The 72,089-nt window shown below is 33.9% G+C and overlaps 2 protein-coding genes and 1 pseudogene across 2 annotated transcripts in view; 1 reads left to right on the plus strand and 2 right to left on the minus strand.

Annotated features, from left to right (window-relative positions):
- The window catches only part of LOC128174567 (uncharacterized), a 6,599-nt gene extending 3,696 nt beyond the window's left edge, over positions 1 to 2,903 (minus strand). The window contains exons 1-2 of the mRNA XM_052840089.1: positions 2,785 to 2,903; positions 1 to 2,411 (exon numbers count right to left, since the gene is read on the minus strand). The exon at positions 1 to 2,411 is cut by the window's left edge and continues 3,696 nt beyond it. Coding sequence (XP_052696049.1) covers positions 1 to 2,307 — 2,307 coding nt within the window. The 5' untranslated portion in view covers positions 2,308 to 2,411; positions 2,785 to 2,903. The remainder of the gene's footprint in view (positions 2,412 to 2,784) is intronic.
- A 1,099-nt stretch (positions 2,904 to 4,002) lies between these two features.
- On the minus strand, positions 4,003 to 48,344 carry LOC128173688 (neurogenic locus notch homolog protein 2-like; annotated as a pseudogene).
- An 8,268-nt stretch (positions 48,345 to 56,612) lies between these two features.
- On the plus strand, positions 56,613 to 57,654 carry LOC128173709 (uncharacterized). Its single transcript, XM_052839377.1, has 3 exons — positions 56,613 to 56,732; positions 57,078 to 57,323; positions 57,434 to 57,654. Exons 1-3 carry the CDS (start codon positions 56,613 to 56,615, stop codon positions 57,515 to 57,517), a joined length of 450 nt encoding a protein of 149 aa, XP_052695337.1. The 3' UTR covers positions 57,518 to 57,654.
- The last annotated feature ends 14,435 nt before the right edge of the window (positions 57,655 to 72,089 follow it).

Genomic DNA, 72,089 nt, shown 5'->3' on the forward strand with positions numbered 1-72,089 from the left:
CTCTATCAGTTCTGGGAACTCTAACTGACATGTACCATCTACAGACTCCACTGTGTAACCAGCACCGAATCTTCCAGTTGCTGAAACTGTTCCAGAGCAGGAAACTAATGTGTAAGAGACATCACCGCCATCATCCTGGAAGTAGTCAAAGATCGATGAGGTAGCCAGTGACCGATTGCTCTGGTCGTCGATAATCGCATAAACCAGCATCGACTTCCGTGGATTGGAAATAGTACTTATTCGAACAGGTACTATCTTTGCACAAGATTTACTTGCTCCATGTACCTTTGTACAGGCTGAAGAGACAATGGGTCTGTTCTCCCCTTCATAAGGGTTCCCCTCTCTGTTCTTCACCGCATATCGTCCAGAATCTTGTGCCTCGGATGGTTCTTCATGAAGAGCCGTCGGATGTAATGATGTTTGACACACACTGCATTTCACATCTGCTTTACAGTTCTTAGCCCTATGTTTCTTGCCACTGCAACACTTAAAACATATTCCATTAGTTAGGATCATTTTCTTACGATCTCCTATTGGCTTTTGGCGGAAGGACATACAGTCGTTAAGGGAATGTGAACTGTTCTTGTGTAGTGGACACATGTCCGTCACTTCCAAAGTTGTGATTGTCTCGGTCTTTCTAGCAGCTACTCTGGTTAATGGTAAAGTCCTGTTCACTGCATTCCTACTAAACTGTTTCGGTTGCTGAGTCGAAAAAGTTTGTTGTTTCTTGCCCCCTTTCTTCTCATACTGGAATGCAGGGTCATTCTTCATTTCTGCCATGTTTTCCAGAAACTTAACGAAGACTAAAAAGGGTGGATATGCCACTCCCATACTTTGCTTCTGTTTTGTTGCTTCTGAAGTCCACTTGTCCTTCAGATTCCATGGAAGTTTTTCCACAAGTTCGTTAACACCTTTCTTTGAGTCAAAGTAGCTGAATAAGACTTCAAACTGAGGTTGTGCCTTTAATGATGCAATCTCGGATGCTAGGTCTGCCAGGTCGTAGAGCAGATGAAAGTGATCCGACGAAATCTCTGGGAATTCTTTAATTTTCTTCAGGATGTAGTTCTCGATCTGTTCCGCCGCTCCAAAGCGTCTCTCCAGCCTCTCCCAGATTTTCTTAATTGCGATGCTTGGACTGTCTGCATTGCAGGCTCTTATAGTTCTAGCTTGTCTTGAAGACTCAGGTCCGAGTTTTTCACATAATAATTCTAGTCTTTCTGTTTCCGAAGCTCCGAGTTCTTCCATAATGTTAACAAATCCCTTTTTCCATGAGACGTACATTATCGGATCGTCGTCAAATTTTGACAGCCTTGACATGATGAGGTCCTTTTTTACTAAATGCTTAGTAAATGTGTCTATCATGATCATCTGACTCTGCTGAGTTACTTCCGTCTGTCTCGGAGTGAAGGGTTGTACTTCGGGGTTCAGCTGAGTCTTAGGTGTGTCGTCGAACGGCCTCAGTGTGTGTAATTGTGGTGTCTCTTCTTGGACATAAGCAGTTGCTATAGGAGGGGAAGTGGAAGACTGTTTCGGTGTTGATACAACTGCATCCTCCTTTTGTCTGCAATCACTAAAGCAGTTGGACTGGGATGTCTCTATGGCATTTTCATGCTGCTTGCGATCCTGCTCGTACCTTGGGAGAAGCTTCAAGTATTCTTCAGTTTTTGACTCACTCGAGAGACTCGGCGCAAGCTCTTGTAAACGTGGGTCCTCTTTAAGAACACTGAGCTCGCTCTCTACCATCTTCATTTCTCGCTGGGCCTTCAGACGTTTTAGTTGAGCCTCGAGCACTAGTTCCTCATCTAAATGTTTCAACATTGTGCGCTGGGCTTCTAGTTTTGCTTCTTTCCTTAACAGTATAGATCCTATCGATCGGCTTGAAGATTTACTGTAGCCAGATGAAAGTGATCGCTGAGTCAGCGATTTGAATGATCCCTCTGAAATCAAATATTCAATTTTGCTTCTTCCTACGTTGATTTTTCCTAACAAAGTCTCTTTAATTAGGAGATGAGACGCAAGTTCATTAGCGCTCTGTTCTGTGCGTACAGTTCTCAAGAAATCACAAAATGCATTGGATGTTTTTTGATACGTTTCGAAGCCTTTCACAAGAAGATCGTCAATAGATTTCAGAGTTTTAATATCCCTGCTTGATCTCTCTATTTCTTCAAAACACTCCCCCCACTCACTCTTAATACTGTTTAGCCTTCGTTGAAAGGTGTCCACTCGAGCTTCGTAAGTTTCCTGAGCTGGTGTTGTCAGGGTCCTCATACGCGTGCTTCTCCTGATTGGTTCCGACCGCAGACTCATCTTGATGACCAATCTTACCGGTTTACGGATTTTTACTGTGCCGTTAAACAACTAAAACTTCTACTTGAGTTAAGTGTTTATTGCTCCTCCAGTGAGGGTAAAAACTGCAAAAGTACAAATACAAGTTACAGAAAATTGTACCATGTCAAGTCCAATCTATTTTTCACACTGTGCCAAATAAAGAAAATTTTATCATGGAAAGGTTTAGGGCTTATACATAACTCAGATTGATAATAACAGTTAAAACTTGTAAGAACATATAGGATATTAACTATAACATTCTGCTAGTGTGACTAAATAGCATGTAATTAACAATGTTCCTAAATTTCCATGTTTTACATTATGCCTTACACATGTTTTGATAAACCTAGCGAAGATGAACTGACATCTAAAGGGATGACAGCAGAATTACATTAAAGCAAATTGGTTATCTGGGTGTAATTAAATGTTTTGTACAATGCTAAACAAAATACTTACTCCGTAGTGCGTAAATGTACATCAAAAATGAGTTGGGCAAAAGTGCCTCGAGCACATGTAAACACCGGATGAACTCAATAAAAAACAAACCAAACCGGACACATAAGTTCCGAATTCACCACATTCGGGTGTAAAACTTTTTGCGAACATAGAAGAAATGTGTACTTTTTATTTGCGTCAATTATTTAAGTTTTTTTTTTTGGTTTTGCTTATTTATTCTTCATAAATTTTGAATTATTATGTTCAAAGGTGAATGAGATATAAGAAAATGGGATTTTAACGGCATACGTGCAAAATCCTGTGGAATTTAGTGACCATAGTTCATCTGATACCGAATCTTATACTTATGATGATTTTGCTTAGAGAAATAAATCAAAGTAATTACGATTCTATACGGGAATGAAGTAAAATAATACATTACTTATTCTTCAAAGAATAATAAGTTAATGTTTCCAATGAAATGATAGAGTATGATGCTATGATATCGTCCGATAGTTCTATCTTGTATGGATATTTGCAAAATCAAAAAGAAAATATATTGCAAAGTAAGTGTACCATTTCTTTACCCAAATTTACTTTATAACTGAACGCCGCTCATAAATAGGCACCGGCACATAGGTACCTTGTATATAAATCCTTCGATTTCGTTACACCCGACTGCACACCTGAAACTCGTGGCCGACCACTGGTATTCCTTTCGTGGTCTTTGGATTTAATGCATTTATTTCTTTATCATGTGCATATTCTGTTTGTAAATAATAAATTGACCGATTAATTTGATGTATTCTCCTGTGTGTAAAATTTGATAATTTCATTGCGAACGAGTAGCACGGCGAGGATGTATGTCCACACAGGTGAGACCGCTACAGCAAAGTACTTTGAACTGTTTAGAGGTATGTGCCTTATATAGGGGTTGTAGGGACAGCAGTGATGAAAAAGAAATATGGCAGTGCCTGTTTACGAGCAGTGTTCAGCTTTAAAAAGCCTTGGGTTAGCGACGGGTTGTACCGAATTCAAAATTGTTTATATTTTAGTTTACACAATTTTAAATGTTATATTATCTGCACAGAGCAATCAAAATAAGTTCTGGTTTCAAAATGTCTTCAATGATTTCAAATCTAAAAGACTCCATTAGAAAAAAGTTATCTAAAATTTTGTTGTGTAAATAATTACCATGCCCTAATTAATGTTCTATTATAAGAAAACACAATATACCATAAATGTAATTTATTGCCACCACAGTAATTAAACAGAAAAAAACCCGATACGTACTGATCAAAGTTATTTACAAAATGTTGAATTAAATATATAAAGGTACATTAACAAGCTTCACAGTTATATACAATGTAAGTAGCATTATAAATAAGCCAGACATGTAACATTAAAAGCAAAAACATATAGAGGTATAAATAGGGCAACAGCTGTAGAATTTTAACTTGAAGCGATTTGAAAAGTCACATTAAATAGGAACAGATAATCAATTCTTCAGGATGCGCAAACATATACATGTATCTGAAGTCGGCAACAATTCAGCTTAGTCATCGGCTTTAATAAATATTAGACAGGGACGCCAAACACATCAACCTCACAAAAAGTGAGACCATCAGTTGTCTTGGAGATCTTAACGAATCTTCCTTGTGGTGACGTCGAACAGTCGATGACGACCAGCTGTGACGCATTACCGGGACCAGCAAAGAAACCACAATGAGTGTTTAAATCTGATTCTGTCAGCCCTACAGTGACGGTAACATCACGTAGCAGGAACGACATATCTAAATAAAAGTCAAATAACAGGTGTAAACTATATGCCGTTATCTTTTGTTTTATAGGCCTAATTGTCATAAAAATATGCGCAATATATTAATATATAAATATAACACAGGAAAAACCTTACCAAAGAGTTTCCCCTAGATTACACTTCCCTGTAATTGTTTAATTTTTATTGTTTTGCATGATTAACTCATACAAAAAGGCTCATATTAAGCAAAATATGATTATTTTGTTTTTAACGTAAAAAGAAATGGTTGAAATTGTCTGTGATAATTGTTCAAGAAAAATGTGATCAATAAGAATGATTAAAGTTTGACGAGATCGTGCTTTGGCGATTCTAATATTGTTACGGGTCATAATTACAATGAATGTACCTAATATTGACAAATACATTTGTTGAAAGTTATTATATGTTAAGCAGCTTAATTGTAGGATGTGGCAGGAATAAGTATGCTAATTCATTTTCTTTAGCGGGTTAAGTTTTTTTCTGCAATGATGGCTACCTTAAGAACCTGCATGAATCTCAAAAAAGATTTTATATTATGACACATACATATTTACATCTATCTTTTAACCAATTAATAAATTGATTGTAAAAAGTTGGTAAAATCCACTTAAGTGCTGTTAATGTACATTATGTACATCAGTACGTTATCTAAAAGTAACAGCGAGATCGTCTCCCATTGGAATTTGAGTCTGACGTCATCTTGATTGTTTTGTGTAGTCCGTGGTATTACGTAGGTTGCTGTACATGTAGGTTTCGACCAATCGATGAACATGTGCGTGTAAATTTCAGTATTGTTGTTTCTATAGAGTTATGAATTTACTATTAGTTTTAATATAGGGAAAAATACTTGGTGGATGTAAATATATTATTATCGTTGTAAATCCTTGATATTACGTGCTACTTTCAACTATCTTGATGACTACGGAAAACTTTATAATGTCGTAGACTTTTGTTACTCTAAGCAGTCTAATTGAGGCCCCACTATGCATTTGCCCATTAGTAATCACTCTATCATATTCTCTGTGGTGACTTTACGTCAAGTTTCTATGTGAAAGCTCACTGCATAATCCTCGTCTTGACTTATTTTCTCCTCTTTGACTTACTTCCTGTATACTACACAAATAAATAATCCATGTTTATTACAAAGAAACGAAATGCATTAACTGGATTGCTTAAGTCAAGGGTTAAGGTCATAATTACAATGAATGTACCTAATATTGACAAATACATTTGTTGAAAGTTATAATATGTTAAGCAGCTTAATTGTAGGATGTGGCAGGAATAAGTATGCTAATTCATTTTCTTTAGCGGGTTAAGTTTTTTTCTGCAATGATGGCTACCTTCTTGTTACTCTAAGCAGTCTAATTGAGCCCCCACTATGCATTTGCCCTATAGTAATCACTCTATCATATTCTCTGCGGTGACTTTACGTCAAGTTTCAATGTGAAAGCTCACTGCATAATCCTCGTCTTGACTTATTTTCTCCTCTTTGACTTACTTCCTGTATACTACACAAATAAATAATCCATGTTTATAACAAAGAAACGAAATGCATTAACTGGATTGCTTAAGTCAAGGGTTAAGGTCATAATTCAAGACATATCTCATCAAACGAATAAATATTAAATGATTCCCGTTTCATCTGAATAAATTGCATCTTTCACAGGTATGTATATTTTGTTTTTAAAAATCGTCCAAATGTGTTGTATAACTATTAATATTTTGGGATCAGCACACCATAGTCCCAATTTATAAACGGAAAATCAAACCAGGCAACGTCTAGATCTCTATATTCAGATCTTATGTATATAGCTGCAGGAATGAACAACTGTCAAGTAATGCAAGCGTATTAAAAAATTGCACTGCTTAAAATGATAATTTCACTAAGTACCGGGTATTATTAACGGTACAAAATGTAGAAAACGAACGCCGATATTAGAGGAAAAATAAAACATAACATAAAATCCACAACGTTATTGGTCCAATTAAAAGAAGCTACTTTTTGGTAAAATGATATTTACAATAGCAGGACATGTTTGCAAATAGAAGATGCAACAAGACTTCGTAAAGATGATCATGGATTTCGTCAGTGGTACTTGTATATAAACACTTTGAAAATAGTAAGATTTTATATAATACGAACAATTTAGATATCCATGTACTCTCTTGTATTCCTACGCCAGAGTTTAATAGTCTCGTTCAACGAAAAGCTCGGCTGTCTCCGTAAATCTTCGACAAACAGAGAGGCTCTCTTGCTTGTCGGAGATTATTGGAGACAGCTAAGCGTATGGTTGAACGAGACTGGAGTTCAATATCAATATTGCTTTGATCCATACACTTTTTAGAATTGTTTCGATTGTTAATACATAGTTTGAAAATTACACAACATGATTCATATGGGGTTTCTCTTAATTCTTGTCTGAAAAGTCTAATTATAAAAAAAGTGCGTAATTTAAAAAAAAAACTAGACACTAATTGCCACGCAAGATAAGTTAATTTTAAAATAAATGATAATCGATAAAATCAACTCCCGTCAGTACTTTGATTTATCTTACTATCCTACTGCCTGTAATTCCGGCCCCTTGTACATGTATATTTTGAATACACATGTACCGTCTGCTTTCTGATCGGGGTTTACTTTTTGTGTCCACTATGGGTTTACTTTTGGTTTACTCTAGTAAACCCGGAGTAATCCCAGAAAGTAAACCCAGGGTTTAGTTGGGGTTTACCTTCTGTTTGGTTTGGTCTGATCGATACTGTAGGATGGGAATAAAGGTGTATCATTCTAACCGTATATAGTCAATAAATATAACTGATGAGTACAGTGGTAACAACGTTATTGTTGACAAGCCAATCGTGTTAATTAGTTCGTGTAACGTGGGTGATCGTTCGTGTAACGTGCGGGATCGTGCGTGTATCAGGAAAAATAGTTTGCGTTTTTTACCGTGCGTGTTCGTGCGTGATCGTGCGGTTTTTTCGTTTTGTAACTTTTTTTACAGAATGTCAGGATTTATTCTTAAAACAACGAGAAGTATTTTTTGTAAAACAATGTGAATTTTAAACTTTTTTTATAGAAAAAACATTGACAGTTGTTAGCATTCATTCTCTCTTTTGTGGTTTAATACATTCATCAAGTATTTCCACAGCTAATTCAATCCTTTGTTCGTCGAGTTAGTTTTTCATAATGTTATAGTCAGCCTATATCAAGCATCCATTGTGTCTTGACACATAATTTTAATCATATTAGCAAGAGCGACACGTTGAATGAAAGCGGTCAAGCTTACCCACTCCTCTGTTTTAAGGTCAGACGACACGTTCCTCAATTTTAGATAACTTTTTCCAGGAATTTGTTAATGGTTTACTACTACTTTGACAAGCTTTCTTGCAAAAAATTAGGGTACCTTACCAGGCATTTCTGCAAAATACTAGAGTATGCAATTTCCTATATAATCTTCTTGAAAATACACTTGAATTGCTGTTATAAAAATAAATCATTATAACTATATTTCCGCCGGGGCGGGGCTTTGAACTCACGACCTCTAAAACCTATAAGCTTCTGGCAGTGAGCGACCACGGTTCTAACCATTCGTCCATCTACACATATAACCAGATCCAAGTAAATTTTGATCATTTTTAAAGTAATTATAAAATTAATATTTTTTATTGGAACTCTTTATTACGAGGAGATACAAAAAAGATTCTCGAGGAACGTGTCGTCTGACCTTAAACTAAACGATTATCCCCAACGTTTTTCTTTCAAATGAGAATACGATACGCATTGTGTAAACATCTGTTTGAAAAAAATTTTTATAGACGCTTTAAAATTCAGAATACACTGGCGTCGGAAGCAAATTGAAAGTGGGGGGGCTAGACTAATCATCAAAAATATTGAGAAAAAAAGTAATTCTCCAAATCGTGGAAATCCTAATCCGTGGGGGGGGGGGGGGGGGGGGGGGGGGGGAGTAGACCTATACTTTCAAAAAAATAACTTATCCAAAATTTTTTTTTTCCAAAATCAAAACATCATGAAATTCCTAATCCGTGGGGGGGGGGGGGGGGGGGGGGGGGCTGAATCCAACTTCTCAATCTTTCAAGGTAAATTTAGGAACAATAATCTTTCCTGCGAGAAAAAGTGGGGGGGCTGGACCCTCTGTAATACTATGTTTTTAATGGTTATGTATAACTTTGCAAAAAAAGTGGGGGGGCTAAGCCCCCCCTAGCCCCCCCGGTTCCGACGCCTATGGAATAAATAGAAATAAATCAAATATGTACTTTAAATAATGAAAATATTCTATGTGTAAAATCGAAATTCTATGGAACAAGGTAACAAATTTACCTCTATCCCGCATAATTAAATCGTACGTAAGGGACCTGGATTACATAAACAGTCAACTCGTATGCAAATAAATTTATATAGTTTATCCAGTATCTTCAATTCATTTACACTTAAGTTATTATTCGTTATAGAGACAAAAAATAAATTTGTGTATGAATCATATATTCTTTTTTGTATGGATGTGTAAATTGTTTACTCGTAAAATATAAAACAGTGCATTGCTACTGTACATGCCGCTTTTCAATGAAAAACAAACAAAAAGCAATACAAATTAAAGCAATACGTTTTCTTAATTCTAATCTTAAAAATTGATTTTGATTTTGCGTGTTTAATGGTGAAGAATCGTTCGGTTGCGTGTTTAATCGTTTTTGTTCGTGTGTCGTGAAAATTCAGTAAGTTAGTGATCGTCCGTGTATCGTGCGTGATCGTTCGTGTATCGTGAGTGATCGTTCGTGTATCAGAATCGTGCGTGTCGTTTGTCAACAATAACGTTGCTACCACTGTATATGTTATTGATCCCCCCTTAAAAAAATTCTGCAACTCTAACAGACACCAACGATCGTATCTGGATAAATCGTTTATAAATTCTTTAAAGTTAGAAAAATTGATATTGTTTATATTTTTTTAAAAGAAAAATTGTCATTTTTACCAGTTAATATTAAAACCACCATTTATATTTCATTAAAATTTTGACCATTATGTTAAATATGAATGTTCGGATTTTTTGTTGTTTTTTTCTTCTTGTTTTTTTTTTTTGGTTTTTAGCTCACCTGAGCTGAAAGCTCAAGTGAGCTTTTCTAATCACCATTTGTCCGTCGTCCGTCTGTCCGTCCGTCCGTCTTTTCACATTTTAAACTTCTTCTCTAAAACCACTTCGTCAATTATAGCCAAAGTTGGCACAAAGCATCCCTTTAGAAAGGTGATTATAAATTGCAGAAATGAAAGACCGATCTTTATTTAAAACGAAAAAAACCTCGAAACTGTAGAAAAAGGGGGTGCATTTTAAAAAAATCTTCTTCTCAAGAACTATTGAAGCAAATTCAACGTAATTTTGCTAAAATAATCCTTATGGAAAGGAAATCATAAATTGCAAAAAATTATTGGCGAACTCTGTTTCAATTTTGAGTAATTAACGAAAATAAAAATAAAGAGATAATCGCTGTCAATCAGTTTATAACTTCGGGTACGGTATTCCATATCGAAAACGAAAGTTCATTGTGTAAGGCAGCCAAGTTTGAATGTTGACGCATGGTAAACGGGTCAAACTGACAAAGATGTATTTGCTTGTTGTGCAACAGTTTACATGCGAAGGAATACTTGAAACATGCTAAATATATTTGTGCCAATTTAGTGAAGTCAATTGAGATTCAATCTTTCGATGCGTTGACCATTTCACTCATGACCGTGGTTTTACATTGTTTTGAATTTCGTTTATGCTTTTTAACTTGAGAGGAAATATTGCCTGTATTTTGGGATTTTATGTATTAAATCAAATATAGACTTCGGTAAATCAGACAGTTAATATTTCACCTGCGCAAAATTAGCATAATTTGATGCACTAACAGCATATCATATTATAAATACTATACATTTTATTGGTAATTCGGTACGATCTCTGCGTTATAGTTGATTATGATACAACGTGTTTTGTTAAGATGCTCTGCATTTTCAGTCTAAACGGAGATTGTTTTTGCTGCTAGAAATATATAGGTATATATATATATATATATATATATATATATATATATATATATATATATATATATATATATATATTATGAAAAATAAATTGTGCTCTTTCTTTGTTTTAGTGCATGTTTCTTCTGTTTTAATTGTTTATTTACATTTTTCTTTTTACTAATCATTTTCAGCTGAGTCAAGTTTCGAATTATAAGCAAGATACAGAGCTTTGCTCCCAGAACTGAGGTCATGCTTTTGTTCATTCTGAATAGGAAATATCAAGTTTAAAAATCTTAAGTTGAATGTAATTAACTCATGTGAACAAAAAATTGACTCAAACCAAGCAGAATTGTGAGTTCTTTATCTTGCTTATAATTCTACGATTGACGCTGAAATTTTGATTTGTCACCTCACTAAACGTTAAATACTTGTACAGAAAAAAATAAAAGGATAATATGCTATAACAACTTTTTGGGGCCACCTTCTTATGCGATGAATCTACACCAACTTTGGTGGTTATTCAGACACAATTGAATTAAAACGATCTCTTTAAAACAGTTTAAAACATTTCTGTTACGGGAATAAACCTATTATCGCTATTCTTAAGAAAAAATTACAGCGGAAAATCATCTTGATTTGTGGCCATTTTTTAATGTGATCTTGAATAAAGATGAAAATAAAGTGTGGGCCTTAGTAAAATAGAGCGATCTGCCTTTTAATACATTGCAGTCTGAGGCTCATTGGTGTGTGTGTGTGGGGGGGGGGGGAGAACCCCTTCCCCTCCACCCAGTTCCGACGCCTATGCATTGATTATACATGTAATAGCTCTTTGACATATTACATGACAACATTTTCATTCGAGTGCATTCATCGATCAAGTGAGTAAGGTTATAAAACATAGCATGAGTTCACGCCTTGTAAACAACAATCGTTTATAATGTGGAAGACCAATTGAATATTTGAATGTTTTTAATTGAGCACCTTGAGGTACACTTTTCCTCTTTCACATATAGGAATCTTTTTTAATAAAATACAATAACTAGCAAGTACAATGTAGTTGAAGATGAATATGTTCCTATGTGCATATTCTCATATATAATTTGATCGTTTTATAAAGTGAAGGGGCAGAACTGAAATAAAGAGAATTGGAAGTTAAGAGTGTACCCCTACCAAAATGTTGTTTTCTATCTTGCATAGAATCTTATTTTTTGCAAAAAAAAAAAAAAAAAAAAAAAAAGGGTTTAATGTCATAGAATAAGTGTAGAAAATAAGTTCAAAATTTGGATACAGTTTATTTTATGGTATTCTTTTTTTGTTTTTCTACCGAGGGGCCATATGGCACAATATCCTTTGCACACCTATATAAAGCCATTGTTACTCAGGTGAGCGATGTGGCCCCATGGGCCTCTTGTTTTTATTTGTGTGTTGAAAAAGAAAATTTATCTTGGGGGAACTAATGTCATTTTAACTATTATTTACTTATCTATATGACAATTTTTCAAAAGGTTTTTGTGCATCTAACCGATATCCCATTTCATAATTCCAAAGAAAATTCAGCTCTAGGAGTTTTTGGAACCATTTCTTTTGTAAAAAAAAAAAAAAAAAAAGACCCACCTTTTTTACCCCAAGGGTTAAAATAAAATTTCAATGACCTTATACATCAACAGGACGCCTCCAATTATATGCCAGGAGTTGGTTTGGCCTATGCATAAACTAGTTAACTTATTGAAACCACATTTTTTTGAAAACAAAACAAACGTCACTTTTCAGCATTTAATTAACCCCTTGGCCGAAAATTAAATTTCCGAAACCTTATTGCACATCTATAGGACACCCTAATCATGATTAAGATAGATACTGTGTAAAATAAAAGAGGAATTTAAAGAGTTTTGGATATAACAAAATAGTAAATCAATATTTTGGGGGCTTCATTCAATCGAAGCTATGAACCAATTAACTAGAATTTAAACAACATTTTCCTCTACATTTGCTATACTTCGATTCTGTAATGTTGTTGTTAGATACGCTTACCTGTGTTTAACTGTATATTCCTTTGTTAAGTATTCTGATAGTTGTGATGTTATACATATATAAGGTATAGACATAAAAAGCAAAATCAAGACTGGCAATGTTGTTACTTTTTACACTTACTCTCTCTATTGAGTATTCTGACAGTTGTGATGTTATACACAGCCTGTAGATCCACCCTCCACCAGGGATTGCTGTCGCCAACAGCTGTGTTTGTACACTTGTCTTCAACATTATCTGTTCCTCTATTGCCATCCACTGCATACGTGGCGTTATTTCATTAAATGTTGTTGACTGTGTGGCAGGTTTACCTAATGCGATGTTCGGCAGAACTGTCAACGAATTTACGATAAATAATAATATTTGCGTGGTAAACATATGAGGATACCATTGACTACAATAAAGAAATAGCTGTGACAGTTGATATTAAACTGAACTGTAAATGTAATATCTAAGCAATTTATTGTCACATTGGGCCCATATATTGAATAGTACGACGACGACTGTTTGGCATATTTACCTAATGCGAAGGTCGGAAGAACTATCGACAATTATACAGAGAAAAATGTCGATGTCTAGTAATTACGTAACGAAAATACAATACAATTTAAATATGGAACGAAGAAACAGTTTGTTAATCAAAAAAGAAGCCGATCTGCAAAATTTTGTTTCATTTCATTTCTTTGGAGATATTCAGCTATAGACTTAATATGAAGTCTTTCAGAAATGACTTCATATTAAATATGATTTTAGACATTATTAAAATACACATACAAAATTATTTAGCATCAAAACTATGTCAACATCTATTCTACAATTTACTGGCATTAGAGTGAAAACTTTATGAATCTGGGTTTTTTTTAATGGAGGGTAATCGTGTTCAAATATCCAGATATGTAAACTTGTTAATCCGAATATGCAATCATGTTGTTGTGTGAGCCTGAGTATGAATGAGTGTAATTTTGATCATGTCACCTATAAAACACAGGAATAAACACTTTAGAGTTGACCGCGCAGGCCTTCAATCGAATGTTTCCTACAGATGCTTAATTGCAGCTGTAAAATGCTGTCTGTTATTTACATGTAACCTGCCACTATAATACACACTTTCCATCTGTAGTCTCTGCATTTGTATATCAGTTTTCCGAAATAGCATGGCTGACATGTTACAAATCAACAAATGTAAAGTCTTCAAGTTTGTCGAATATTGACATGATCATATTTGGAAACAGTGACGTCAACGATAGGAGGCTAGGTGCAGGTAAAGGCATGCTGTTATCGCCGAAATGGGGACAGAATAAATAAAATAAATTATATATTAGGTAGGCCTATAATTGGTATTATCTCTGGATAACATCCTTTCTTGGGAAGTATGGTTTTTCGGAAAAATAAATTATGAGCTTGGTGTACATTTTGACAAGAGAATGTATAAAAAAATGCGAGTAAAGAATTCGATCGGCTTCAGATATCTTCTAAGAACTAGAAAAAACTACATATAATGACTTTGTTTGAATATACATGTATATAGATATAAAAACATGCAACAAATTGTTAAAGTCTAGAGCTAGGTTGAATTAAGAAAATATCTCCAAAAGCTTCTAATCGCTACCACAAAGTTCGGACAAGACCCCTCCCCCTGGAAAAATTACACGGAGTCGGCCAACTAGTCAATTAAATAACTTAGTTGCAAGGTACTCGACAAGAAAAACAAAATATTTAAAGACATTGGTTTTAAATTTTGATTACTATGAGAAATAATAAGGAAACCCCCTCTTTGAAAAATAAATAAAAATTCTAAAGTTAAGGTTAACTGTCGTGATATTAAAAATGTGTATGAATTATTTTTAAAAATTATTCATTTTGCATTGTTAGCGATACATAGGGAAAAAGCGTATTTTGCTGGTGAATATTGGCATTTTTTTTTATTTCAAGCAATTATTACAGGAAAAGAGTATGACGTTCTGAATGTCAGTTCGATACAGACTCACTTATTGATGGTTTTTGATAAAAAATTTCCGGAGAGCTATTATAATACAACTTTACAGCCACTTGTGAACATGAACTGTTTACAATAAAGCAGCTACTTAATTTTGAAAAATATCGTCAAAACAGTATATATTTTAAAATATCTCATAATTAAAACTCTACCAGTTCATATACGCTCTAATTCATCTGACCAATACCGTTCCATACTTTTAGAATACCAATTTCCGAAGAAAACAAAATCATCATTACAGAAACGTAAACATGCTAGTAGTAGTATACCCTGGCTTTTAGCTGAAATTAACTAATATAAAACTTTTATAAAACCCTGACTCTTTTTTTTTTTTTTTTTTTACAGTTTTAGATTCTTTTATTATCTATCTTTCACTTGCACAATAAAATCATTTTGATATTTAAAAAGTATAAATACATGTATAGTTACATAACGTTTTCAGCGAAAATTTACCAAGTCTTTGCAAGTCGTTTAGTTTTAACTAATTCAGAAAAAAAACAAAAAAAAACAATAAAAGAAAAACTGTCAATGTAACAGCAAACCGGGTTTTAATTTTGTGTGAACAGTATCCATAATCCATTTGTCCATACTAAATTGATACAAACTACTTATCCAGAAAAATGGGGTACTCTATATGCAACGTTTTTGCCAAAAGTGACCAAGTTAAACAGCTGATATTTTTTTTATAATCCCAGCAATTTGCATACCTCTGATATATGTTTAAAAAGAACAACTTCCTATCTTAATCAAAGAACTGAAAGTACTGATAGACGGAGGAGGCATTTCGGGGGAAATTAAACTAATAAAAATTTATATGATTTTTTTATTTAAGGAAAAACAGCGCGCATACTGCTTATCATGTTGGAATATTTGCGAAGCGGTTTATTATTATGGCAGTTTAAGGTCGCGAGGATATTTTTCAGGTTGACATCAGAGTTAGGTAGATAATATTAAAATAATTAGTGTTGTTCTCTTATTTTAACCTTATAAGCTTGTTATATTACTACTTTTTGCATCACAAAACAACATGGGAAACTGTACATGTTATTAAATGTATACAATCGAACTTAAAAAATACAATGCAAACTATTTATGTACACATTTCTTTTCTTGTGTATATTAAATTTAAGTCGATATTATTTCCTGTGTATAGTGATTTGCAAACCCAAGGTAGAAAACGCCATAGCCTAGAGGTTTCCACACCTGTTCAAGACAAAAGATAAACTCTAAATTGCAAACTACTTTGTCTAACTGTACAACACCCCCCCCCCCCTCTCCTTTTTGATCTTACAGAAGGGGTTTCTTGATTAATGAGTGTCGTCGATCTATATGTTCTCTTATTATGATCGTGATGAGAGAGAGAAAGAGAGCGTTTAAGGCGTAATTTTACGTACGTTCATTTGAAATATACTAATATAATATATTCATAAAATTAGTATCCACAAAAGAATATAGTATAATGTGATTTAATCCAGCATGCAGTTTCAGTCCGAGTCCACGTTTAACCCCTGTTAATCAAATCAACACGCGAGATGCAACACGTATTCCTTCCAAGATAAGGGAAAACAGTTTCGTTCTAATAGTTTTCATTTCAAGTAAGGAGAACAGACGTATGCCTAACAATAAAGTATTCTACACTGTTTGTGATGTTTGATTCCAAGTAAAGGGAAAGGAAGCATGCCTAACAATGAAGTATATGTATTCTACACTGTTTGTGATGTTTGATTTCTAGCAAAGAGAAAAAAAGTATTTATAACAATGAAGTACATGTATTATACACTGTTTGATCTAAAGATTGATATAATGTGTTTGTGAAGTAAAGTTCGTATACTTCTTTTTTCTCAACAGAATTCACTCACTCTCTCTCTCTCACTCTCTCTCTCTCTTTTTCTCTCTCTCTCTCGTTCGTTAAGACTATGGACACAATAAACATATGTACTTTATGTTGCTATTTTTATGATACATATAACGGCTATTGTTTGCATCATATAAAAGATTTTTTTGTCAATTCTATCTTTTTTTTTCACGCGTGATCAGCTTGTAAAATACACTTCCCAAATCACTTTCCGGGGGAGGGGGGGGGGGGGGGTAAAGAGAGATACGGGAGATTAATTGATAATATGCGAACGATATACGACAGAGACAAAGAAGCACACCATGTTTATTCATCGAATCTTATAATTATTCATTATTTCGTCCACCGCTTATCCTGTACTAGGAGTTATCCTGTACGAGAAGTTATCCTGTACGAGGAGTTATCCTGTACGAGGAGTTATCCTGTACGAGGTGTTATCCTGTACGAGGTGTTATCCTGTATGAGAAGTTATCCTGTACGAGGAGTTATCCTGTACGAGGAGTTATCCTGTACGAGGTGTTATCCTGTACGAGAAGTTATCCTGTACGAGGAGTTATCCTGTACGAGGTGTTATCCTGTACGAGGTGTTATCCTGTACTAGGGGTTATCCTGTACGAGGAGTTATCCTGTACGAGAAGTTATCCTGTACGAGGAGTTATCCTGTACAAGTTATCCTGTACGAGAAGTTATCCTGTACGAGGAGTTATCCTGTACGAGGTGTTATCCTGTACTAGGGGTTTTCCTGTACGAGGAGTTATCCTGTACGAGAAGTTATCCTGTACGAGGAGTTATCCTGTACGAGGTGTTATCCTGTACGAGGAGTTATCCTGTACGAGGAGTTATCCTGTACGAGGAGTTATCCTGTACGAGGAGTTATCCTGTACGAGGTGTTATCCTGTACGAGGTGTTATCCTGTACTAGGGGTTATCCTGTACGAGGAGTTATCCTGTACGAGGAGTTATCCTGTACGAGAAGTTATCCTGTACGAGGAGTTATCCTGTATGAGGTGTTATCCTGTACGAGGTGTTTTCCTGTACGAGGAGTTATCCTGTACGAGGAGTTATCCTGTACGAGGTGTTATCCTGTATGAGGAGTTATCCTGTACGAGGTGTTATCCTGTACGAGGTATTATCCTGTTAGAGGTGTTATCCTGTACGAGGAGTTATCCTGTACAAGAAGTTATCCTGTACAAGGAGTTATCCTGTGCGAGGTGTTATCCTGTACGAGGAGTTATCCTGTACGAGAAGTTATCCTGTACTAGGGGTTATCCTGTACGAGGAGTTATCCTGTACGAGGAGTTATCCTGTACGAGAAGTTATCGATACAATAAGGATACCTTTATGGCAGCCTCTCCCCCGCCCGCCGTTTTCACGTTTTTGATAACCGGAAAACCGAGTTAAAAATTTTCTCTCAAATTTTTGTGAACACAGTAGAAGCAATCGAGCTACATGCACCCCATGCCGATCAAAACATTTCACCCCCTTATGAAACCTATTGATCCGTCTCATCTCTAGAAAGGAGTACACATTAACATTTGTTTTATAATTGATTAATTCTTAGCTTTCTGATTGGCTCATATCCAACTTTATCGAAAAAACAAAACGTTATTTCACCTGCACGTAACCAAGAAGGTCAATATAACATTTCATTTTTCTACATTGGACTAAAAAAAAGATAGCCAAATGAAACATCGCATTTCTCAATTAGTTCTGCTTTGGCTTTAAACTAAAACTTTGCTGATGACATTCAATTAATATATGTCGGTATCAATTCGTCGATGAATTATAAAAACAACTAGATACGATCTCGTTGCGAGCAACGAGGAGGTCTTCCGTCTGATTTTAGAATTTGAGATATATGTTAGATCTTGATTTTGCTAAACATGATTTAGAATAGAAAAACGGGGTCTACATTCTAAGGGCCAGATACTATTTTGTTTCAGGGATAAGAGCTTTGTTCAACAAGTGTTTAGAAATTCGTCACCGTTCTTGAGATATCTGAGAAAAAAAGTTTTAGGGGCCAGTCCCTTACCTCCTTATTGGAGCCGCTGAACCAAATTTTTAAGGTTGCATTTTGTAAAGTACATCGTTTTGAGTATCTTTTCTTCTACACTGCATTTCAAAACATTTTCCTTTTTGAGATATAGCTGGTCATAGTTTATGGACCCTGACCACTAAAAAATCCTTATTCCATAACACATGAAAAAATCATTACATTACTTGGATACAGAACTGTAAGATAAACATATTTGCTTCTATAGCCTTTCATTAAATTTCCCTCAGTAAAGAGCTACAGATGAAACATTTTAGAGCCCTTTAGTTTCCTAATTTTAGGGGCCAGCCCCTTTTTTGATATCAAATAAAAGGTCAATTGAATCTCAACACATTTTGTTCAACAACTGTTTAGAAATTCGTTACCGTTCTTGAGATATATGGGAAAGAACGTTTAAGGGGCTGATCCCTTAACTCCTTATAGGGGCCATTTAACGAAATTATAAAAATTGCATCTTCTTAAGTACATCTTTTTGAGTATCTTTTCTTCTTACTGCATTTCAAAATATTTTTCCTTTCTGAGATATTGGTGATCAAAATTCCATAATTTTGGCCCCTAAAAACCCTTATTATGTAACACATGATAAAATCATTACATTGCTTGGATACATAACTGTAAGATAAACATATTTGCTTCTGTAACCGTTCACAAAATATCCCTCAGTAAATGGCTACAGATTAACGACTTTGGAGGCCTTGGGGCCCCTAATTTAAGGGGCCAGCCCCCTTTTCTTGGTATCAAATAAAAGGTCATTTAATTCTACACAAATTTTGATCAACAAGTGTTTAAAATATCGTTACCGTTTTGGAGATATATGAGAAAGAAGGTTTTAGGGGCCGGTCCCTTAACTCCTTTTAGGGGCCGTTTAACGGAATTTTGACGGTTGCATTTTGTTGAAAACATCATTTTGAACAACTTTTCTTCTGTACTGCATTACAAAATATTTTTCCTTTCTGAGATATGGGTGATCAAAATTCCATAATTTTGGCCCTTTAAAACCCTTAATTACGTAACATATGATAAAATCATTACATTACTTGGATACATTACTGTAAGATAAACATATTTGCTTCTATAACATCTCACAAAAAATTTCTCAGTAAAGGGCTACAGATAAAAGACTTTAAAGCCATTTGGTCCCCTAATTTGAGGGGCCAGCCCCTTTTTCTTGATATCAAATAAAAGGTCCTGTAAATATTAACCTTTCTTACATTACATGTCTTAACAAAATATTTTTCAGAAAAGAGATCAACAAAGAAAACAAGAAAAAAATACGACATTTTTTTAAACTAAATGTTCGGGTCCAGGCGAGCTTCGGCGCCTTTCAATCCAGTTCAAAATGAAAAACAAATTGTAAATCTACAATCTTTTGTCTACCATTCCATGAAAGTTTGAACTCAATATCTGTTATAGTTTAGGAGAAGTTAGTGTAACAAGCCACCCCTCTAAAAATCGCTAAAACGTCAATATCTCAAAAACGGAAGTAACGTCATCAATATAATTAAAAACCGATAAGCTTATGACCACTATCTATCATATCTGAAAGTTTCATGAAAATCGGTTAAGCCGTTTCTGAGAAATCGCGTGCACAAAATTTGTAAGAAAAAAAAAAACTAGATACGATCTCGTTGCGAGCAACGAGGAGGTCTTCCGTCCGATTTTTAGAAGAAAATATGACATCATCAACTATGATTTTTGACAACAAAACATGATATGGAAAAAGGAGTGAACTACTAATGCTTTATTGTATCGCTTTTTATAAGTTCTATTACATTGCTTTTTAAAATACTTGCATTTCTTCCAATGAAGATTGAAAAGATTAAACTTGTTGACATCTGGTCCCAAAAAACCCTAATTGGGTAACGCAAGAGAAAATCATTATATTTTTAGGATATATAAACGTATTATACCTAATCTAGCTTTAATAACCTTTCACAAGATGGCTCTCATTAAAGGGCTATAGATAATTTTTTTAGAGCCCTTTGATCCCCTAATTTAAGGGACCTTTCATTTAATATCAAGAAAAAGGTTTCTTGATATTAAATGAAAGGTCATTTAATTCTGAACACATTTTGTCAACAAGTGTTTAAAAATTAGTTACCGTTCTGGAGATACATGAGAAAGAAGTTTTAAGGGGCTGATTCTTTATCTCCTTATAGGGACCGTTTACGAAAATTTGAAGGTTGCATAATGTTAAGAAAATCATTTTGAACATTTTTTTTTTTTTGTATTGCATTTCAAAATATTTTTCCTTTCTGAGATATGGGTTATCGAAATTTCGGATTTTTGGCCCCTAAAAACCCATAATTAAGTAACACATGATAAAATCATTACATTGCTTGAATACATAACTGTGAGATAAACATATTTGCTTCTATAACCTTTCACAAAATAACTCTCAGAAAAGGGCAACAGATTAAAGACTTATAGCCCTTTGGCCCCCTTATTTGAGGGGTCAGCCCCTTTTTTCTTGATATTAAATGACAGGCCATTAATACTAAACAAATTTTGTTCAACAAGTGTTTAGAAAACCGATACCGTTCTGGAGATATATGAGAATGAAGGTTTTAGGGGCCGATCCCTTATCTCCTTATAGGGGCCGTTTAACGAAATTTTGAAGGTTGCATATTGTTTAAAACATTAATTTAAACAACTTTTCTTCTGTATTGCATCACAAAATATTTTTCCTTTCTGAGATATGGGGGACAGAAATTTTTAACTTTTGGCCCCTTAAAACCCTTCATTACGTAACACATAATAAAATCATTACATTGCTTGGATACATAACAGTGAGATAAACATATTTCCTTCTATAACCGTTCACAAAATATCTCTCAGTAAAGGGCAACAGATTAAAGACTTTATAGGCCTTTGGTCCCCTAATTTAAGGGGCCAGCCCCCTTTTCTTGGTATCAAATAAAAGGTCATTTAATTCTACACAAATTTTGTTCAACAAGTGTTTAAAATATCGTTACCGTTTTGGAGATATAAGAGAAAGAAGGTTTTAGGGGCCAGTCCCTTAACTCCTTTAAGGGGCCGTTTAACGAAATTCTGACGGTTGCATTTTGTTGAGAACATCATTTTGAACAACTTTTCTTCCGTACTGCATTACAAAATATGTTTCCTTTCTGAGATATGGGCGACCAAAATTTTTGACTTTTGGCCCCTAAAACCCCTTAATTACGTAACACATGATAACATCATTACATTGCTTGAATACATAACTATAAAATAAACACATTTGCTTGTACATCATTTCACAAAATATTTCTCAGTAAAGGGCAACAGATTAAAGACTTTATAGGCCTTTGGTCCCCTAATTTAAGGGGCCAGCCCCTTTTTCTTGGTATCAAATAAAAGGTCAAATAATTCTACACAAATTTTGTTCAACAAGTGTTTAAAATATCGTTACCGTTTTGGAGATATATGAGAAAGAAGGTTTTAGGGGCCGGTCCCTTAACTCCTTTAAGGGGCCGTTTAACGAAATTTTGACGGTTGCATTTTGTTGAGAACATCATTTTGAACAACTTTTCTTTTGAACTGCATTACAAAATATTTTTCCTTTCTGAGATATTGGTGATCAAAATTTTTGACTTTTGGCCCCTAAAACCCCTTAATTACGTAACAAATGATAAAATCATTACATTGCTTGAATACATAACTATAAAATAAACACATTTGCTTGTACATCATTTCACAAAATATCTCTCAGTAAAGGGCTACATATTAAAGACTTTATAGGCCTTTGGTCCCCTAATTTAAGGGGCCAGCCCCTTTTTCTTGGTATCAAATAAAAGGTCATTTAATTCTACACACATTTTGTTCAACAAGTGTTTAAAATATCGTTACCGTTTTGGAGATATATGAGAAAGAATGTTTTAGGGGCCGGTCCATTAACTCCTTTAAGGGGCCGTTGAACGAAAATTTAAAGGTTGCATTTTGTTAAGAACATCATTTTGAACAACTTTTCTGCTGTATTGCATTACAAAATATTTTTCCTCTCTGAGATATGGGTGATCAAAATTTTGGACTTTTGGCCCTTCAAAACCCTTATTTACGTAACACATGATATAATCATTACATTACTTGGATACATTACTGTAAGATAAACATATTTGCTGTTATAACATTTCACAAAAAAATTCTCAGTAAAGAACTACAGATAAAAGACTTTAGAGCCCTTTGGTCCCCTAATTCGAGGTGCCAGCCCCTTTTTCTTGATATCAAATGAAAGGTCTTGTAAATATTAACCTTTCTTACGTTACATGTTTTAACAAAATATTTTTCAGAAAAGAGATAAACAAAGAAAACAAGAAAAAAATACGACATTTTTTTTAAACTAAATTTTCGGGTCCAGGCGAGCTTCGGCGCCTTTCAATCTAGTTCAAAATGAAAATAAAATTGCAAATCTACAATCTTTTGTCTACCATTCCATGAAAGTTTGAACTCAATATCTTTTATAGTTTAGGAGAAGTTAGAGTAACAAGCCACCCCTCTAAAAATCGCTAAAACGTCAATATCTCAAAAACGGAAGTGACGTCATCAATATAATAAAAAACCTATAAGGTTTAGATCACTATCTATCATATCTGAAAGTTTCATGAAAATCGGTTAAGCCGTTTCTGAGAAATTGCGTGCACAAAATTTGTAAGAAAAAAAAGAAAAATAATAATAATAACTAGACACGATCTCGTTGCAAGCAACGAGGAGGTCTTCCGTCTGATTTTTAGAAGGAAATATGACATCATCGACTTTGATTTTTGACTACAAAACATGATATGGAAAAAAGAGTGAAGTACTAATGCTTTGTTGTATCGCTTTTTATAAGTTCTCTTACATTGCTGTTTTAAATACTTGCATTTTTACCAATTAAGATGAAAAAGATTAATCATGTTCACCTCTGGTCCCTAAAAACCCTTATTGGGTAACACAAGAGGAAATCATTATATTGTTAGGATATATAAACGTATTTTACCTAATCTAGCTTTAATAACCATTCACAAAATGACTTCCATTAAAGGGCTATAGATAAAAGATTTTAGAGCCCTTTGATCCCCTAATTTAAAGGGCCAGCCCCTTTTTCTTGATATCAAATGAAAGGTCATTTAATTCTGAACACATTTTGTAAACAAGTGTTTAAAAATGTGCTACTTTTCTGGAGATATATGAGAAAGAAGGTTTTAGGGGCCGATCCCTTATCTCCTTATATGGGCCGTTTGACGAAATTTTGAAGGTTACATAGTGTTAAAAACATCATTTTGTACAACCTATTATCCGTAATGCATTTCAAAATATTTTTCCTTTCTGAGATATGGGTAATTACATTTTTGGACTTTTGGCCCCTAAAAACCCTTAATTACGAAACACATGATAAAACCATTACATTGCTTAGATACATAACTGTGAGATAAACACATTTCCTTTTATAACATTTCACAAAATATCTCTCAGTAAAGGGCTACAGATTAAAGACTTTAGAGCCCTTTGGTTCCCTTATTTGAGAGGCCAGCCCCTTTTTCTTGATATGAAATGAAAGGCCATTTAACTCTAAACAAATTTTGTTCAACAAGTGTCTAGAAATTCGATACCATTCTAGAGATATATGAGAAAGAAGGTTTTAGGGGCTGATCCCTTATCCCCTTATAGGGGCCGTTTAACGAAATTTTGAAGGTTGCATTTTGTTAAAAACATCATTTTGAACAACTTTTCTTCTGTACTGCATTACAAAATATTTTTCCTTTCTGAGATATGGGTGATTAAAAGTTTATACTTTTGGCCCCTAAAAACCCCTAATTACATAGCACATGATAAAATCATTACATTACTTGGATACATAACTGTAAGATAAACATATTTGCTTCTATAACCTTTCACAAAATATATCTCAGTAAAGGGGCTATAGATGAAAGACTTGAGAGCCCTTTGGTCCCCTAATTTGAGGGGCCAGCCCCTTTGTCTTGATATCAAATAAATGGTCTTATAAATATAAAAAAAATTACCATTATATGTTTTAACAAAATATTATTCAGAAAAGAGATAAACAAAGAAAACCAGAAAAAATTATGATATTTGTTTAATCTCAATTTTTGGGTCCAGGCGAGTTTCGGCGCTTTTTGCGATCGAAATGATTTTAAACCTTTATGCACAATTTCAATCTTCCGTCTACCATCACTGAACATTTTAAGTGTATGTCTGCTATAGTTTAAAAGGAGTACTGCCGAAAAAATACCTCTCTGAAAATCGACAAAACGACTATATCTCAAAACCTGAAGTGACGTCATCAATAAAGAAAATTCGCAATACGGTTCACATCGTCATCTATTAGATCGACAAGTTTCATAAAAATCAATTGAGTAGTTTTCGAGATCTTGCGTGCACAAAATTTGTAAGAAAAAAAAATAATAATATAGAAGAATAGGGAAAAAGGAACAAAGCAATAACAATAAGGTTTTCCGTTGGAAACGGAAGACCTTAATAATAAGAAAAGAGAAAAAGAAACAATAGAATAATAGAGGAGTCATCCGCTGAAGACGGAAGACCCTAATAAGAATGTTTTTGTCAAAATCTTAATGTACAAGTGTTTTCAACTTGTACTTCAGTCCAACAACCCCTTTATTTTGAATATCTTAGTTAGAAAGTCAAACAAAATGGAGAGAAGGAAATAGAGAGAAAGAACAAATCTTGGCTCCGGCGAGATTCGAACACACAGCCTTTGCATGTGTCATAACAGTATTTCATCGTAGACTGGTCCTCTGTCTCTATCGTACGAAATATATATCGCACATATCAGACAGGCATTGCCAGTCTATATTTCATCATCGAAGGTTCACGTCAAAACATAATTCCCGATTTTCTCTTTGAATTTGGGGCGTTTCCGCCCGGGACAGGAGCTGAATTTTTGTATGAGATGAAAAACAACGTGTAAGATGTCTCACTACTCAGGTTTGGTAACAGTGCGAGGTCTTTGAAATGTTGATGCGTGTTTGTGTCTGGAGGGGGATGAAAAGGACCGAGCTTGATTTTCGTCGTAAATAAATCGAAAGTAGAATTTTGAGGTGTGGATCTCGGATTCGGTTAACGACAATTAGGGAAAGTCCCAAAACAATGACAGATGCATTTTACACATGTATTTCAGAGTAGTGATTTTTTTGTGTCGTTTACTATTATGTTTGACTGTTTTATATCAACAGGATTGATAAAATTCTTATAAATGTAGAAATAACGAAATCAGTAACACGTAAATTTATTCATAAAAAAATTGATGACAGTAATTACCACAGTTCTAACATTCATAAGTAGTTCACACGCTATCGTAGATACAGACTTAACGGAAAACAAGAAATATACATGCAACAGAAATATTACGCGGCTGCTTACATCCCTTGCACTGTGTAAGTCCCCGTATAGGCTATACTCGCGGCTTGATATCGGAAATTTCTGAATTGTTCAACCCGCTGCAAATTTGGCAGAAAAACAGAATGAGGTCCGAGGTACATTTACACAAAATGTCATGAGGATTGAGTGAAGGGCTCGGGAGTTAGAATTTTTTTCTACAGTACATGCCAAACACGAAAATTAAAACTCAAATGCCAAAAAGTTCATAACTCTGTTAATAATGAACGAATTGGTCTGGTAATTAGAGCGGTAATCTAGAATGGTACTAAGTTGAAATTAAAGGTCCGAGATCAAAGATCAAGTAAAATCGGGCCAGAAAAACTAAATGATTTTATGAAGGGTGGGGGGGGGGGGGTGGTGGTCGGTGACTTCTATATTAAACGGAAAATACTAAATTCCCAATATCACTAGAGTTTGAGATACATGCTTGACCTTTATTTTGCTATTTACCAGCTAAACATGATTTGGAAATAGAATGAAAAATCCTTTGATTTTAAACACTCTTTTCTTCAATTTCTATATCCTCTTTTTTCTTTTACAAATAAATCATAAATGTATTGGACTTCTCGCCCTTGTTTTGTTTCTGTTATATGTATAAGAGCTTTGATTGAAACATTTAGATCCCTCTTATCATGTAATTTGAGGGGCTAGCCCCTTTTTCTTGATATCAATGAAAGGTCCCTTAATATTAAACACATTTTGTTCAACAAGTGTTTAGAAATTTGTTACTGTTTTTGAGATATTAGGGAAAGATTGTTTTAGGGGCCGACTCTTTATCTCCTTATAAGGACCATTAAACGAAACTTTGGTGGTTAAATATTATTACGAATATTATTCTGAGTATCTTCTCTTCTATAATGCATTTCAAAATATTTCTCCTTTTTAAAAAATAAATGATCAAAATATTGGACTTCTAGCCCCTTTAAAATCCAAATTATGTAACATATCAGAAAACTCTTAACAAATATAGGTAGATAACTGGAAGATACACATTTTTGCTTCTATAATACATTACAAAATATTTTTCATTAAAGAGATATAGATAAAAGACTTCAGACCCCTCTTGGCCCCTTATATGAGGGGTCAGCCCCTTTTGCTTGGTGTCAGTTGAAAGATCTTTTATAGATTAATTTTTGATTCTCTACATGTGTTAGCAAAATATTGATTAGAAGAAAGATATTCGTGATCAAATCTCAAATTTCGTAAAAATATTCAAAACAATTTAACATCAACATTTTCAGTTCCGGTCGAGCTTCAAGGATGATGACTTCTGGTCAAATCTAAAACAATCAAGCAAATCTACCATAACCACTCTATCTTGCATATAAATTTCAAGTCCCTAACTAAAACAGTTTTTGAGGAGATGCGTGAACAATATCATGTTCCAAAATACATGAAAAAGGGAGATATTCAGAAGCGGAAGTGAATTTTCAGACAGGAAGTAAGATGCAAAGAGATATTCACCTAAGACATCATCCCTGTAAAAATCATTAAAATCGATTGAGAAATGGCTGAGAAATTAAGGGTGACTACCAAGAAGAAAAATAATAATATAGAAGAATGAGAACGCGTAGAAAAACAGTAAGGTCTTCCGCTGAAGACGGAAGACCTTAATAATAATAGGGAAAAAGAAACCGAACGAAAACAATAAGGTCTTCCGTTGGAAACGGAAGACCTTAATAATAGGGAAAAAGAAACCGAACGAAAACAATAAGGTCTTCCGTTGGAAACGGAAGACTTTAATAATAGGGAAAAAGAAACCGAACGAAAACAATAAGGTCTTCCGTTGGAAACGGAAGACCTTAATAATAATAATAGGGAAAAAGAAACCGAACGAAAACATTAAGGTCTTCCGTTGGAAACGGAAGACCTTAATAATTATTGCTCGTTTTTTTTCGATTAACACGATTATTTAGCTACCCGAGAAGTACAATATTCACCTTGCCTCCGGCTCGGTGAATATCGTACTCGGGCTCGGTGAATATTGTACTTCTTGGATAGCTAAATCACCATATTGACCTAAAAACAGCAAAATATAATATTCAAGTTTACATGTCAATTTTTAAAAAAGAAATAGGATATTAAAGATTTCTTTTTAACCCTTATCGTACAGTACCATGATAATTATATTACAGAAATCAGCACATTCGTCATATCGAAAAGAATGTTATATACATGAACCTCTTCTTGTTTGGTTCAGTTTTAATTATACCTCAAATATTTTCTAAAAATAATGCCGGTATTTTCAATAGAAAAATTGTCGTTCATTAATAACTTAGTGCAAAAGTTTAGCTGAATATCATGTTTTTCGTACATTCTGGCGATTACGGCATGCCTTTTCCCCGCAGCAAGGCAAATGCCATGTACGGTTATGTCAAAATTCGACAAACTTGTAGACTTTACATTTTTCAACTTGTATCACGTATGATGTGCTATTGCCAAGCATTAAGTTTCAAATGCAGAAACTAAGGATTAAATGTATGCAGAGTTGAAGGTTTATTTAACTAATGAAAACAATAAAGCTGCGAAATGTGCATCATACGAAGGAACCGGGTCAAATCTTACACGTGTTCATGCCCGAGTTCTATGGGTTAAACGATCAGAATTACACACATTCATACTCAGGTTCACACACCAACACGATTGCATATTCGGATTTACAAGATTACATGTCTGGATTTTTGAACACGATTACCCTCCATATTATTTTAACAAAGCCCGGGTTATGATAAAATGTGTTCAGTTTAAATACATGTGTACATATAATAAAAATCATCCATGACTGTTAATTAAGGAAACAATTGAACATAACTGATGTTTGAAGTTTTAGATCAAATGATTTAAATAATTTATAGAGCGAATAATCTCCGTGGAAGTCAAAGTTAGAGTCAAATTAGTCTCAAGTAATTCCAAGTAATTAAATTCATGTTGACAACATGTGTGTTTAAACAATGAAATGCCTTCTGTGTTTTTGATTACAGTGTGTTGTTTATTACGTTCTACTTTCACAATTTTTGTGCGTTTAGAGTGCGCTCACCGTGCGTTCACTAGCGCTCCGTTCCGTTCGCGCTTACCGTTCACAAAACGCTCATCTTGCGCTCACTGTGCGTTCACTTATCGTTCGGTCCGTTTTCATTTATTCTCAATCGGAACTCCAAAATGAAAGGATCGGACTTTGCTATTCACAGCAAATGAGACAAGAGGCCCATGGGCTACATCGCTCACCTGAGGAACAATAGGTATGATAAAATAGCAAATGAGAAAAGAGCCCGAGCAAAAAATAGGAAACTTACATTATACATAAAACATCATTTTACGAAGAATTTAGTTCGTAGAATTATAGTAAACATTTCTGAGCAGACAATGTCCGTTTTTAGTTGTTATTTTTTATGACTTCAAGAATTAATACCTTTATATGTTTTTTATCATTCCTATAAAGAAGTCATTTAATATATGTTTGAAGAAATATGATGCGAATAAATGATAAAAACAAAAAAGGCAGGAACGTTTTCTTTAATTAATACATTCCTTGACAATGGTATTCTCGGGGTGTCAACTTAAACTGTCAGCCTCCAAAACAGGCATTATTTTCATGGTTTTTGTCGACTTGAAAATGGCATATGTATGTAGACAGTTACTGTGAACATTTTAAGTTACACAATACATCGATAACTTACTACACAAACGTATCCATTCTCGACAATAAACTGAACAGATCAACTTAACAAATGTAAGCTTACTAAAGATGCGTGCAATTTTTTAGATTAGCAATAAATCCAAACGATTTATCTGTAAATGCAATGTGTTTAAAGTGATTTATAAGGTAACTATAATTTCCTTGAATCGTGTTTACACATTTCGCCGAATAACTTTCAATTACCGTTAAACTCATTTAATTACTATAAATTAGGGAAAAATGATGTAAATATTTGTTTAAAAAAAAAGAAAATTCTTTAACTGCTTTATTTGTTATAATACATTTATCTAATCTAATCGCTTATTTGTTAATTAACATAATGGTTTATACTCCGCGTACAATTTAATATTCCCGATGCACAGATATTTAAGTTACCTCGTTCAAAAAAGTATTAAACATTTTTATTATTACATTACTCGATTATTTTTTGATAAAATTATTATTATCTTAAATTTGGTTTCATTTAACTATTTTATTTCTAAACATAAATGGTATCATGGTATAACACAGGGCAAAAAACAATCTTTAAGCAAGTCCTTAAAGGTGGCGTATAGGTGGCTTAAAGGATATACAATCTTTAAGCCACCTTAAGTCACCTTTAAGCTGAGCTTAAAGGTCCTTATTCTCAAAACTTCTTTAAGTAACCTTTAAGCCATCTTTAAGCCACCTTTAAGCATCTATAGGTGGTATTTGCGCTCCCTTTAAGTTACCATATTTAAGTTCCCTTTAGGTCAAATTTGATCAAGCTGAAATTATCTTCAACTAAGAAATGAAAAGTCCCTTTGGGACTTAGGAACGATAACCCTTACCTGAGGAACATTCATACCAAATAAAATTTAAAATATTTTTGTGTTTATTTGTAATGATTTTCATTCAATTTTTTAGCAAAGTAATTAAAATACATTTTCTTATAACATCAAGCAACTTTTTCAAATGATTTGTCAACAGAGTAAGAAAATATGAAAAATTATGTTTTGGAGAAATACTAAAAAAAAATGTAATAGTAACATTTTTGAATGTTAAAAAGTTTTCATTTTTTTTATGTGTCCAAAAAAAATATCCATCATATGACTAAAAATTCTCTTAATTTGTTAATAGCTATCTTTTAAATTTTTTTTTACAAAAACACGAAAAAACATTTAAAAATTCTTATACCTATAGTATCCCTATCATCATTTTAATATTTGATAAGTATATGTTTTGTGGTCTTCTATTGAAAATTGGAAAACAAACTATCAGTGTATAGAGCCAGCTTAAACAAAATAAAGATAATGCACCAAAAATGCATGATTTAATTTAATCGGTTTAAGGTATGTATTTTTTTTTTCAATTTTAATTATTTCTAGGTCTAATTCTAGATCTGCTAGATACATGTTAAAGATGAAAAGATTTTCAGCTGCCTTTGTTATATCGGGCAGGATATTACTGCTTTGTTTGTCTAGACATAGTTTTGTTCGTTTGTGTATATCTAATTAGAGTCTATTTTTTGTCCAACTTAAGAAAACCCCTGGAACTAACACAGAATATACAAGATATACACAACAGGTGTGTCGTGTGCCCAGGTGCACGTCAGGGTTTCTAATGGCGATGAAATCTTAATATGTACATGTATACGATAAGTCTAGTGAATAAGAGTTTATTTACATTTGTAATTCATTTTCAAAGTACTATTTCCTAAATCTGGGTTTTAAAAATGTTACTTCTACAAATTAAAGATACATGTAGGTCAAAGTAAAATTTAGAGGCTAATTAGTTACTGTACCGGTGATCATAAATAGGGGTTAATTATTTAAATATATGTATGAATTAAGGGTAAATACGTTACATACCCGGCCCAGTACATCATACAATTGTATGCACAAGAATATGTATACATAATTTAAACTGGAACGGCGCCGTGATCATGAAAACCAGGAAATTGCGTAGAACTAATACCCTAACAGTTTCAATGCATTAAATGATAGAAATGATTTCATCTTATTCCTTGCATTTCATTTAGCTATGAATTAGATGAACGTATATCTACTCGGTTTAAATTTTATTAACTAAGTAGGCCTACTAGTAAGCCTAGCGGTTTCCATTTAGGTATAATATTTTTTTTCTGTTTTTCATTTTAAATACATGCATTCATTTAATTTATAATTAGATATAATTGATTGTTATAAACTGAATGGAAGTTTAAATCTTTTCAAGTAGAAAATACACATTCAATACATTGATTTAATATCCACTTATATAAAAGGATATAAAAACCACTCAAAATATGTAAGTTGCTGTGGCGCAGAGGGAGTGAGGTGATGCTGGTGAGCGAGGTTTAATACTCGACTTAGGCGTTTTAAATTTTTTTTTCTAGAACAATAACCGTTTTTAAAACCTTTTTAAACATAAAGTTAAAACATTTTGCTGGTAAATTAAGCACAAAATTGAATTAAAAGATTTTTTAATGATTTAAAGGTGGTTTAAAGGTAGCTTTAAGAAGTTTGGACATTAAGGACCTATAAGTTGTCCTTAAAGGTGGCGTTAAGATAGTCTTTAAGCTGCCTTTTAGCCATCTATACGCTTTCTTTAAGCAACCTTTAAACAACACATATAGATTTAAGGTGGCTTAAAGATCGTCTTTAGGCTACCTTTAAGCACCTTTAAGCTATCTTTAAGGAGGGCTGAATGATGGTCTTTCATCATGTGTAAAATATAGTAGGATAGACATAATTGTCTGACGTCAGGCATATCTTAGGTTTGAGAGTTGCATTCTCCGAAACAGTGCAGGCAATGGGAGCAAGCAAATATATCAAGATTTTTCATAAAAAAAATTAACCAATGCATGCTTAATGTGTCAACATTTACATTTGCAATCGGTGAAAATGTTATATAGGATGTAATGGGCAACAGTGAGCAAGAGTTTTCAAGTAAAATGGCTATACACCATGAACTTGTGTAAATGGTGTTATCCTGATTTAAAAATAGATTGCATTATGGCAGGGGTGTCAACGGAACAAGTTGTTACACATCGCCAATTACGGTACATGTACAAAGCAAGTAATAATTAATGTTGGATTATCATCACTAACAACGAATCATCAGTTTAAATTCAAACAAATATGTATTCATGTAGCTGGAATATTTACGGGAGGAACGAATTTGCCGAAGCGGGGTGTGACTCGATTTTCGATCAACTGAGCAAGTTCATTCATCTTTAAAAGGTGTACTAAATGCGCATTAAACAATTACAACTCAAGTGTGTATACATGTATATGTTAATTCAAAACATTTCTTTTGAACATTCGATGCAAAGTATGATATAATAATATAGTTGTTGTTACAAAACAAATGTAGCACGAGAATAGAATTCCTGGGTCCCCCGCCGGTCAGGCAGCATACTAGTATACTGTAAATGAAATTGCAATATTTTCAAACATTCAGGGCTGTTCCAGAATTAAATGTGTGGTTGGGAGGAACATTTTTTTTACCCCCACCACCCATTTTTACCCCCCACTCCGAAGGAGAGGGGATATACTCTTTTACCCTTGTGTGTTTGTCTGTCCGTCAGTCCGTTCGTGACAAAAAATTCTGCCGCATTTATCTCAGCAACTATTTATCGCAGATGCTTGAAATTTTTACACAGTGTTTGTTAAGGCACGCCATATCGTGGGATATATATTTGTACCAATCGGACGTCAACTTCCTGTTAAATGAAGACTTTGCTTTTTTTTAACCAAAATTTTCAAACAAATTTTCGTCAAAAATTTCTCAGCAACTATTTATTGCAGATGCTTGAAATTTTTACACAATATTTGTATAGGCATGCCATATTGTGGGATGTATTTTTGTACCAATCAGACGTCAACTTCCTATTAAATGATGACTTTGTTTTTTTTTAGCAAACATTTTCAGACAAATTTTTGTCAAAGAATTCTCAGCAACTGTTTATCGCAGATGCTTGAAATTTTTACACAGTATTTGTATAAGCATGCCATATCGTGGGATATATTTTTGTACCAATCAGACGTCAACTTTCTGTTAAATAATGACTTTGTTTATTTATAGCCAAAATTTTCAGACAAATTTTTGTCAAAGAATTCTCAGCAACTGTTTTTCGCAGATGCTTGAAATTTTTACACAGTATTTGTATAAGCATGCCATATCGTGGGATATATTTTTGTACCAATCAGACGTCAACTTTCTGTTAAATAATGACTTTGTTTATTTATAGCCAAAATTTTCAAACAAATTTTCGTCAAAGATTTCTCAGCAGCTATTTATTGCAGATGTTTGAAATTTTTACACAGTGTTTGTTAAGGCATGCCATATCGTGGGATATATTTTTGTATCAAACGGACATCAACTTCCTGTTAAAGGAGTACTTTGTTTATTTTTTAACCAAAATTTTCAAACAAATTTTCGTAAAAGATTTCTCAGCAACTATTTATCGCAGATGCTTGAAATTTTTACACAATATTTGTATAGGCATGCCATATCATGGGATGTATTTATGTACTAATCAGACGTCAACTTCCTGTTGAATGACGACTTTCCTTATTTTGCATATTCACATCAGGGCGGGGGTATCACTAGTGAGCACTGGCTCACAGATATCTTGTTTTTAGCTCACCGAGCTGAAAGCTCAAGTGAGCTATTCTGATCGCATTTTGTCTGTCGTCCGTCTGTCTGTCTGTCTGTCCATCTGTCTGTCCGTCTGTAAACTTTTCACATTTGCAACATTTTCTCAAGAACCACTGGGCCAATTTTAACCAAACTTGGCACAAAGCATCCTTAGCCTAAGGGAATTTAAAGTTGTGAAAATTAAGGACCACGCCCTTTTGCAAAGGGAGATAATTAGGAATTTATGAAAATTTTCGAGAAATTTTCAAAAATCTTCTTCTCATAAACCATTAGACCAGGAAAGCTTAAACTTATGTGAAAGCATCTTCAGGTAGTGTAGATTCAAATTTGTGAAAATCATGACCCCCGGGGGTAGGGTGGGACCACAATGGGGGGTCGAAGTTTAACATAGGAATATATAGAGTAAATCTTTAAAAATCTTCTTCTCAGAAACTAATCAGCCAGGGAAGCTGAAACTTGTGTGGAAGCATCCTCAGGTAGTGTAGATACAAAGTTGTGAAAATCATGACCCCGGGATGTAGGGTGGGGCCACAATGGGGGGTCGAAGTTTAACATAGGAATATATAGAGTAAATCTTTAAAAATCTTCTTCTCAGAAACTAATCAGCCAGGAAAGCTGACACTTGTGTGAAAGCATCCTCTGGTAGTGTATATTCAAAGATGTGAAAATCATGACCCCGGGGATAGGTTTGGGCCACAATGGGGGTCGAATTTTTACATAGGAATATACAGAGTAAATCTTTAAAAATCTTCTTCTCATGAACCATAAGATCAGGAAAGCTGAAAGTTGTGTGGAAGCATCCTCAGGTAGTGTAGATACAATGTTGTGAAAATCATGACCCCCGGGTGTAGGATGGGGCCACAATGGGGGGGGGGGTTCAAACTTTTACATAGGAATATATAGAGTAAATCTTTGAAAATCTTCTTCTCAGAAACTAATCAGCCAGGAAAGCTGACACTTATGTGAAAGCATCCTCTGGTAGTGTAGATTCAAAGATGTGAAAATCATGACCCCCGGGGATAGGGTGGGGCCACAATGGGGGGTCGAATTTTTACATAGGAATATACAGAGTACATCTTTAAAAATCTTCTTCTCATGAACCATAAGATCAGGAAAGCTGAAAGTTGTGTGGAAGCGTCCTCAGGTAGTGTAGATATAATGTTGTGAAAATCATGACCCCCGGGGGTAGGATGGGGCCACAATGGGAGGGTCAAACTTTTACATAGGAATATATAGAGTAAATCTTTAAAAATCTTCTTCTCAGAAACTAATTAGCCAGGAAAGCTGAAACTTGTGTGGAAGGTAGTGTAGATACAAAGTTGTAAAAATCATGACCCCCGGGGTAGGGTGGGGCCACATTGGGGGGTCGAAATTTAACATATGTTCGTCCGTCTGTCTGTCTGTCCGTCTGTAAACTTTTTACATTTTGAACTTCTTCTCTAAAGCTGCTCGACCAATTTCAACTAAATTTGGCACAAAGCATTCTAAATGGAAGGCAAATATAAATTGCAAAAAAAAAGACCGATCTAAATTCAAAGCGGAGAAAACCTCGAAACTGTAGAAATAGGGGATGAATTTTTAAAAATCTTCTTCTCAAGAACTACTACGTCAAATTCAATGTAATTTTCCATAAAAATCCTTATGGAAAGGAAAATATAAATTAAAAAAATTATTGGATAATTCTGTTTCAAATCTGAGTTTTTACGAAAATAATATAAAAGGAAAGGCGTGTTTCAATCAGTAATAGCTTCGGGTTCGGTAATTCATGAGTTTTGGTAAAATGGGTAGGCAAAACCGGGCCGGGGCAAAAACAAAAGATCAGCAGTAACTAATCTGCAAATCTCATTAACATTTTCAGGATATGTTACAGACCAGTATATTTGAATTTGTTGTAAATATTGCTGCAAAACAATGCGTATTTTGGAATAGACGATTGCCGATCTGCCCCGGCTTTTATTTTGCCCCGGCCCATTTTACCAAGACTCGTATTCCTAACTTCTAAAACGAGGTTTTTTGTTTAAAGCAGCCATGACATATGATGAACGGGTCGATCTGACAATGATGAATTTGTTTGTTGTGCAACAGTTTGCGTACGACGGAAATCTTTGAAACATGCAAATAACATTGGTGCCAATTTTGTGAGGTAAATTGAGGTTAAATATTTCAATGGGTTGACAGTTTTTACATATGACGGTCATATTAGCCTGTTTTGATTTTCGTTTTGTTTTCATTATTTATGCTTTGTAACCTGGGAATTATCGCCTGCAATTTGTACATTTTACGTATCATATCAAACAGGGACTTTGGTAAATCAGACTGTTAACTGTTTACCTGCGCAAATTAAGCAAAATCTGATGTATTAACAAATTACTAAAATACGATTCATTCTATCGGTAATTCGGCATGATCTTATGCGTAATGGTGGATTAATGCAATGTGTTTTGGTGAGATGCTCAGCATTTTCTCGAGTTTATTCAGTTTAAATATATGTAGAGTTTCATATCGCTGACGGAAATATGACTACAGTCATTTAATTATAATGCAGAAGACAAATTAAATTTTTGAATGTTTTTAATTTGTGGAATTGAGCGCATTGAGGTACAATTTTCTTCTTCACACCTATAGGATTTTTTTTATTAAAATACTCGCTGATAGGTTAAGGCAACTCCGAGTTTAATGACCGTCAAAATTATGATCAATTTAAAGAGTGTTTATTTTTATGAAAACAGCGCGGGATATTAATACCAAGTGAAAGAGATCACCAATATATTATTTGTCTACTTCGGAATCGACTCAATCTTCGAAGATGCCGTGCCATGGTATCACGTGACAGTTGAATTTTACCTTAACAAAAAATCAAAAAGTGTAACACTACCCCGAAGTTCATTTGTATGTTTGCTACAATAATTCGATTGGCAATTAGTTCATGTTTAATAGTATTACTGCTAGAATCCTATTGTACATCGCATAAAATAAATATTGTAAATATTTATCGGAAACCCTCTCAACTTCTAGAATTTCATGGAAAATACTACGTATTTTTCGTTTAAAACAACAAAGCACACGATTCTAGCAGCACTTTTCAGGTAGTTTAGGTCATATACCGTTGGTATTTACCAAAATCATCTTTCCTAATATCCGGGATAGTGTTACACTTTTGCCATTTTATGTACACGGTGACAAAGGAAAGGCTGGTCAAGCCATATAAATGTCGATCCGCTTACCTTATAACACTCGCTGATTAAACAAAATATCCATGCCTGTATTATCCTGATTATATTCTAACTGACACTCATCTTAATCTTAGGTATCTGTATTAAATAAGTCTTATTTCGGCATTGTTTACACTGCATTCCGATGATTTGTCTCCCGACATGATTTTCTCTATTAAACATGCTTGTGACGTCATCAATGATAATTATACGTAATAGAGAGAAAACAAAGATATATTCAGTTAGAAGAGTTTCTAGTAATATTTTATGTCTGTAGTTTTTATAATCTAAACCAGAGGATAAAGTTAAAATCGACATGTTTCTGAGTAAAATATGACATCATGCTGCTTATTGTGACGTCATATCGATCAGAGGAATTTGATCGCTGTGAGTTGCCTTATCATACCCGCGCAATAACTATTTTTTTTTATTAAAAAAAAAATGACTAGTAAGTAGTTGAGGAAGAAAATGTACATATATGCTATCTTATATTTTGAACGCTTTAAAAAGTGGGGAAGGAAGGGGGGGGGGAGAGAGAGAACAAAAATATGGGGAATTGGAAGTAAACAGTATATCCCTGCCAAATGTTTAGTTTTATATCTTGCGTAGAATTTTCTTATTTTGGGTACAATGTCAAAGGTTACGTGTACGCAAAAATAAGTGTAAAATTCGAATACTTTACAATATTTATTTTTGTTATTTTACCGAGGGGTCATTGGCACAATATCTTTTGAACGCCCATTGTTGCTCAGGTGAGCGATGTGACCCAATAGGCCTCTTGTTTAATTGCTTGTCAAGATTTTTCGATTGAAAATTGTAAGTGCTTGAATATCCTTTCCTATTTCCTTAATATCTCTTAATATAACAAAATCAATTTAAAATTTGATTGTTTAATCGTCCGCTTTCATGCTTACTTGCAGTTATTTGAATGATATACTAAGTACGCATGTACATTCCTAGAATAATATAAAATTATTGAATTTCAAGTCATGTACATGCACTAGATTGAAGAAAAAGACTGAAATTTCTTTTTAAATATTAAACGTTCCGTTTATGAATTTATTATCAGCAGCGAAAATTAAAATTCATTTCTTAAAAGATAACCTCATCGATCCATGCATTCCTCCACTGAATAATTTTGTCAGCCAAGCTTTTTGGAAAGCTATTACTTGTTTGCAGGATAAGATGTAAGATACAGGATATAGGATATGATAGGATTGTTTTGACAACTTTCAAGATACATGTAGCAGCATTGTACACATAGTTTATTAGCTACTAGTATTTCTTTCCTGATTACCGACGAAATACAATATAAAGATAACCCACGAGGCACTCCGAAAAAAATCGTTCATCTAGCTTTCAAAGAGCGTTAATAACATATCGTTCATCGTGCGTTGACCGTTCACTTTGCCCTTCGAGTGTGCTCATCGTTCACCGTTATTAGTGCTCACTAAATTCCGTTTAGCGTGCGCTTACCGTTCTCTCAGAATGCGCTTACCGTACGCTTAGAGTGCGCGCACCGTTCAACCACCGTTCAAGTGGGAAAGTAGAACGTTTCAGGGACTGTAACGGTATTTGATTCTACCCATGTTTGAACACCCTTAATTGTCCAGATTTTTTTATTAGTACCATAAATCTGCCTTTTACATACACTGACTTTGTTAGTCTTCTAGTGTTAATAATACGATCAGTTATTCAACGAAATGATTGGCAGTTGTTCCACGAAGTTCTACTACAAAAAGAAAAAGGGATCTGAGACGAGTTGCATTATGTACAACGTCTTTATTATTATTTTGTTTTGATGGCATTATATCAATTGAGAAAATTGCAATAATTTGGTAAAATGCTTATGAACCATTTATATATATCTTAATTCAATTTCATTTATAAAGTGTGAAGGAAAAATTAACAAAAACTAAGATGAAAAGATAATGTGGATAAGGATCCATCAACAGTGTAGTGACGGCAGAAGTAAAAACGACTATTTTTTAACATTATATAACATTTTACTAAATGCATTTCCAAAGACCAAATAAAATTGGAGAGTTGGTAATGAAGTTATAAGCAAGATACAGGACTCACAATCCTTTGTCATATATACAAGGCTCCTGCCCTGTTTCTGTTCACATTAGTTTAATTTACCGGTCAAGCTGATTTTTCCATCTTCTTATTTATTCTAAGCATAAATAAACAGATCTTAACGTTTACTACATTCATTTTTGGTCTAAAACTGGAGTTTCCACTTCAACGTTCAAAATGTAAACAAAGCTTTGTTGTCATAGCAAAGAATTGTAAGCATTTTAACTTGCATATAACTCAAAGAATGACACTTAAATTTGGTTGCCTATAAAAAATGCCTTACTGAATCAAGAAAATAATTTTTAAAATCAAGAAAATAATTTTTGGCCAATTCCGTGACCATGCCTCCTTAATATGCAGTCAGTTTTTACTTAGTGTCAGCAGAAGAAGAAAAAACGATTTTTTGAGTATTTAATACATGTGTGTATAAAATCATACTACATCACCATTTTACCCTGACTTGGATTATTAACCCTATACCCAGAGGTCATTAAATGTTAAAAATTATGTAAAAAACTTTGTAGTCTTTCTTGATATACAGTCAATTTCTTTTCAGTGTCCGCACGTGAAAAGAAGAGTTTTTAACATTATATGCAACGATACTAAACTAGCATTTTTGCATCGACCTAGAGGTGAAACCCGTAAATTTGAACACATGAAATTTACAATTATGGTAGAGATATGAATGCATTATTTTCAGTAGATTTTCTTATATACGCAGAGAAAAAGTAAAAAAATTATAACAAATTTGGACCTGCCCATAGGCAATCGTAGCAAAGAGTCATAAAATTTACAATTCATGATGCATCATGTCACATTTTAATGGAAACGGCCAAAGTAATTTTTATTACGAAGTTATAAATGGGCAAATGTTAACGCACGACGAGCGTCGCATTAACACGGACGGCGACGGTGAAATACTAATTCTAATAAGTAATCAGAGTGCCTCAAGTGACCTAAATTTGAAAATACCTGATGTACTTTACAACAGTTCCTTTTATTTGAATGTTTGAAAATAAGGTATAAATAAAAATACGTCAACATCAAATAAATCTTATGAATTTGTAAACCTTTTAAAATTAGATCTGACCTCTTCTTACAAAGAATATAAACGTCAAACATCCCTGTATTGATATGATAAAGAAACTATATCCAACAAAAAGAATCTACAAATAACAGTTTATTTCTTTATACAAATAGAAAAGATAAAGTTGTAATAACATGTTTGTATTTAAAAATACGAACACTGGAAAGATAAGTATCCATTTAGAGAGATAATGACAGACATGAGAGAGGAAGGCAAATACACAGAAATAGCAATCAGAGTAGATAAACAACAACTTAAATTAAGAGAGTCGGAAAGAAACACAGAAAAAGAGGAGCAAGGCATACATATTTATATTGATAGAGGGAAAAGAGAAATATACATTATTATTGATAGAGGGAGGAAGAATAATATATTTTTACCTTCATTACAGAGTGCCCCTGTGAATCCACCAGCGCATGTACACGTGAAAGATCCAGCGCTGTTGCTGCATGTTCCTCCGTTTTGACAAGGATTGTCAAGACATTCATTGATATCTAAAAGTTATGATTTTTACCTGTTATATCATCCATAATAAATACTAGAAAAACAATATAACATCAAAACTTACAATAAAAAAAATACAACACAGCAACATCAATTAATACATTAAAATGCATGTAATAGTCCTCGTATTTAAAGCTGACATGAATTCATAAATACGCATTATTTCTCTTTTATCTCCGACTACCGCCATATTACTTGTGTCTCATCGATACACACCCCCTATATAACTGCATTCAGGCATTTCATACACCCGAACCTTGGACGAAAAGACGTGTAGAAAAACGTATTGAACAAAAATAATATGACAACCACTAAACTTGCAAGGTATATCTAAGCGAACAACGAAGTAGACAGACTGAAACCAAGGTACAGATACTTAAAAAATCCTCGATAATTGTAGACCGCTTCCTGTGTTGTTTCTGTTTAAACATCGCATATGCGCAAACCACACACTATGGCAGATCGAGCAATGTCAATAACAGGATGGATTTTAGAAACTGAGCTTTTTGTAGAAATCGATGGATCGATGTTACGTGTTACTTTCATGGATTTACTATTATTTAGCTACTGAGTTGGATGTAGTACCTTGATACCTGGAAAATTCTTTTGAAGAATAAATAAAACTTGTATTTTATTGATTGTTGTTTCCTTTATTCTTTTTCACAAACATTTTACTACAATGTGTAGTTCATGCATTTACAAGTCCGTGCAACCTCCATGCCTCGATCGGAAAGCAACCGACCGTAACTTTCTCAACTACTGTAGATACCCCAGTGGCAGTAGAGGAGCGATCGAAACTAATATGGCGAACAAATGCTTTATGCATTCATGTCAGCTTTAACGAATAACAATTTTGCAAAGGAGAATTTGGTTTTAAGTTGGATTTTAAAAATTATCCTTATTTTAACGGAAGGAACATTTTAACATTTGCTGCCTCCACAACTATAGACGTGCTTATTTTACATTTGATTTTAAAAAACAAACGTGAAAATTTACGCATTTTATTGTCGTTTACCTTCATCACAAACTATCCCGGTCCATCCGGCGTCACATGTACAGTTGCGTGAGCCGGGTGTGTTCGTACATGTGGCTCCGTTAAGACATGGGTCATTCTGGCACTCATCAGTATCTTGAAATGTATGAATGTTGAAATTAACTGGACGTGATTCATTATAATCATTTTGTCTCTTTTAAAAAAATAAATAAATAGGCCCATGGGGCCACATCGCTCACCTGAGAAACAATGGGCGTTAAAAGATATTGTGCCATATAGCCCATCGGTAAAATAACAAACAAAAAATATTGTAATGTATTGGAATTTTACACTTATTTTTGCATACACGTAATATTTGACATTGTACCTTCAATGAATACCATTTTTACACAGAATAAAAAAATCCTACGCAAGAAATAAAACTTAACATTTGGTAAGGGTTCACCGTTAACTTCATATTCACAATTATTTTGTTCTGCTCCCCTCCCCCACTTTTTAAAGCGATCAGAATATACGAGAGCAAATGTAACCATTTCTTCCTCAACTACTAACTAGTTATTGCATTTTTTTTAAAAAATATAATATAATAGTTATTGTATTTCATTTTTTTAAAATCCTATAAATGTAAAGAAGAAAATTGTACATCAATTCACTCAATTCCTCAAATTAAAAACATTTAAAAATTTAATTTGTCTTCTCTATTATAATTCAATGACTGTTGTTTACCTCGAGTAAACTCGTGTGACTTTTATAACTTTATTCACACTTGATTGATGAATACATTGGAATGAAAAATGTTTTCACGTGACATAAAAAGAACTTTAAAAATCAATTTTACAGTATTGACAGGCACATCACTCTAATTTACTAAGGCCCATCTATTATTTTCATTCTATTTCATTAAAAACAAATGGCTACAAACCAGGATAATTTTTCGCTGTAATATTTTCTTAAGAATAACGATAATTCCTATATCCCCGCAACAGAAATGTGTCAGAACTATGGAAACTGTTTTAATGGTGTCGTTTTTATTTACTCGTGTCTGAAAAACTATCAAAATTATTGTAGATTTTACATTATTCATTGTATAAAGATGGGCCCTAGAGAGAAGTTATATATACAGCATATCATCCTTTAATTTTTTTGTACAAGTATTTAATATACTATAATTCATATAAAATGTCTTATGATCAACCAACATATTAGCGTCAATCGTAGAATTATAAGCAAGATACAGAACTCACAATTCTGAGTCATTTTGTTCACATGAGTTGTTTACATTCAGTTTAAGATTTTTAACTTGGTATTTCCTATTCAGCATTTAAAATTGTAAAAAAAGGATGGCCTCAGATCTGTGTACAAACATAGAATCGTGAGCAATTATCTGCATCTTGCTTATAATTTGAAGCTTAACACTCGAATATTGTTAGTAAATAGAAATTGTAAACAATTAAACATAAGAAACATGCACTATAATAAATAAAGAGAACAATTAATTTTTCAAAATGAATCAGATACATGTATATACCTACATATTTCTGTCAGCGATATTCAACTCTATTTCAACTGAATAAACTGGAGAAAATGCAAGGCATCTCAACAAAAGATATTGCATTAGTCTTCCATTATGCAAAAGATCATACCGATTTATCGATAGAATGAATTGTAGTTTAGTACTTTTTAATACTTGAGATTTTGCTTAAATTTGCGCAGGTAAACAGTTAACTGTCTGATTTACCGAAGTTTAATTTGATACGTAAAAATCACAAAATACAGGCGATAGTTCCCAGGTTACATATCATAAATAATGAAAACGGAACGAAAAAAAAAAGCTAACACCACCGTCATATGTGAAAACTGTCAACGCATTATACTATTTAACCTCAATTTACTTGACAAAATTGACACTAATGTATTTTGCATGTTTCAAAGATTCCTTTCGTACGCGAACTGTTGCACAACAATATCAAACAAATCTATCATTTTCTGATCGACCATTTTCGCATTATTGTCATGGCTGCTTTGAACAAAGAACCTCGTTTTAGAAGTATGGAATACGAGTCTTGGTAAAATTGATAAGCAAAACCGGGCCGGGGCAAAAAAAAGCCGGGGTAGATCGGCAATCGTCAATTCCAAAATACGCTTTGTTTTGCAGTAATATATACAGCGAAAACAAATATACTGGTTCTCAAAATTTCCTGAAAATTTAAATGAGATTGGCAGCTTAATAACTGCCAATCATTTGTATGCCCCGGGCCAACTGCCATTTTTTGTTTTGCCCTGGCCCGGTTTTGCCTACCCATTTTAGCTAGACTTATGAATACCGACCTTGAAGCTATAAACTGATGGCAACACGCCCTTTCTTTTTTTTTTCCACATAACTCAGATTTGAAACAGAACTAGACCATAATTTTTGCAATTTATATTTTCCATTCCATAAGGAGTATTTATGCTAAATTACATTAAATTTGACTCAGTAGTTCTTGAGAAGAAGTTTTTAAAAATATACCCCCCTTTTGCTACAGTTTCGAGTTTTGAATATAACTCGGTCTTTTATTTCTGCAATCTATATTTGTCTTTCCCTGAGGATGCTTTGTTTTAAATTTGGTTGAAATTGGCCAAACGGTTTTAGAATGAAGTTCAAAATGTAAAAAATTTACAGACGAACGATGGACAAAATGTGATCAGAATAGTTTCGAGTTTTTGAATAAAGATCGGTCTTTTATTTCTGCACTTATATTTGTCTTTCCGTAAGGATGCTTTGTTTTGAATTTGGTTGAAATTGGTCAAACGGTTGTAGAATGAAGTTCAAAATGTAAAAAGTTTACAAACGAACGATGGACAAAATGTGATCAGAATAACTCAGTTGAGTTTCGGCTCAGGTGAGCTAAAAATGTATGACTGGTAAATCTTATAAATTAAGACTTTTTGCTTATAAACTAAAAAATGCTAGAACCAGATTAACACCTATGGCATTTCTATAATATGCTTCTATAATACTGGTATATCAAAATGAAAGAGAGGTGAAATATAAATTATATATACATACACCTGACACTAATATAAACCGCTAAACCTCGTCTTACCAGAAACGGCAACCCCGATAGTTTATTATTGAGCTAAGATATATCTTAACTATATGAAATACAGACACATTGTTTTTTAAGGTGTTGTTACTTAACTATATGAATACAAACACATCACTTTTATTATGGTGTTGTTACTTTGTGGCACCCACTTACTGATTTTGCATATTCCTTGAGCTCTTAAGAATAATCCATCCGGGCAGTCTTTGCTCTGTAAAAATAGAAACAATGCCAATACATTAAACATTAATATATAAACGAATGAAATACTAACTAATTAATCAGAATTCAATGACAGATAAACGTTTAATCACTGTTTTTTGAAGTAATTGTTATCAAATATATCACTGAGATATATTACAGTTATTTGTCATATACATGTAAATTGAGTTTAGATATTAAAACTGATTCATGTCAGGTAAACAAACTTTGCAGACAGCAATTGTTTTGGTTACATATTGTTTGGATGTCTAGTTAAAAAAAAATTAAAGTATTATAAAACTTGATTTTAGAGAGTAAAAGGAGAAAGATTACAGTGTATAATGTAGTTGGCCTATGTATTGTACTACAATCGTACTTCATCCGCGACACACCCTGCTGTGGCTACTAGTTTAGACACCTTTTTATATCAGGATGCTGTTATCATGTGTATTTTGTTCTGAAAACATATAACGTCCCTACTACAGCAACTGACGCAAAAAGTCGGATTTAATAATCAAGTATAATGATTGAGAAAGTCGTTAACACAGTATAAATGTATGAAACTACAACTTAATACTCTGTCAAATGCTTTCTAATTGTACAAAACATATATCAAACACCCCAAATTTAATTCTATAAACGATTTAAAGAAAAGATTTTCATTCTAGCACCACAATAGATGTCATTTCAGCTGTAATCATTCAATTTTTTGAGGGGGTTTCAACTCCATAGGATCCCACTGCTTAAGCGAATGACTGAATTGTATCGCGCAAATGATGAATAAATTTCATAGCTTAGCATTGATTACATTAGATCAAACAATGTGGTTGTAAATGTGTAAGATCTGTCTTGATTAAAAAATATCACGAATAATTAATGTTAATGTCATTTTTGCGTATGACAACATCACAAATTGAATTTGTACGCCATGATTAAAAAACCTTGATCCAGTCGTCGACCCTTTACAGAACTTCCGATAGAGCTCTGATACATGTAACACATCAAATACTTTAAACTCGTGGTATATTAAGAAATCATACAAAATGGCGTAGCTTCTTATCGTTTTAAGAACTGGTTCGACAGTCTTGAATGTTTATAATTGGTTTAGGATCTTTATGTGGTTGTGTGAAAGTACAAAAAAGGAAATGAGACGTTAATGATCCCGTTTTAGCTTGTATCATTGAGTTTAGTTCAAACACCTAGATAATATGTTGTCCTTATTTCATATACTGTAGATTCCTTATTTTACGCGAGTACTTAATTCCGCGATTCAACGGTTTTCCATCAATTCGCGAGAACATAAAATCGCGAATGCCGAAATTTTATCATAGTTTCATGTAGCTTACATGTCTAAATATAAAAAGCGAGATTTTAAAATTCGCGAGACAGGCTTCTCGCGATTTTACGCGGATATTTATTCCTCGCGTTTAATTAGGAATTTACAGTATATATCTATATATATATATATATATATATATATATATATATATATATATATATATATATATATATACATATATATATGTATATATATATATATATATATATACATATATATATATATATATATAATAGAATATACTATTATATATAAAATTATTTACGAATAGCGGTAGTCATAAATGCCTCCACCAGAAAGGCCCGAGAACGTCAAATTGTCCCTGGTCGATTTTAACTTGAAACAAACAATGAAAATTCAGGAGCGGTTCATGAGCTTGTAATATAGAGCCACCCCCTTTTTTAAATACCAGAATCACAAGCAAAGCTCAAGTATGTTAAGCCCAGTATGGACTACATTCACTTAGCGATCGCTCTACGAACAATAATGATATACTAAATTTTAGTTTAAATATAAATTTGAGTTTAACAAACTAATAACATTTGATTGCTTTATTTTTAAAAAAAAATAATAATAAAAACATGTATCGCCAATAGGATCAAACAGGATTTATGACAATTCAATATACCCTTCAGTACTTTAAAATTTTTAAAAAGTAACATTTCAAATCAGGTTACATTCTTATTTTCATTATTATGGACACAAGGCCCAACCGAAAACTCTGATTCTTTAATTTTCCACTCCCCATTCTCTATTCCCTTTCAAAAATGTTTAACACGGAAAAATAAAATACTAAAAAAAATTTCAGCACATTTAAGCACATTTTTTCTTTCACTACCAAATAGATATAAAGATAAAAAAATAAAATATATTTAGATGTGCATTGTCGCTGAAAATTCTAATTTCATTTTTTTCTATCCAACGTTTGCTTTTTAAAAAGTTTTTGAGAGAGAGGTCTGAAATAAAATGACGATTTTCATTAAGTCAGAATTTCTTAACTCAGATTTAATTCCTCTTATGACTGAAATTCTTTTATTTCTTAATTATATATTAAAATAAAAACGTTCAAAATATTTCTGAAGATTTTTATGATGAATGATTTTTTTTAATTTAATGGCTTAGACAATAAGTTTTCAGCAGATGTTTAACATATAGATACAAACTACGCCAAATTCAAATAATGTGAGTAAGGTGTACTTAATCTCAAAAATTATCTATCTATGTTCTAAAACCCTTAATATAATTGTACTTACAGCTGTGTTTTCATAAGCCTCACACTGTGTAATGGTGTTTGAAAGGTTAGCATGTCCATAACGGAATCGGCAGGTGTATAAACCATCAAGAAAGCAAAAGTCCACAGCGTTACAAAGTAAATTCATGCCACAACGCAATGCACACTCTATAAGAGACTTTATTTCAAGGGTGTGTACAGCAAAAACACCTTCATCCATGCTCTCGGACACATAGCCTTGCTTGATAAAGTCCGAAGTTAACGGTAACAGTTGTCCATAACTATACATCAAGATAAAACAAAGTAAATATGAACTCGCTGCAAAGACGTTCATTGTGCAACCTCTTATTTCGTCATAGTTTTGAACGATATTTGACATGAACATAGAATTTATACAAAAGTTCGATCAATAATTATTCCAGATCAACCAATCCGTACACATTTGTCATTTTCATAATAACATGATGATAAACAACTCATAATATGGAAGGGATGGTACACCGACTTAATATTGATTTGTGGTTTAAAAAATCAATTTTATTCTCTAGAATTTAAAAGCAAGAAAAACATAGCAGTTACAATCATAAGTCTTTGATGCATGTTATAAGATATTTTATTAAGTTATTGATGAATTATTTCCGGTGATAATATAAATCAGTATCCTAAATCTAAATTGAAAATTTCTATATACAAGTTAATCAAAAATAGACGCATAATAAACATATTACATGACTTGCAAATGTATTGTAGCGAAGTTATTGAAGAATAAAGGTTTTTCATTTTTCTAGACTTTTTTTTCTTTAAGCAGGGTCACAGATTCTTTAAATTATCATTTTGAAAACTATGATTATGAAAAAAGCGTCACTGATATATTGATTGTTTCAACACATCGTTATTTTGTAATGATGAATAATTGATACACGTATACTTTAAAATTTTAGCGACTATGAGAATATTTTTATTCTTATTTTGCATTATTATCTCCCAAAATTATCACACAAAAACAATTGACTAAATCTAATAAAGTAAAATATAATATAAAAACGACTAAGACACGATTTGAGCTCAAAATTTTCAATTTTTGTTTTCCAATTTTAATGTTTAGAATTGTTCATATGGGTATTTTTAATGCCTTGTCAAAATTTCAAAGTCATTCATTGAGTTTAAGCAAGATATATGGATCTGGAAATCTGTGTTATGTAAACAGAACTCGATTTAGTCTTGCTATTGTTTACATATTTGTTTTATTGGTATAAGTTTCCATCAAATGTTGCTTTCTTTTGTTGATAATAATATTTATAAACACATTGAATCAGTTAACCTTGTTTGCCATGAGTCATTTTGTAAAAAAAATGGTAATTCCACATCTTTCATTATTTCTAAACAAATATAAGACTCGAGCTTTGTTTATATAACAATGAATACTTACTTTATTATCTCTCCTCTAACTTGACTACGAACATTTAAAGTTTGGTCATCCATTCAAAATGTGTATGTAAACCATTTTATAACATTTTATGCATTGAAATCGAAACGAAAATTTTGATCTAAAATCGTGTTTATGTCCTTTAAAACCTGTGCAGACGTTTACCTTTTTAATCTTTCGTTTAAAGAAGCTTTCCAAGTTGTAAGTTTGGAAAATATGCATCAAATAATGGTCCATATTCAAACTTGCATGGTTGATTAAACTTATTAAATAACTCATAACTATCTTCAAATAAAAGTTAGAGTGATTTTGATTATCAGGATGCTACGGCAAGTGTAAGATTTAAGACTCAATTCGTGTAGTACTTTTTTTGTAACATCCAGATAATTCTTTCATTGCAGTTATCTGCATCTTAATTGAGTTATTTTATTGATTAACAGTAAATGTAACATCATGAAATAAATATTTTATCTTGAAAACGTGTTGTTGAAATTGACATTCTGAAAAATATTTCTTTGCAATTCCCCGAATTATCATTTATTTCGATTGCTCTTAAAGGAATTGTATATTTAATTAAAAATGAATATTTGAAAGACAAACAATTTCAGAAAATTCTGAACAAAAGTTGAATGGGTCATTTTAACGCTTTTGGTCTTTATTTTTTTGTTTTTACTGTCCGTCGTCGAGTTATAAGCGAGATACCCAGCTCACATATCTTTGTTATGTTAACAAGGCTCGGCCCATGTTTTTGTTAACTTTGCAATTTGAATTAGAGGACCAAACACCACCATTATGTTAAATATCATGTATTCCGGGTTTGCAGAGTGTGACCCGTAGGGTTCTGTGTTGATATTTTTGTCTGTCATTCTCCGCCTGTTTTCCTGTTTAATAAATGCTGCGTTAATACCTGTGTGTTTGTTGCTGTGTTGGATATACATTAACTGGCAGCGGTCATTTACGAACCCAAGCTATTGTTCATGCATGTTCAACTCTCCTAGAAGCGGACAGCAACAGCGTGATAAAAGATTCACCCCGGACACTCAGGTATTGTCGTATTTTGTACAACACCTTGAACAACATGTCGAATAGGGCGCCAACACAGTGGTGCTTGACAAAAGTAGAAACTGTTAACTACTTCGAAAACTGGAGACAAAATTTATTATAGACTCTCTCCCTGGGCACTAATTTCTTACCATATCTAGAGGACGGTGCAACTTGTGGGAAGAAAACCCGCGCTAACCCCAAAGAAAATTCGTGGACGACGATGAAAATGTCCCCGAGGCCAATTGCAAGACCCGCGCACAGAAAGTCAGGACACTCGAACCCATGCTCGGTCAGATAGCAAATTATACACCTGTTATTTCGAGGAGCACCATAAAAAATAATTCTACGACACTTAGGAACATATGGCAGATTATTCTCCTACACTATGGATTTCAGTCAACTGGTGCCCATTTGCTGGGACTTTACAAACATCCAACTACAGCCAAACGTAAGACCTGAGGACTTATTTCAGAGACTCATGGCGTTCACTGAAGATAACCTCTTGAAAACTAAACTGGGTATCACACACACTGGTCAAGAAATCCATGAGGATGAAGAACTTACCCCTACACTGGAGAACTTCATTGTACTCACTTGGCTTACCCTCATCCATCCCGATGTTCCAAGATTAGTGAAACAAAGGTATGGGGCCGAATTAAGATCACGTAAACTAGCTACATTGAAGCCTAATTCCCTAAGCCCTTGATTCGCTACTAGAAGAACTACGAACCACAGAGGATGCCAGAGGAATGTGCACTCAGTTTTCGTCAAAAAACTCATCACTGCAAGTCCAGAAATCATCCTCTTTGTGTAAAGCTTCTGGTCGTCCTTACAATCACTACCTTAGTAATTGTTCATACCTACCCCAAAGTGACAAAATGTACTTTGCCAAGGTAAGACAGATAATCGGTACAGACAATAACCAGTGCAGTAATGAAGAGGAAATATCATTCCCTCAGGATGCCTCTGTTTCCAAGGTATAAATCCGCCAATCTCCATACATTGATGCATTTCTGGCACATCATTCTGTTCGTATTACCATTGACAGTGGCGCAACTGGTGACATGATTCGATCGGATGTTGCCGACAACCTACAAGCATATTCACCCCTTCTTCACAATATGCCCACCGGGCCGATGTATTATCACCGCTCCATGTATCTGGTGAGACTCGACTTACCTTTAATCATGAAAGGCAAGAGTTAACATTTGAAAGACTAGTTGTTGACAATCTGGACACCCCGATTTTGGCTGGAATTCCAATGACATTACAATTAGACCCGCCCGACAGGAAGTCAGAATTAGTGACAAGTGTGTATTCCGGTATGGCACTAAAACTCGGAAAGGACGTCCCTCCATTCGGCTCACACAAGTACTCCGAGCTCCAGTGGCACACACTACAACTCTGTGGCCGGGAGAACACATTGAGGTCAACCTTCCCGACAATATGACTAGTCCGGTTGAGTACAACACATTTTCGCTGGAGCCCACATCATGTCAGAGTTCTACAACAAATTGGCCCCGTCCTTCATTTATAGAGAGTGTAGCAGGAAAAGTACGGATTGCAAATTTGTCAAATGATCCTTGTACCATTAAAAGAAACCAGCTCTTGTGCCTAGTGAGATCCACTTTCTCCCCGGATGTTTCTCCATATGAAAGCACTACGCCTGACCCAAAGCTCAACACAAAATACAGCAAAAAATCAACCACACATTCTGCTGCAGTCAACCTTGACCCTGATAATACCCTTTCTCGCGAAATGAAAGCACAGTTCAAACAGACTCTCGACACATACGATGAGGTGTTTAATCCGGATTTTAAAGGTTACAATTGTGCCAGTGGTCCACTCAAGGCTGTTGTTAATATGGTGCCAGTCCAACCTCCTCAAAGAAAGGGACGCTTACCTCAATACAATAATCAACTACTTTCAACACTTCGGGACAAATTTGACGAGTTGGAGGCATGTGGTGTCTTCACTAAGCCAATGGTTGTGAAAGTCAATCTCGAGTATGTAAACCAATTAGTCCTAGTCAAATGTTGGGAGATACAGCAAGCCCCAGCCATCGCTTATGCCTGACGTAGATTCGACTATCCGACAAATTGCTCAGTGGAGATATATTGCAATAACAAACATTACACAGGCATTTTATCAAATCCCTCTGGCAAAAGAGTCCATGAAGTACTGCGGTGTGGTAACACCCTTTCGTGGCGTCAGAGTTTACGCTCGTTCCGCAATGGGTATGCCTGGCTCAGAGACCATTTTAGAGGCTGACCTGTGGACGATGAGCTCATTAAGCTCGATAATCACCCGCACAGTCAGGCCTCTAAACAACCCGGAAAGAGCAGTGTCCCTGGATGTCGGAGCAAAATTGGTGACTTGGTGAACGTATATTGTGACCGTAATAAATCAAAAACCAGAGACAGGTACATGTATATCGTAATATCTTGCGATGGCGACTGGCGACACATTAGTACGTTTAGTGGCTCCCACCTCCGACGAACAGCTTATCGTGTTAAAGACAGTGATTGCTACTTAGTACCATCGCAGGAAATACGTCAAGACAGTGTTCCGATCAACCTACCCTCTAACGATGAGTGTGATGAGTCGCCTCGTGAATCGATGGACTTGGAAAACAACTAAACCAATCCAACATACCACTCACCACCACCAATACCTACTATTCTCTCCATTTCATCCCTCATCACCTGCAGATAAACTCACAGAACCACTTAGCTGCATGTCTGTAGCTCCCGGTCTGAAAAAATTCAGATGGACGACCTGGGAGCTACATATGCCTACCATAGTAAAAAACTGCAATTTACGGCGCAAGAAATTGCGCTAGTTTTGGACTGATTTACCTTATTTTCACACAAATTCTTTGAAAACAAATAGTAACATTAAATTCTTCAGACAATTTACTACTGATATTGTTACTTAACTTGCCTCCGACTTTCTTTGAAACATGCTAACCGACCTCGGAAATAAAGTTTATTAATTCACGTCGAGATCGAAAGTCGCCATTTTTACATGTAAACAAACTTCACCACTTCACTTTACAGGGCTGGTGATCGTGTTTAAAAGAATATCAGAGGCAAGTAAAGTGACGATATTTGTAGTAAAATGTCCGAGGAATTAATATGGGCGTTCAAACAATACTGTGCCATGTGGCCTCTCGGTAGATTAACCATAAATGAATATCCGAATTTTACACTTATTTTTGCATATACCTAATCTTTTACATATTTACATTTATGGAATACATGTACCATTTTTAGCGAAAATAAGATCATATGCAATATCTATACTACTATATTAAAATAATAGACTCGAACTTTTGGGCTTTAATACCGAGAAATCGGAAGAGTACTGTCTTTTGTTTTTCATATTTAAAACATCATGGGTACTTGAAGATTACCAATTTATTTTAATTTTTTCTAAATCAAGCTTAAATTATCAATAATCAACCAACATTCCTTTAAAAATACCGGAACTTATCTGGATTTTTGTATTTTACAATATTGCGCATACACATTACATTCACGCTAAATCACGCGTTTCGTCAATATCACATTTGCATGGAAAAACTCAGAAACGATAATACAAATACGTGTAAATTTTCATTGAACATTTGCTATCTATTATGTTTATCAAGGAAAATACAAGAGATAACTCTCAGTGCGTTTAATATGAAAAATCCCGAAAGTTCCGAATTTCAACATGGTGTGTAAATTTGAAGCGAGTAAAAACGTTGGTGAAAAGGTGTTGAATTCTTCATTAACATGAATTTATTTTTTTAGATGAAAAGTATTTACAGCCTCAAAATGGTTTGTTATGATTAATTTGACTGTCATTTTCAATGCAGCTTCATTAATTTTCTCCAAAACCGTTTCGGAGCGATTCTGCAATTTTTTGCTACATTACGGGTATATGAGAGGCATTTTAACTGCGGTGAAGGCCTGTCCCGAGACACAGATTATTCTAACTACATGTATGTAGAGTGTAGTGAAATTAATAGCATTATTATAGGCTTAACAGCAGCTTAAAGCTTGGTTCTGTAAATGTCAACCATAAGGTGTGTATCTATTTCTTGAATGTTCGATATCATATGCAATATAAAAAAAAATTCTATATGTGAAAGAAGAAAAATGTACCTCAATGCACCAGAAAGATTGCGCTCAATTCCTCAAATTAAAAACATTAAAAATTTAATTGGCCTTCTCCATTACCAGGCATGAATTCATTTCATATGACGTTTCATATCCAAACTCACTTGACTGATGAATAAACATAACTGAAAAATGTTGTCACGTGTTAAAGAGTTATACTTGAAATTAATGTATTGGCAGGCATGTCGCTCTTTTGTACAAATTATTTTCAGCTTTATTGATAAACAACAGATGTCCACAAACAAAGATGATTTTTCGTTGCAATATTTTTTTTAAGAACACCGATAATGCTTTTACATGTATCCTCAAAATAATAATGTGTCAGGACTACGGAAACTGTTTAAAAGACGTCGTTTTCATTTACTTATGTTTGAAAAACTATCAAAAATTTGTGTTGATTTTATGCAATTCATTGTTGAAGAAGGGGCATAAGAAACTAAAGCATGACATCTGCTTTGTGTACAAACATACAGTAGCATTGTGCGCAAAGCTCTGTATCTTGCTTATAACCCGCAGCTTAACTCCCAGGTAAATAAATCGAAAATTGTTAATAATTAAAACAAGAGAAAAATGCACTAAAACAAAGAAAAAAAACAACTAAATACGGTGTTGACTATTGACCCCCTCCCATCTTGATCTGGGAACTAGTATGCATCATTAGTCTTATTCCTGAATTGTTTCTCTTCTCTCTCCCGATCTGTCCTTTTCTCCGTCTGTCCCTCTCTCATTTGCATTTATCGAACATCTGGAAGGCAACATTGTATATTGTTACATATCAGTGAAATATCAAGACGATTGATGCTGTGACCTGGAAAATACTGAAATGCTGCTTTAAAAAAAGCAGCGTGATTTTATTTTTAAAAAAACTAGACTGTCTCCTTACATTTTGCATAATAAAAAGAGCTTACCCTATGTAAAATCGGCAATGACTATTATCAGAGAAAATTAAATAGTTTTCAAAATATTAGCATATATGTAATTAAAGAAATTCAATTGAAACAAAAACAAAAAAGAAGGAATGTTTGTAAAAAGATTTTTTTAGAAATATGAAACCAATTAACCCTGACTAACACACACCTATACCAACCATGCCATAAATTTGAAACGTCAGCATCACATGTTTCTTTAGGGTCATATAGGCAATAATATCAAAATGCAATACAATGACAGAGGCACAGCTGTATCTTTTTAAAGCTACAGCACAAAACAAAAGTTAAGAAAAAATCAAAAGTTCATTTGATAGAAAAATCCATTAATGTCAAGGAAGGATTAGGATTTTTTTCAACAAAAAATGAGCTCTCAAAAATAAAAAAAAATCCCTGCAAAAAACAGCACCAAATAAAACTATATTGGAAGATCCCTTCTAATGCAGGTCAAGTTTAAAAACAATAAACAACATCAAGCCAAATTATTATTATTTTTAAATCAGGTGTTGTCAGGGACACTTATAATTGTAAAATCTAAAAAGGAGGGCTTAAAGAGACATGGTGACTCAAACTTACATATTTTTTTCGTAAATATATTTCATAAAATTGAAAGATTGTGAAGAAAGATGACCAAAGCCAAGTTTTTGTGCATTCGTCTGCACCGGAATGCAGACAAAACATGCAATTTGAATGCACCGGGAAAACGAAGATTGCATGATCCGGAACGGTTTTTAGTTTATGTTTAGCGTCACGTGATATTAATTGACAAGCGACAGAAAAGGATGGAATCGGAATACAACGAGGTAAGACTTGCAAGTACAATCGCATATAGCGTTAACTGTTTTAACGGTTTGAATGTAAATATTTTTTAAACATTATAACGGTTTTGTCTGGATAATTACCTCAAAATAATCATAAATGGTAGATTTCATTGTGTGGGGCCCCATGAAGGGACACGATATACCGACAGTTTGGCGGGAGAATTAGACTGAAATTGCTTAATGTGTCAATTTTTCCTTTTAAGAGTACAGACGACGAATCGACCGAGGAGGAGACAATTCAGAGAAGGTGTCGGGAAGGGGGAGAGGACTCCTCGAATGGTCTGGGTTGAGTCGCAACGGCCGCGGGCTACCAGGCCTGGTAGCAGAGCCAGCAAAAGAAAACAACCCGCTGACGATGCACTTGCAGCACTGGAAGAGCATAGGCGAGACATTGAGGTATATACTAAATAAAATTATAGTTTTTTTTCCATTTTGTATTAAGTCGGACATGTAATTTCAACAGACTGAATAAAGTCCCTCTAGCTATAGGAGCATGTACAGTACAGAATAATACACAGAAACAATGACAATACTGGTATTCATAAGTTTGAATATAATGAAATTGCATACTGCATGGTTCCTTTTGCATATATAATGCATGATTCCTTTTGCATATATAAATTTTGAAGAAATGTATTAATTATGCACTAAACCCTTATTATCGGCTAATATGTAATAATGTACAATAACATACTAAATTTATAAATTTGCATTTATATTCTTTCATTTTATATTTTTTAGAGAAGAGTTGATGCACTCTCCCCTACTGAGATGAAGGAAACTCCAATAGGAGTTGTCGAGGAGAATCAAGAGTACTTGTTTGCTATTCTGGGCTCCAGCAACAAGGAACCACAGCAACCTGAAGGTCCTGGGCCTTCGCAGTCACAACCGTCTTGGTGTGTCTGCAATTTTTGTAAGGAAATGCCAACTCAGAGGGAACGACTGTGTTGTCAAAATGATCCGGAGAGTTGCATTTCTAGACTACCTGTAAGTGGATTATTTTGTCACCAAAATTAAAAAGTAATGAAACTTTTTACAAGTTGTTACAATCATAAATCATTCACATGTATCAGTATAATGTTTTATGTCATCAACAGGATTTCAGAGTTCTTATGCTCGATGAGGCTGTCCTGGCTGTAGCCAGACTTTACCGGCAGGATATCCTGGCATGGATGCAATAATGTTTAATTTGTAGAAATAATAGGTATCTTACGAACATTCAGGGAAACTGGAGTCGAAACATGGGTATAAGCGTAGATCGTAATAATAAGAAACTGAGGCAACCAAAATTGACAGGAATGTAAAAAGCAAGAGAAGATCGCCAATATACGATGCCATGATTTTCCCGCAATTCTTAGTAAATATAACAACCTCAGTACATTATTTTAATTGAACCTCAACATTCAGTTTTTCATCACGAAATATGTTTGCTGTCATATATAACATGTCATTCGAAAATGCAAACCAAATACCAATAAATTAATAACATTGGTTGCATATTATGAGTGTATGAGTACTGGATCAGACAATGGTTGCCATTATAAAGAGAAACAAAAGCCCATGACGAATAAACAAGGGTTGACGTATACCGGTGTCTACTAGCGAATGAGTAGCGGATGCCACTTGTCGTTTGTTTTCATAAGCATTAAAGCGAGATGGCAACGCTTTTGTTTAAAGTTGTATTTCCTTGTTTGCACAACTACTTTCTAAAGAACAATTCATCATAAAGTTAGAGATCAATAGCGTTGCGTCTGAAAAGAGGAAATGCCATTTTAAAAGTATTTTAAATGTTTCTGTTCTGTAGCTAAATTACACGGTAACGAATATTCAAACAGGGGTGGATTCTTGGATAACATTAAATATTTTATGTGTACTGTATTTTCCTGGCGATTCGAGTAATGAAAATCGATGAAATCCTATATTTATTTTGTAAGATTGAGAACAATGACATAAGTTAGCCCTTACCTAGTCCTGTTATAAATACCCGTACGGAAAAAAAAATCCACCTTGACTTAAGGCGGACAGAAGGAGGAATTTATTAGGCGGACTCCGTCTTTTATTCCTGTGAATGCATTGTAAATGTTACAGATTCAGGGTGGAATCAGGGCGGTATATGGCTCGAAATATTTAAATGAGATAAAACGTATTCCGTGTAAATAAAATCCACCTAAACACGTCTAATAACCTGGGAAAGATTCCTCCTAATCAAAGTTGGATGAATTCCGCTTTTGACGTAAAAGGATTCCGCCTTGGATATTCATGGAATCCATAATCATAATAAGGGGGAATCCGCCTTAATATAAGGTGGAATCTTCCTTAAAATAAGGTGGAATCCGCTTTAAAATAAGATGGAAGCCGCCTTTTTATCCGCCTTACCATGATAAGGTGGACTCCACCTTTAACACTTCTTGACCTGTGATTTTTGTAAAAACGGTGGGTAGGGGTAGATTCATAGTCTGTCTCAAATACTTTATTCCTGAAATATGCTCAGTGTTCCAGACCCTGTAATTTCTGGGGGGGGGGGGGTTATTCCTAGAACACATCATATTTATACATGTATCACAACCAAAAATTAAAATATCTTACTAGTTAACTTGATTTCTTTTTATTTTCAATAACATTTTCCAAAATTAAGTACAGCTATTTGTAAGAACCAGGCAGAAACATAGATGACTGATTCATGATAGTTAAATTGTTTGTAAAAATTGGTACAGACACATTGAAATACATCTATATGCATATTTTTTCGTAAATATAATTTGATTCTGTGCATTGGTTTATAAAAAGAAATGAGCTCAACGAAAACCATAGTTGCTGATTCAGTCTACAGTCTCTATTGTATAGTGGTTACACATTTAAGGTTTGTTTATAAAAATCTTACATTTCCCAGGTATATGAAAAACAAAATTGTGTTTTATTGATTATGCAGAATTTATATCAACTGAAAATTCCATGAGTGATTCTAACTATGAATATATATTACGATTAGAAATTATGCAATTTCATCAAAATCTAGTTATCCCCCTTTGTCGCTCTTCAGTGTTGGAGTTGAAAAGGGTAGTTATGTTCTTCCGTGTGTAGAAGGTCATGGATGGTGAGGATTATGCAGGAAAGAAAATGTAGTTTTATTTGAAATAAAGTAATATATTGAACATTTAGATTAATATATTTCATATTAGGGGAATATAAGAATCCATGAAAAGTAGTCTTGTATCAGTAGTAAGGGGGACAGAGAGCAGTCACTTTGCAGTCAATGACGTCATGGGTTTTCCCCATAAACTAGGTCAAAGGGGGAGTCTACAGTCAAGGGTAGTCTACAGTCAAGGGGGACTCCACAGTCAAGGTGTGTAGTTCACAGTCAAGGGGGTAGTCTACAGTCAGAGGGTAGTCTACAGTCAAGGGAGACTACAGTAAATGAGTTCAGAGGGAAGTACTTAGAGACGAGGGTGAGTCTACAGTCAAGGGAGTCTACAGTCACTGACATCATGGGGTTTTCCAAACATACCTCAGGGTCAACCTAGTTTGCATAGCAACACTTAAAGGATTAGTTCTCATAACAACAGTTGAAGGATGATACCATAAATATATACTATCAGGGTCACCTTAATATATACTATCAGGGTCACCTTAGTTCGCATAGCAACCGCTGAAGGATGATTCCATAAATATTTACTATCAGAGTCACCTCAGTTTGCATAGCAACAGTTGAAAAGGGATACTATAAATATTTACTACCAGGGTCACTCTAGTTCCCATAGCTACAGTTGAAGGATGATGCTTTAAATCAAACTTTCGTAACTTTTTTTCTGCTTTAAAAACGTCACATTTTTATATTCTTTTCACAATTTGAAGATACAAGTCAACTGAATAAGTAAGTAACAGTTAAATAACATTTTCTATCATATAATTTTTTTTTTTACAAAGTTTTACATTTACATTTCATTAATTTCTCTATATAAAACGTTTTACGATGTCTCAACACTATCATTAAACAAGACATTAAAATAGTTATATAAGTGTCGAGCACATGCACACACAAAAGATAAACTCAAACACTATAGGTACAGAAAATCAGAGATGTGTGTTGGTTTAAGACCCAAGTTGTGTGCTACTACAATTACAACGGTTTAAGACTCAAGTTATATCTATTCACACAAACTTCAAACCGAACTATAAGGTCGTGAACGGAACCCTTTTCTGACAACTCTTTATTTTAACACGTTGTCCTCTGGAAAGTTAACAATAATCTTTATTTGTGTGCAATCTTCTTCAATCCTCGTCATCAAGCTCCTTACAGTTTTGAACTGTTCTTTAAAGTCTAGGAGCGCTTTTCCTGGCGTACGCATTCTCTTTTCAAGTTGTTCAGTCTTCTCAGGGTTTTTCTCCTGTTTATGAAAACCATACAAGATGTCAGATACCACATTAGAATTTAATATACATCTTACAAACTGATGATTAGCAGTTTTGTTTTAAGAACTTATGTTTATGTAAAAAAACATAAGCATATGAGCAAATCAAGTGATTATACATTAAATGTTAAATAATGAACATAGATTGTTATTATTACTTAAAAAGTTTTGCAATTATTCATCACCTCAGATTGGTCAGAATGGAGTTTTCCACGTGACTAAATCTGCCTTCGTCAGAACTTGGTGATTCTACTGTTGGCCAGTTCGAATCGAGTGCCGACGAGTAACTGGCAACTGGCGTAAAGGTACTCTGGCTCTCATGAAAATGTAATGACTAAAAATTATTCTTTTTAAAGTTATTATATATACATATTACACATTCTGGTACATTACGTTACACAAGAATCCAATCTACCTTTTTAATGACTCATTTTCTTTGCCAATTGTACTTAATGTCGAATGGTAGTTTGGAGAGGGAAGGGGTGGAATATAACTTCAATAAAAGAGTGAGAGAAAATGTTAAAAAAAAATACATAAAGCACTTACTTTTTTTTTCTTTCATATTTTGAATTTTTTATTATTGTTACCATGTTATTAATTTTGAGAACAGATACCATCAATCTTCGTTATCTATTAGGACTAAAAGAATATTAAATCAAGCCAAAGAACGATAACGCTTACAAAATCTGTTAAACTCACCTCTTTGGCAAGCCTTCCATTTCCAACTCCTCCCCCATCCTCAACCACATTTCTTCAAACTTCTTTGAACGAGTTTGCTGAGTTTGTGGCGTCACTGTCGTTATAAAAAATACAGAAATAGAGAAAATTAACAAAGGAATTACATCTAACCATGTTTTATATTACTGTCGTACAAAATGTTAGGGATTTAAATAATAATGCATAAAATAGTCTTTATATTTTTAATAATGAAATTAACGAATCTATGCCTACTCAGTTATAACTTGTGAAATACCCTTTACTTTGTTATGTTTCGGTCACTAATCACAACCCATTTAGGAGTTTTAAAATTGTGAAAAAAATTGTATTCTTAAACTCTTAAGCTTAAAAATTAATGTACTTGTAAAAATGAAACAAGTTAAGAAAAAATTAAGTAATTATTTTAAAAAAAAGGAATATTCTTACTTACAGAAAGTCAAGGAATTTTTCTGCCATGATCAGATTTTTTGTCAATGATAATTTTTGTTTGCAAACACCCCATTTATATATACTTTCGGGTGGACGTTGTGGGTGATGATTGGGTGTTTGGAGTTTCGTAACACTAATTGATGGACTGAGTAATGACCGAGAAGTGTCCACATTGATCAGATTCATCATCTGCTCGCCTTTTGGTCACGTTTGAAAATACCGCCCGGTTGTCCAATACCTGCGCAAAGGACCCGACCTGAACTATATCCTGGTCGATATAGGTCAGGGTGTATGCACTTGTGGTGTGACGCGTGCTCAATTATTAAACACCGCTTTTATACACGTGACCCTATAATTAACTCGGTTGATGATGTCAGCCTTACTGAATAATTTTACACAGAAACATTAGATATATGTATTATAAATGTAGTTATGAAACAAAATCAGTCACTGTATTTCTGCTGTATATTATATATTCCTACTTACAAGTAGTTTGTTAAGAAAATAAAATATGACACAAGTACGTTAAACCGGTATACAATACGTATATACACAAGTACAATATATGTTGTGTTAGCCCACATCATATGCTCATTATCGGTGGGGTTTTTCATGTCAAGGGAAATGAAAGTTAGTGCTGAATTAAAAGTGTTTTTTTTAATTTTAACATATGTACATAAATATTGCAATACCTACTACGGCCTTATAATAATTCTCGAAGTTGCATTTTCATACTTCACTTGAAGTGTACAATGAAATATGCTTAATTCGATAAACATCGTTATTTTAAACGAATCAACCATATACACTCTGTACCATCAATAAGGTATTCCGAATTAATTATTGCGGGTTCTGATAACGCAACGCATTTATCCTGATCAAAGGGGGTTTTAAAGACCAATCTACCGTGAAACCACACATTTATTAGAAGGTGTTCTAATTTGAACGTTTTGTATTACATCCTCTTATCTAATATACTAGCCTCTTTTTTAAGTAATGTTGAGAAAACGTTAACCTCAATTTGCCCTGTATGTGGTAAAGAAGGAAAAATTAACTATTTGGGCTGACCTTATTGTGTTGATTTAATTGTTGTGTCAGCTTTAGAATGGCCACTCTCTCTCTTGGGCGCTCCTAGCCTTAGTCTGACATTGATATAAACAATAGTGACTTTTGATATTTACATTTAAGCATTGAATAAAGTTTACGAAAGATTAATGTAAATTAATTTGACTTTTGAGCATAAATCAGTCGACAGTATAGCAATAGAGGATGCTATAAAGAATGTGGGCGCTTTAGGTGTACATTCGACAGGAATCTGGGCGCACAAGGAGAGTGAAAATTTCATCAATTAATTTTCAATAATTTTCGAATTATAATCGTTATTTAGTTTCTGTTGGATCTGGAATGAGTGGAAAAATATTTGAAATGCAAAAGGTGTTATTATAATATGGGTCTAAATATAGCAACACGATCCAATTCATGCAGAATCCTACTTATTTACAACTGTTTTTAAATGATTTTGTTGTCTCTGGGTCTTCTCTCCACAAATTTGAAACGTGTAAAGATAACATATTTCAACATTAAAAATGTCGCTTTTTAAAAAAAGATGGAGAGGTGACCCAGAGATGACTAATTATGTACTTTTTCAAATTATTTTTTGAAGGATAAAAAACAAAGTCCATTGATATGACAGTGTTGTTTCAAACAGTACTTTATAGAGCTACTATTGACAAGTCTCGCATAGCTCAGTGGTTTCGTCTTGGATTAGTGAATACAAACATTCAGTGTTTTGGGTTCAAATCCAACTGATGGTCTTTTTTTTTTTATTAAACTTTTTTGTTTTAAATGTTTGTTATTATAACATGATGTTGAATTATTATAATATACCGGTATATTTTAATTTGTTGTTATTGATTTCTAGATCTGCTGCATGGACACTATAAAAAAGCTCTTTTCTTATTACTAGTTTTTTAGGATATACACAATATAACTTCATTAAAAAATGTTTGCATTAACATGTCCAACTAGTTATCGGTTTACCTCTCATTGCCACTTTTGAAAGCTTTGTGAGTTTTTTAATAACCGGAATAGCCATGTACTTCGACTCTCAACATAATATATTTTTGTTGAAACCTGTACATAGCCTTTCGAGGTTATAGACATTTAAATCCCAATTGATTCGTATCGAGGATTCCTGCAAACTCACAGTCTTGTGCGCTCACTTTCTTTGTTTGTATTATCCGAGCCGTGTCGTCTACTTTGTTATTCCCCCCACTTCGGCCCTCGATTTTGGTGAGCGAGAGGGAAAATAGAGTTCAAAACTCTTTTACAAACTTCAAACGTTTTAAGTGAAACACATAACTATTAACAGTTGAATTATTATTTTTTAAACTTTAGAGAGACGCACTACATTTAAGTTTAACACGTCAAATGGTTTTATGATGTAAAAAGAATCACATCTACTATATTAACACTAGACTTAATGAAGTATGTAAACTTATGTGTCTATTTTTTTATAAGTATGGACAAGGATATGTATACTGTAAAATGTATTCGGTGTGAAATTGGAAAAAAAATGTCAACAATGGGTAACCGACTCTTCCGAAATAGTGGCATGATCATTAACTAGTCAAGCTGGTTGAATTGTTGTTTTGCTCCCACCGAGCAGTGTTAATAGAAGTAAGGGGTATAGTCTGTGGGCTATAGGGGCAGTGACGTCATATGGACCATATCCCAAAAGGCCAAGGTCAAAGTCAGGTCAAAATCAAGGAGGTCAGATTTAAGACAGTAGGTCAAGGACAAGGTCATAAAGTAGGTCATGTTCTCAATACAAGGTCACAAACATCTAAGGTCAAACCTGTTTGAGGTCAAAACAGTCTGAGGACTAATCGTCCAAAAAAGTCAAGGTCAAAATCAATTACAGATGATCCTGACCTATATCGCGACTACGTACAAGGTCACAGAAGGAAGAAATCGACCTAAGGACATAAACAATCAAGTGTAAACAAGGTCATTAACATTTGAGGGAAAGACACACACAACACAGTCCGAGGTCAAGCCGTCTGAGGGCACATACATATATAATCGAGGTAAGGGATATCTGAGGTCCAAAGGATATACTTATCACATAGAGGAGCGTGTACAGTGAGACTTGAAGAAAGTCCGGGTTCTTCTTTCATACTATTAAGGTACGTGTTTTACTATCTTTAAGTTATTATATGGAAAAGATAACTTCGTTTAGAAATATGTCTTAAAGAGACACTACAGCTCATTTTTCGCAAAAATAATAAAACAAATTTTTTTACCACAACTTTCTCGCAAAGATGAAGGTTTGACCTTTCCGAAAATTATAGGTTTTAAAAGTAAATAAATCTGTTTTAACCGTAAAAAAATTGTTGTTTGTAATAGTTTTTGACGGTCCTATAAAAACAACAAAGGTACTTCCGGCTGATCTTCAATACGAGGTGTAGATATCATTAAGGAACTTACATGCTTCAAATTTTCAGCATCGATATCTTTTTACGGGCCGCCGGAAGGCGGTTCGTTATTTGATATACATTTAAATACTGCGTTTCTGCGGGATAGTTATTTTTTAATAAAATTAATACTATGCTTATTTTTATGAATTAAACGTAAATTTGCATTTTGAAATATGTTTAATGCCTTTTAGAAAATATCACATATTTTTTGTTTTACTCGTAAATGAAAAGTAGGTCATACTTTAACTTAGTAGATTGTCGTGTTTGGCGCGTTTTTATCGAGACTATAATCTATTCGGAAAATGTCGGAGTTTTTCATTCTTTTCAAAACAATGCATCAGGATCGGTATGCAGGACATACTAATGACCTGAATGTCATAACATTCTATATAAAATTGAATGATAAATTTTAATTTCTATGTGCCGTGTCAAATAAAATTACTTTGTGTGTGTATTTATTATATTTCCATGTAAAATGAGGTAGAAAATATCATGAAATGACATTATATCAATTATTTACGCAAGAATATGCCAGAAATGAAAATTTGAATTGACTGGAAAATTTGAACAAACCCATTTCTATTTTATCATGTTGTCCATTGAAATCATATATTAAACTGATGCATTAAGTTTTCATTCAATACAATGCAACAACAAAACAACCAAAATTGTTTGAAATACATATTATCTAAGAGAAAAATGATAAGTTGAACTTTGTATTAAAGTAATGTACAAATCAATGTGTTCTCCATTACTTCATACTATAGCAATGATCATACAATTTTCGTTAGAAATGCTTACAGTAACGAACTCGATTCTTTATGATAATAGTAAAATGTTAAACTTCAAAACAAGTTGCTGAAAGTATTTTAAAATTTACCATAAAATTTGTACAACCAACTCTTATTTTCTTCTTTGTGGTGTGTTTTTATGTAAACAATCAATGATTCATACAACAATTATATTGTTGCGGCCCATTTGACGCTTGCGTCAATATGATTTCTTGTTCACCATTTAATCCATTAGTGTTTAAATAAACTCTCTTCATAAATGTGGAAATCGAGCTGTAATGTCTATTTAAAACACAAAGGTTGGACAAAAACGTAACAGCACAATATTTGACAATTAACAACATAGAAAGGTATTAATTTCCTTTATTATAAAACATTCTTTACTCAACAACACATGAAAAGTCTATATACAGTTTTCGACTGGTCTGAACTTAGCAAGAGTTATTTCCCGTTATAACCTCCGGTTTTTAAAGTTTTAAAGTCCAGTGGAAACTTTTGTAAAATAGAGAGCTTTACTCGTTTCTTCTGAGGTTGTTTCAGATCCCCATATTTATCTGTGAAATAATTTACTATTAAAAATTTCCAAGGATATCCTTTTCTGTAACGTTTGCAGAACTTCAAACTCCTTGCACGTTTTTACATGTAGATGAGGGTCCGTAAACCTCCTCTTAAAAGGCCTCCATTTCTCTTTCTATTTTTTCTGTAAAATATAGAAGCAAAATGTAATCTAAAAAAAGAATGGTTTGTTATTAACATATATATTAACTGACTCGCATAAACCAAATGATTAAACGACCTACCTCAACGAAGAGAGGAGAGAGTCCACAGCTTTCCTTGACGAAATTGAACCAGAACTTGTTCCTGTCATCGTTGATGGCAAGTTTTTGTTCTGTGTTGATACATTATCTGATTTGGTCAGCAGTGATTTTAGCAGCTTGGAAGTCTGTTTTCCTCGAAGCCTCTGCATTGGATGTGGTGGTCATCTGGAGGGTATTGGGTAGTATGGTCACCTGTGGGGAATGTGCTGTGATGGTCATCTCGGAGGGTATCGATTGTGGTGGTCATCTGAGAGGCCTTGAATGTGATCGTCATCGGGGAGGAAGAAGTTGTTTCAGTCGAATGGGAGCCCCGGGGTGGAATTCTTTTGGTGAAAAAAAAATAGAATAATGAAAATTAAAAAGATAAATAAAGAAAAGCTTTTTATTACTTATAGGCATGCAAGAAGAATGAGACAGCCCTTTAGTGTAAAATATACTTCATCCTAACTTAATAATATATATGACTTCAGGAAAAAAGGGGGGGGGGGGGTATTGTTAACACAAATATATGACATATATGCTAACATTTAATCGGAAAACCTACTGAAGTCCAGTTGGACAGTTGGTCAAAATCTGTCTCCTCACTGTTAGAACGTTGAAAGTGACGGTTTAATATATGAACCAAGATTCTGTTTTGTAGTAAAATATTTACTGCGGCGAAAATAAGACAAGTTTTGTGTTTTACAGTTGAAAAAAAATCAACTTTATTCTAAATAAGTACTTAAATTAGGTTTTAAAAACGTAATTAAATACTACTCACAGAAATGGTAGATATTCACCAGCCATGTCCGGTTTAAATTGATTCCGATCGGTAATGTATTCCTAGAACAAGACTGTAGTTTTATATTTCCTCGAAAGGTCAAAGTCATGAGGATATTAAAAACCAGAGTGGAGGGTGTTTAATCTATCATTTATTTCTGTGTTATTTATATTATGCATGGACATTATGTCGTCTGTTAATTAAAAGGTGACATGTCAGGATGATTTAAAAACCTTTTTTTCAACTCTTGACGTAAAATTTCATTCAAAAGAACCTGGTGTTTTATTTCCTTTTAAAAATCACCGCGCCGGTCGTTACATACCTGCGCAAAATACCAACTTTTCAAAATTAATTTTATTATATACATCGGAAAATACATGTTTTCTCACATTCTCTTTCGAATCACTCTTTGTAATTGAGGAATCTATATGTCTTACTGATGATTTTTAATACAGCCACTGGTTCAGATTCAACTGAATTCCTTCTTCTGTTGCTTCGTGTCCTCTATAACGTCGAATATCTATTGCTACATTGTTTTCTTAGACGCAGATTCGCACGAAGATATCTTCGCTGAGTGGAAATTTATTCACGTATTGACACATTAGTTTTAGTCCTGTGGAATTGTCGCTTTTCCACTGAGTACAGTCACGGGCATAAAGAGCCTCTACTTTAATTTCTTTTTCTTTTTTCCCTTCAAGAATAATCGTGTTAACAGATAATAATCATAGCAACTATTGAGCAATAAACGATCACCTGTCCGACGGGCCTTCTCCGCATCACTCTGTCCGATAGTTTTAATTCTTCTTCACACTCCAACACCATCAAATCGTTAACTTTTGAATTCGATTCCATGTCCATGCTTCCGAATAATGTATGTGTGGTCTTCTCTCGGACGGATGGTCATAGTCACATGCAATGCATCTCCTTTTTTAAAACAATTTTTCATTGCTAATCACTTCTTCTGCAGAACATTTTAGAAATAATATTGTCAACATTCTTCTATAAAAAAAATTGACTTTGGAAAATGTTTCCATGAAAATGTATCGTTAGGTTCAGGGTCTTCGTATATAATCTCAATATGTTGTTTTTATTTAGGAACAATCAAACATACGTTAAGACGAATTTCCTGGGACTTATATATATTACCACAAGTCGAATATGTTCCCTCCCACTGGTTTCTATTGACACTGTGCTGTTATATGTGACACCCCCCCCCCCTCCTATATCATTTGTTGTACGGCGATTTATCTGCCTCACTTCCCTCTTTTTTCTACTAAAACAAACTTTGAACTACCCCCCCCCCCCTTCCTTTAACTCATAGCAATAACATGGTGCAACACTAACACTGTATTATCGGTATGCGTCATTAATTAATTACATTAAGCTAATAACATTAATGACCATTTTGATTCATTTTTTTCTTATTATAAAACAACTTCTGTCCGTGTACTAAATTTCACTGACAATCTTAGAAAACATTCCGCTTTTAGCTACTGCCTCTAAACGTCTGTAAGATGAGTCGATTTCTATATAGCCTAAGTTGTACTCCATTACTTGAATGCAATTACTCTGAGAAATGTTTTTAATTATTTCGAAGTTATAAAAAACCACAGCACATGTAATACAGTTAGTACAATAATTGCTTTGTCGTGTGGATGCATTTAGTCTCATCCATTTCAGTTACATATTGCAGCTGTCATCGTACATGTTGATGATATTTCAAAACCAGTCATAAGCAGTAACATCTATTTCATATTAGGAATAAATATTTATATTTAAACACAGGAAAAGCAAATTCCATTATACATGTCAGACAGCTCATCTTTAATTCATATCTCATCTCTATGCACATTGTGGGTCATATTGACACCAATCATGGTCTGGGGCTATATCTGATAACCTCTCCCCCTTTACCAATCATCGTCTGGGGCTATATCTGATAACCCTCCTCTTGCTTTCATTTTAATGACGTAAAATGGCGCCGCCCCCTGCACTTCTAGGGGCTATACAGACACTATTGCAGCAACAGTGATTACGATCAATCGAGGGAATACAATGTATAACTTCATTAACTGTTACACCCCCCCCCCCCCACCCCGAAATCATATCTTTAACTTTCATAAACAGCTTCATTTTCGTTTCTTATTGTGTATATATGAATGTCATTAAATTCAAGAGCAGAATAAAATAATTTAAATTTTGAAATATGATATACGTTCAGCACCCATCTATGCATTAACACTATCTGACTACCATGACCCCACCCTAGAGTCAAAACTCTTTACCTGTGGGTTTGATACTGAAATTTACCATTTTGATGGAGGACTTCTTGGTCTACATTATAATTATTAATTCAGCGTGGTAGTAGAGAAGAAGATTTAGGTAAAATAATCACGTTTTGAACATTTTTGCCCTATCCCTAAGGTCCCTATGGGACAGGGGTCATGAGATTTACAATTTGTAAGGTTTCCCTTAGTGAAATCATACTTGATTTTAAAAGAATTGGCCATATAGTTTTCATGAAGATGTTATAAATGTCATATTAAAAATTAACCTAAGGAAATACAATTTAAATTATAAAAAAGTAAATAATAAATTTTCCCTTTTCCTCTCTTTCTCTCCCTCTCTGTCTTTCTCTCTTTTCGTCCGTTCGTCTGTCTGTTTTCCTCTCTTTGTTCCTTTGTCTATTTCTCTCTCTATTTATTTATGTATGTCTGTCTATTTCTATCTCTCTGTTCATTTTTGACTGTCTATTTCAATTTCTCTCTCTCTCTCTCTTCTCTGACACACATACTCTTCTTTTTTAGCTTCACAAAGTGTGCAATATCTCATCAGATCTTTTAAAATTATTAAACATGTCAAACTATTTAGATCCACCCCGTAGTTAGCTGTACACTATCATAAAATATTGTCAAGTAAGCAATTTCAATGTTCCTGTGTGTTTTCCATGCGCATGTGCGTGTCCACGTTTCAACTCGTCGTGTTCTTTATCGAACACGTCTATAAATTCAGTCTGTTACCAAGAAAGCTACAGATGGCGGAAATAGCAAGAAAAGTAAGCTTTAATGTGTTTATATATTTCAAAAACTTATGTATTTTATGCATATTTTAATTCTTTTTATGTAATCATTACAAATAAATAGACGTACAAAATTTTTATTTCAGGGGGAAATTAATTTATTGCAACGTAAAATTTTGATATATAATTATTTTTCATCGTTTGTAAGCCACCTGGGATTCAGATCAGTTGTCTTTATCATTGAGGGAGTTTAAGGGCTCATAACTGTTTGGGACGTTGAATTTTATCAAAACATTAAAAGTTTATTTTTATTTATCCAATCCCTTACATGCTTACTTTTTTGCAACCACTAAAAAACCAAAACCTTGCAGTAAATGTCCATACACTCCGAGTAACACGTGCAAAAACTGTTATGGAATGTCGTGCCTTTTTTCATTGCTGAAACGAGTTAATTGAGTGCTAATTTTTTTTCAAGTTCTAGTAATTTTGAAATGTTTTATCATCACTTCTGTGAATTTTTGTTCATTTTAATCCCTCTCCCCATCACTCTCTTCAACACACACCGAGTATTTTACAAATATATTTTCTACGCATTTTCCTGCCGAATGGGGATGGGGGTGGTTGGGAATATGTAAAGAGAAAATATATACTTATCATTATACATGTATTAATATATCAAATTCATTGCTCATCAATTTCTTTTCTTTTTCTTTAGAACATCAAGGAATTTGTAATAGAAGAAGGGGAAACCCGCACTCTGTCGTCCAAGTTTTCGGAGACTGGCAGAACAACAAAGTTCTTCTTCAATGTCTTGCTTGACGACGAAATAACGACAGTGAGCACCTTTAGCAAGGAAAAGGCCAAAAAACTGACGAAGAACTTGTGGTTCCGAATCCTAATAGTCCACTCCCACCCAACCTTTGGGCTCGAAATTAAATTCGATGCTGTTGTAAGTGCCCCCCATACCATACATGCATTTGTGTATTTACATGAGCAAAATTTATAAATTCCCATAATCGCTAACAGTCCATTTTTACATGATATGAAATTTTAGAAGTGATTTGTATCTAAAATAATACACAATTACAATTTTCATATTTCAGACAATGGACACAAGCGGAACAATAACGGAAGGGGGGAAGGCTACATGTACATTAGACAAATTCCGTCAGCCACGGATTCTATCAATGGCGGATGCTTCCGCCATTGAGAATACGAAAAGATTATCTTTGGGGCCCGTGGAAATTACCCAAGTACGTTTCATTGTGATGAAATTAATATAACAAACATGTAATATTGCAACTAAGAGACTAGAGATAAGCTCCAATTTA

Source organism: Crassostrea angulata, chromosome 2 (genome assembly GCF_025612915.1).
Source record: "Crassostrea angulata isolate pt1a10 chromosome 2, ASM2561291v2, whole genome shotgun sequence".
NCBI lineage: Eukaryota > Metazoa > Mollusca > Bivalvia > Ostreida > Ostreidae > Magallana > Magallana angulata.

What these genes read in the sequence shown, in the direction of transcription:
- LOC128173709 (XM_052839377.1), top strand. Translation starts at nt 56,613, where the DNA reads ATGGTCTGGGTTGAGTCGCAACGGCCGCGGGCTACCAGGCCTGGTAGC. An exon ending in AGCATAGGCGAGACATTGAG is followed by an intron (nt 56,733 to 57,077) that starts GTATATACTAAA and finishes TATATTTTTTAG; the next exon opens with AGAAGAGTTGATGCACTCTC. An exon ending in GTTGCATTTCTAGACTACCT is followed by an intron (nt 57,324 to 57,433) that starts GTAAGTGGATTA and finishes TGTCATCAACAG; the next exon opens with GATTTCAGAGTTCTTATGCT.